The 72,089-nt window shown below is 45.4% G+C and overlaps 1 protein-coding gene across 1 annotated transcript; it reads right to left on the bottom strand.

The window, feature by feature from the left end:
• Nucleotides 1–3,651: 3,651 nt before the first annotated feature.
• Nucleotides 3,652–9,000, bottom strand: LOC123067455 (uncharacterized). Its single transcript, XM_044490241.1, has 5 exons — nt 8,461–9,000; nt 8,158–8,264; nt 7,972–8,072; nt 4,409–5,617; nt 3,652–4,019 (listed from the first exon to the last, which is right to left on the bottom strand). Exons 1-4 carry the CDS (start codon nt 8,998–9,000, stop codon nt 5,526–5,528), a joined length of 840 nt encoding a protein of 279 aa, XP_044346176.1. The 3' UTR covers nt 3,652–4,019; nt 4,409–5,525.
• Between the last annotated feature and the right edge of the window lie 63,089 nt (nt 9,001–72,089).

Here is a 72,089-nt window from a genome sequence, read left to right on the forward strand (position 1 = left end):
TCCCCCATCTATATGCAGTGGTCCACTCTCCCGCAACCCGCTGTACCCTCTACTTGAATATGGTGCTTTATGCTTCATATTATTTTCCAATGATGTGTTGCCATCCTATGATGTCTGAGTAGATCTTCGTTGTCCTATCGGTGATTGATGAATTGCTATGATTGGTTTGAGTTGCATGTTTTATTATTGGTGTTGTCCTATTGTGCCCTCCGTGTCGCGCAAGCGTGAGGGATTCCCGCTGTAGGGTTTGCAATATGTTTATGATTTGCTTATGGTGGGTGGCGTGAGTGACAGAAGCACAGACCCGAGTAAGTAGGTTGTTTATGTATGGGATGAAGGGGACTTGATACTTTAATGCTATGGTTGGGTTTTACCTTAATGAATCTTTAGTAGTTGCGGATGCTTGCTAGAGTTCCAATCATAAGTGCATATGATCCAAGTAGAGAAAGTATGTTAGCTTATGCCTCTCCCTCAAATAGAATTGCAATAGTGATTACCGGTCTAGTAACATAGTCAGTTGCTTAGGGACAATTCCACAACTCCTACCACCACTTTTCCACACTCACTATATTTACTTTGTTGCTTCTTTATCTAAACAGCCCCTAGTTTACATTTACGTGTTCTTTACTTTCTTGCAAAGCTATCCAACAACACCTACAAAGTACTTCTAGTTTCATACTTGTTCTAGGTAAAGCGAACACTAAGCGTATGTAGAGTCGTATCAGTGGTTGATAAGACTTGAGAGAGTATTTGTTCTACCTTTAGCTCCTCGTTGGGTTCGACGCTCTTACTTATTGAAAGAGGCTACAACTATCTCGTATACTTGCGGGTTATCAATCTCCACCATGGGGCTTGAACCCACGTCCACAAGGTTAAGAGCTTTGTACTCTACCAACTGAGTAGTGGACCTTTCAATACATTGGATTAAGGATTGTGTACCTTGAATTTTGACAGGAGCAATTGGTAGCCCCCTAAGGGCCGGCTCATTACAATGTGATGAGTCGGGTCTTGAGCAAAAAATGAGTTTGCATTAGCCCCCAAGTGCTATGGTGCATGCTGGCAGTGACATGGGACTTGCATATTTGACGTAATCTCAATTTGAATAATATGGCCCCCAAGTGCCGGGTCATAAGCCTGCAGCGACTTGGGACTATTCCCTCCATTGTAAAAATAAATCATGTCCATTGATAAAATAATAGCCAGCGCGCTGAAGCGACTTTGAACACCTCATCCGTTGACAAGTAAATCTAGAGTTTTAATACCCAACGGCTCTTGGACGATGGCGATTTAATACACCTCCATTATAAACCGGAATTTTTATAACCCGGCGGCTTATAGCTTTTGAGAAAATCCATAACTGTAGAATTGGCTCATACTGCCGACCTAAATCGCCGTATCCAAGAAGGGCAATAATCCAATGATTGATAAGTGCATGATTCCAATGGCGCAATCAAAATATACCGGCGACTTAAAATCCATAGCTAAGGCCGGTTTAAACATAATCATGTATAAACAATATCATACCTGTGATATTGAATCATACTGCCGGCTTGTGATACCTGTGCAGTAAGGGTGATAACCCAATCTTTAGAAGCCAAAACTTCCAAATGTGTATGATTGTCATATGCTGGCGACTTATCATCCAAAGTCAAGCTGGGTTAAATAGAAACCACATATATATGCCTTAGATCTGAAAAAAGTCTCAAGACAAACCCAAAAGATTGTTCTCAAAAGACTTAAGCCAAACAGAGAGAAAAAGTGAGGCTTTTGATTCAAATACGATCAGTAAGCCGAACCAAAAGGGGTTAAGCTAGGATTCGAATACGATCAGGAAGCCCCCTAGTGGTTTTGGCATTGCGCCGATCAAGAGGGTACCGATAGCTATGTTCTCTTTGGTTCGAATACGACCTATGTTTGAACAAAAATCCCCCAAATGACCTTGAGACTTTTTTAACAACTCTGATTCGAATACGATCAAAGTCGGACCCAAAAGGGGTTAAGCTATGATTCGAATATGATCAAAAACCCCCTAGTGGGTTTGGCATTGCGCCGATCAAGAGGGTACCGACAGCTATGTTCTCTTTGGTTCGAATACGACCTATGTTTGAACAGGAAGCCCTCAAATGACCTTGAGATTTTTTTAACGACTCTGATTCAAATACGATCAAAGTCGGACCCAAAAGGGGTTAAGCTATGATTCGAATACGATCAAGAAGCCCCCTAGTGGGTTTGGCATTGCGCCGATCAAGAGGGTACCGACAACTATGTTCTCTTTGGTTCGAATACGACCTATGTTTGAATAGGAAGTCCCCAAATGACCATTGAAGCAGGGTACCTATGTTTGAGTTGTGCTTTGCAACAGACTCTCTTTGGTCCCTTTAATTTTTTCTGAGAACTCGAACTTTGCGAGAGATAAATTCTTCTTGAGCCGGAATTTTAAACCGGATATTGAGAGCTTCAAAGCTTTATGGAGAGAGATGTCTCTTGAGCCGGGTTTTAAACCGGAATCTTCATTTTGAGCCGGAAATTTTCTGACGGCCTTTATATTTTCATCAATATAGCAGCAGCTTTCGGGGCCGGGTTATCTTTCCTCCAATGACACGGGCTTCTTTAATTCACTGAAACTGGTCAGTTCCGCCGAACCATGTCATTGTAGCCCCCCGAGTCTTAAGACGACTCGAGGAGTTGTCTTGAGATTTCTCCATAGTTGACCGTGATATAAACCGGTATAAGTCATTCAACAGCTTAGTGATATAACAATCTCTTTTGCGGTAGATAACTTGTCCTGCATTGGAGAACTTGCAAGCCAGAGTAATTGCTCTTTTAAAGAAAGCAACATGTAATATAAAAATATACCGGATGGATTTCACCTGATATGTTAGGCCAGAAATTATCCACCGCAGAGTTGATGATCACCATGGTGAAGATGAAATCAATCACGACCGAGTCGGCCGCGGGAGCAGAGAGATGAGCCGGTCGCTGCGGTTTAAGCCGGTGTGGATGGGCGAGTCAACTGCAGGCGCGGTAACCCATGCGGACGGTTATTCATTCACGGGCGTGGTCCCGGTGAATTGATGTAAATAGGGCCATAGGGACAGCGACTTACGCACGTTCGTTCACTGGGTAGTATGGCACGGACAAAGCACCGGTGTAGAAACATTGCCAGCGTGTGCTCTGTATCCGCGCGGTATAATATCACTTTTGCTATAAATAGTTGTCATGCATAAAATATTGCAAGACAAAGTGTCGTTCATAGATAGATTATTGTATGTCGAGTGATTACCACGCATCCATCCAGTTTTTAAGTGGGTTGTGTCCCTCATTCTCACGGACTCCGGACTCCGATGAATTTATTGCACTAGTGGACCCGTTGCGCCAAATGGCGCAGAGGCACGCTAAATCCATGTACACATTGAAAAGAAATACATGATTTAGTTGATTTAATTGTGTGCAAGCACATATGGTAACAAATTTAACACCCTTTAAAAAAAGAATGGTGACTTGTTGTCCACATTAAAAAAATGATGCCTTGTTATCTACAGCGAGATGTGCGCAAATACCCATCTAAAATCATGAATGTGTAGTAACTTTAGCTGTGAGCAACCACTTAGAGCGCAAACACAAACCCTTTTAATCAAAAATTAAGGAGGACTTCTTTTTACAAATATATACTTGAGCATGCGCAGTTTGTAATCAATCACATTTTCAAACAAGGATTGAAACAGTTAACATAGCTAACACTTTGCATTTAAGTGTAGCATATGATAAGATAGGAAGAAGGGTTTGGTTCTTCCTTGGAGATGCACCAACTCCAGTACACACATACATAGACCTAACAAATATTTCTTCACCAGGAACTATGTCACACATCAAGGCTCCATCATCCGTGAAATCAAACTAATTTAGCTACCCATCAAATGTAGAAAAACCTTTGCTGCTGCAAACTTGCACGTTCATTCTCCCCTGCAATCTTAGCTCGCGGAACCCGGCTTCGAGGGCAGATACAGAGGCATGGGGACCTGTCATGATTTTTTGAGAATGCAAAACACACCAGCATGAGATTTATTAGGAAAACACATTATATTAGTTTCTAATTGGCTCACATTATAGCAGAAATAATGAGAACTGACAACAGGCCTGGAAGATAGACTAACAACATATTTCCCAAAACCAAATTAGCTAGATTAGGATTTCCTTATGTACATACCGCCACAACATATTATAGAATCTATAACCTCACTGGAGAACAAAGTGTTCAGTAAAAAATAACACAATCTGGCCTACATAACTTTGGAATCACTTCACATGGTTGAAACTTGTAAGCTTGACATTCCTTATTAGCATTAAGGCGAGCCAAAAGTATCGAAACCATGATGACCTAAATAGTGCATCAGGTAGAGAGCATTACCTGCACTGGCCAAATGATGACATGGTCTTCCCCTACGTTGCACAAATACTTTAGAAAGTGCGCGTATCCAGCCGGATACTGCCCTGATACTCGGATACTGCCCTGATACTGCCCGATACATATCCCGTAAGTATCCTGTGATTTGTTAATTTAAAAAAAATAGTGTTTGATTTTATTTTATTTTTGAACCGGGCTTTACCCCTTTCCATTACTAAGAACAGAAATACAAACAAATTCAAGTTGACAGGAGGAGGGAAAGAGGGTAGAGCGAGTTCAAGCATTACCAAGAAACCCACCACATCTGCTCGCCATCGAAACGGATGCCGTGGGGCAAAAACCTGGTAACACTAACATTAAAGTCTATTACAGTCATAGCCAGCAAAAGAACGGCCAAACAGGCCTCTCAGCGTACGTTTTGGATACGGCAACCCCTTCTTTCGACGTGAAAAACAGAAAACTCCTCGATTCCCTCCTGGTGCCGCTGCACGTCATCAATTCCCAGCGGGCAGCTCGTCCTCTCGACTCCTTGGAGCAGGCGAGCAGCCGCAGCCCGCAGGTCTCCAACTCTCCATTAATTCTCAGCTCCAATCCTCTCCTCTCCCACATGTTCTTCTCTCCTTCTCACCTTCTGAATTCCAATCCAATCGACGCTGATCGGTCACCGGCTCGTCGCCGGCAGAAGACATCTGTGTCTCCCTTGCAGGAGGTATGTTCTCATCTCCCTCTTTCTTTGATCTCTCTTCTCCATCTCCTTCTCTGAATTATGTACGTAGGTGTGAAGACTTCAATTTCTTTAATAAAACAGTACGTTTCCTACCAAAAACTCGTTATTTTTTCATATCTTTAATAATTAATATGTATATATAGACGTATCCCCATATCCTAGTTTTTAGAAAATTGACGTATCGGGCGTATCCCCGTATCGCGTATCCGATACGTATCCAAGTATCTGTGCAACGTAGGTCTTCCCTTCCTTGACGCCAAATGATGGAGACCTTGTTCTTCACCAAATTCTTCCATTGGATCCTTGCGCCGCTTTTCTCTCAAATTAGTAAATTTTATACCAGGAAATCAAAACCAGAGAGACAGTAAAATCAACAGGTCAAAAGAGAACACCTTATAGTGATTTGTCGAGAACTGCGTCTTGCTGCCTCCGCGGAATTGTTTTGCCCATCGCTGTCTCTAGATCCCTTCCTCCTAGATGCACCACTACATTGGTACATAGAGCTGCCGAACAATCAGTAAACTAAGGACCATGAATTAAAATCACTTTTTAAAAACGAAATCATGTGATGCATAAAAATTGCAAAATAAAATAACAACCACGTGGTAAGAACCGGCAAGTCATTTTACAGGATAAATAGTTGCCTAACCCTTGCTGCAGATGGTCAACACTACAACACAATGACACATAATAGCAGGTTCATACAGAAAGATAAAAGGAAACTAGGATTACAACACAATCAGACAAATCTATATATTTAAGTACACTAAGATTTAACCTTTGTCTAATGGCATCTATGAGTCTTTCCTTTAGAATGGTGAACCAACAATGATGGATGGATTATAGTACCGTGGACACAAAAATTGCTATATATAATTAATTTTAAGGTGACAAAAGCAAAGCAAAGTGGTCCATGCCGGAGTTCATGCCCAGCAATCGATGCTACACCTTTTCTCTATGCATAGCTTTATTTTCGTTTCTATATGTCTAAGATAAGTTACACCTTTTCTCATCCTTCGCTGCTCTGCTCATACCTTGATAATTTGGAAGCACCAAAGGAATAAGCACTTTGTGCATATATAAATATAGTAGTCAGCCAGGCATGGTTAAGCAATGACATGAAAGATAAATATGCCAGTCGACGCTAATAAGGTAGGCTACAATCTTCTGGGAACCACTAACTTGCAAGGCACTGAAAATAAACTAAACACAACAATGTGACCCCAATGATGCTAGATTATGGAAGTCATAGCCTATCTGATAGACAATGAAAGTGATCAGAAGACCAACAACAATTTTGATTTCAGAAAAAGGGTATTTCTTAAGCAATGCTTTTATTAGAAAGATGCATTCACACATATTTTTCTAGAATCCCATGCAAATGTGTTGATCCAATCCAGGGAAATAATTCATACCCAAAAAACCTGGAACATAGATGGGGACAGTCTTTAAGGCAAAGCAAGTATTTGCCTAATCAACACAGAAACTTTGCATATTCCACTTTTCTGTAGTAAACCTATTTGAGAACAGTTCAAACAGGACCTCCATATGTTATACATAAGTAGCCATATGGAGATGTAAACCAAGACAGAGGCCACTCAAGGCAGAAATTCAAATAGGGACAAAGGAACATCTTGTAATCAGGAGCATTCTATGACTATTCAAAAATAGAAGGCACCTCAGGAAGCGTATAGTCAAATTAGTCTAGCTTAAAAACTAAATAGTAAATTAGGTACCATTCATTTTTTCCGTGAAAAATAGGCATGCCATATTAGATTTCTGAAATCCTGTACTTGTAAATGCCATATTCAATTGCCCAAATTATTGATGTATAACCCGTCAGCTGCATCCAATCAACTGTTTTTAAGAGAATAGGCAAACAGCAAGAAACCAAAGCAGACCCCCACTTCTTAAAAAGAGCTTCAATAAACTTAAATTGTTGTCCTATTAATTAATCTATACATATGAGACTTATTCACCGGTTTGTCCTCAAGAAAACAGCTTTAACTCTTACAAAAAAATAGTTTGACCAGTTCTAAAAAAAATCCATTCGTATGCACATGTTGAACTATCAAAAAATAGCTTTAACTCTTATAAAACATGTTTAACTCTCACAAAACTTGCACGTGTTTGTCCTCAAGAAAATTTCCATTATCACCCATCCAACAGATGACTCAAGACCATAGATCACAAAACCATATCTTCACGCCATGTCCCCAATCTGCATATGAGGCCTTTCTGATGAGAAACTATATGGAAAATAAACAACATTTATCTAATTGGATCTTAAGTAAACATGGCTGCATGTTTGCATATAATCTAATTGAATTTTAAGGAGGGCGACAAGATGCATGTGTGTGGCCACGACACCCATGTTGCCATGTTGTTCAGTGCGGCCAAGAAGAAAACTAACAAAACTGGAAAGTAGCCGGACCTAGGGTCGTGAGGGAGGTTGAGGATGAAATCTTCGTTGCTGCACGCCAGAGAGCAGTGGGGGTAAGACAATGCTAATGTTTATAGAAGATGTGAACTCTTTAAAATGCATGTATAGCCCTTTTTAGGGGATTAAAGGGTACAGAAAATCAGTAAAAATGGAGCCAGCTCATAAATACATTTATGGGCAGAAACATATATGCCTAGATGGAACACATAAAGATAAGGAATGCATCTATCAAGTACATGGAAACCCAGATCACGACAACATTAATAAACAGGTCCAGAAGTGATGTACAAAGCATCAACTTTGCCCTATGGAGTAACCAACTACACAGGAATGGTATAAGAATTCAGAAACTGTATGAGCTGTAGCATGCCACACGTGAAATGCTAGGTCACTTACATTGCTTGTATTTGGATGTGCACAACATCAGTACATAGAGATTTTTCCGCACTATGTACTTATCAGCTAAGACTTGGAAAATGGAGATCCAATCCCATAACCTAGCAAATCATCAAACAAAATCAGGAAGGAAAATATAGGAGAAATCAAAGGATAATACCATAGCTCCAGAGACATTGACCAAACCTGGAATTGTGTAACTGGCGAGCACGAAAATACCTACAGACATCACCAACACCAATCCTGTCTACTACAGCCGGCGGTGCAACGTCTCTTGCCGACCAAACCAGCATCTGAAACAAGAATGAAATTAGATGGAAAGGGGAGCTGAATTAGGCAGGAGGAACTCATGTGGGGAGGTGCATCCAGAAGGGACGAGGGACGAGGGGTGAAGTCCTGGTCCTTCTTCAATGGGGCTTAGTGGGGTGACAATGAACAATGATGGCGCCGTCTGGCACTCTCCCACCCGCATCCGCTGCTTCCACCCACCTGCACCAGGCTCGCCTCGAGCCGGGCGCCGCCATGGAGCCTAAGCGACGGGAGGTAGTCCTGGGAGGAGGAGAAACACGAAGATGGAAGGGATGGGCGCCGCGACAGGGGTGCGGGCGAGGAGGAAGGAGGGAGGCGTGTGGCGGCTGTGGTGATTGGGGAAGGGTTTGCCACCAGAGCAGGGCGCGGCGTGCACTGAGACGAGCACGCGTCGCACGAAGGACCCAACGCGCGGTGCTCACACGTCCAGTTGCCAGCCGTGCATCGGCCACGCGAACCTAGCAGCGAGGGAACACAGAGCAACTGACCACCGGCCCCGCCCCTCCACACGGCCCCGGCATCAGTGACTTTGTGTAAAGCTAAACTAAAGGCGCCAGACGACCCGGGAATAAGGCGAGCGCACCGGACGACCCGGAGAAAAGGCCCGTGAGTGGGTGGACCCGGCACAACGCGCGCAGGAATCAGCCACAATTCTCTCCAACCCCAGCATAACGCTGAGGAGAACAACGAGAGTCCCTTACACGTGGGACCAACGACCATTTTGACCCACTCGTCATTGCATGGAAGGGGTAGCAGCGGGTGTAGATATGTCGTTCCAGCCGGCTGCCGAGCCAGGAGGGGCGCGCTACGCGAGGCACGCACGCGGCAGGGAGGCCGCCCGCGACCCAAGAAAAACTGACCCAGCCAGTAGCGCAGGAGGCTGAGCCCACAGGTCATCACCCTAATGAATTCACCAGGAGGTCAAACAAAGAACGAAAATTTCCAGCGCAGATCGAACGGCAACCAATCAACCTAAGACAAGTTTGACCAACATCCGACAGACAAAAGTGACGCAAATTGAGGGACGATCGTGGAGAGGAGTTGGCTAGCAACCTTATATGTTAGAATGATCCAAGAAGAGAAAGTATGTTAGCTTATGCCTCTCTCTCAAATAGAATTGCAATAGTGATTACCGGTCTAGTAACATAGTCAATTGCTTAGGAACAATTTCACAACTACTACCACCACTTTTCCACACTCGCTATATTTACTTTATTACTTCTTTATCTAAACAGACCATACTTTTTATTTACGTGCTCTTTATTATCTTGCAAAGCTATCCAACAACACCTACAAAGTACTTCTAGTTTCATACTTGTTCTAGGTAAAGCGAACACTAAGCGTGCGTAGAGTCGTATCAGTGGCAGATAGGACTTGAGAGAATATTTGTTCTACCTTTAGCTCCTCGTTGGGTTCTACACTCTTACTTATCAAAAGAGGCTACAGTTATCCCCTATACTTGTGGGTTATCAAGACCTTTTTCTGGCGCCGTTGTCGGGGAGTCGTAGCGTGGGGTGAATATTCTCGTGTGTGCTTGTTTGCTTTATCACTAAGTAATTTTTATTTGCTGTTCTTAGTTGTTTTCTATCTTTAGTTATGGGCAGGAAACACAAAATACCAAAAAAATTAGTTGTACCTACTGAACCAATGGTTGAAGAACCACTCAAAATCTATCACACTCCAGAAGCTTTTTACTTGGATAATCTTCGATCACTTTGTGCTCGTGCTGAAACCCCAACTAGCTTAGTTGAGGGCAAATCTTTAGATGAGCATGCTTGTTATGTGCGACACCGTATATCTGAAAAAGGGAAACTTTTACGGGATCAAATTCATCGTTTGCAATGCTATGCTTGGACTTTGTGTGAAATATATGATGTTACTTGTTGTTCTAAAAACCCTAAGAAACACCTTCTCTACCAATGTGAGTTTATTAATAATGGAATCGTATCTTCGTATGCTAAGGGTGTTTATAATTACTATGATGTTCAACAAATTAAAGAATTTGTTGCTTTTAATGGTGCTTATGAAATTGCTTCTTTGATTGAAAAGTATGATGCTACTCTCTACAAATTTGAAAATTTTGCCATACTTGAATATTGTTATGATAATTATGCTTCTAACGCCTATGTTAAACTATATATTGAGGACTTCTCCGATGTTCAAGAAGAGATTAATATTTTGCAGGAAGCTATGGAAGAAGAAATTGATGAAATTGTGAGCTCATTGAATGAAAAGGATGATGAGGAGAGCGAAGAACAAAAGGAGGAAGAGCGGATTAGCTACCCGTGCCCACCTTCTAATGAGAGTAACTCTTCAACTCATACATTGTTTAATTCCCCTTCGTGCTTACCGAAGGATGATTGCTATGATGATTGTTATGATCCCGTTGATTCTCTTGAAATATCCCTTTTTGATGATGTTTGCTATGCTTGTGGCCAAGATGTCAATATGAATTATGCTTATGGAGATAAACTTGCTATTGTTCCTTATGTTAAACATGAAATTGTTGCTATTGCACCCACGCATGATAGTCCTATTATGTTTCTGAATTCTCCCAACTACACTATATCGGAGAAGTTTGTGCTTATTAAGGACTATAGTGATGGGTTGCCTTTTTCCACTGCATATGATAATTTTGATGAATGTAATATGCATGTGCTTGCTGCTCCTACTTGCAATTATTATGAGAGAGGAACTATATCTCCGCCTCTTTATGTTTCTAATATGATAGACTTGCAAGAAACTGCTTATACTATGCATTGGCCTTTACTATGTGTGCATGAATTGTTCTTTTATGACATGCTGATGAATAGGAAGAGAGTTAGACTTTGTCATTGCTTGATTTATGTTACTTTGTGCTCACTACTAAATTACAAATCATTGTTAATTAAAATTGGCTTTGATATACCCTGGGATCCGGGTGGATTCATTACTTGAGCGCCATATGCCTAGCTTAATGGCTTTAAAGAAAGTGCTGCCAGGGAGACAACCCGGAAGTTTTAGAGAGTCATTTATTTTTGTTGAGTGCTTTTATATAGTCTAAAAACAAAAAAATAAAGAGGGGAACCCAAAACTTTTCAAAAAGGAAAGTGAAAGTGAGAAAGACAAGCATTGCTGAAGTGGGAGCTAGCCTTGAACTTTGTTCATGCTCACAGAAACTTTGTGAATCTTAATTACTGAAACTTTTCATCAAAAATAATTATCCCCTTGTACAATTCCATTGTATTATAAAAATAATGTGCCAAGGTTTGCCTTTAGGATGTTTACAATGCTTGTTGGTTTGTACGGTGCAGGACAGAAACTTTGGCTGTAGTGCACGATTTTACATTTTTTGCTGGAACGTCAACTGGTTCTGATTATTTTTGCAATGTCTTGCTGTTCAAATTGTTTATTGTTCCTAATTTTGGTAGAATTTTTGTAGCACCAGAAGTATGGTGAATGTTCAGATTACTACAGACTGTTCTGTTTTTGACAGATTCTATTTTTGATGCATAGTTTGCTTGTTTAGATGAAACTATCAATTTCTATCAGTGGATTAAGCCATGAAAAAGTTATATTACAGTAGACACAATGCCAAAACAAAATATGAATTGGTTCGCAACAATACCTAGAGTAGTTATTTGCTTTATTATACTAACGGATCTTATCGAGTTTTCTGTTGAAGTTTTGTGTGGATGAAGTGTTTGATCGAGGAGGTCTCGATATGAGGAAAAGGAAGAGAGGCAAGAGCTCAAGCTTGGGGATGCCCAAGGCACCCAAAGTAAATATTCAAGGAGACTCAAGCGTCTAAGCTTGGGGATGCCCCGGAAGGCATCCCCTCTTTCTTTAACAAGTATCAGTATGTTTTCGTATTCGTTTCGTTCATGCGATATGTGCAAGTCTTGGAGCATCTTTTGCATTTAGTTTTCACTTTCTTTTACGCGCCATGCTGGTATAAGATAGTCCTTGGTTGATTTATATAATGCTCATTGCACTTCACTTAAATCTTTTGAGTATGGCTTTATAGAATGCTTCATGTGCTTCACTTATATCTTTTGAAGTTTGGATTGCCTGTTTCTCTTCACATAGAAAACCACCATTTGTAGAATGCTCTTTTGCTTCACTTATATTTGTTAGAGCATGGGCATATCTTTTGTAGAAAGAATTAAACTCTCTTGCTTCACTTATATCTATTTAGAGAGATGACAGGAATTGGTCATTCACATGGTTAGTCATAAAATCCTGCATAAAACTTGTAGATCACTGAATATGATATGTTTGATTCCTTGCAATAGTTTTGCGATATGGAGATGGTAATATGTGGGAGGTTCTCGTAGATGGTTGTGTTTAGTAAGGATATTGGTGTTAAGGTTTGTGATTCCCGTAGCATGCACATATGGTAAAAGTTGTGTGACAAATTTGTTGCATGGGGTGCTCTTTTAATTGTCTTCCTTATGTGTGGAGGTCGGGATCGCGTGATGGTTAACTCCTACCAACCCTTCCCCTAGGAGCATGCGTAGTAGTACTTTGCTTCGAGGGCAAGTAGACTTTTTGTAATAAGTATATGAGTTATCTATGACTGATGTGAGTCCATGGATTATACGCACTCTTACCTTTCCGCAATTTGCTAGCCTCTATGGTACCGTGCATTGCCCTTTCTCACCTCAAGAGTTGGTGCAAACTTCGCTGGTGCATCCAAACCCCGTGATATGATACACTCTATCACACATAAGCCTCCTTATATCTTCCTCAAAACAACCACCATAGCCATTCCGAGATATATTGCCATGCAACTTCCATCATCATCATATACATGACTTGAGCATTCATTGCCATATTGCTTTGCATGATCGTAAGATAGCTAGCATGATGTTTTCATGGCTTGTCTGTTTTTTGATGTCATTGCTACGCTAGATCATTGCACATCCCGGTACACCGCCAGAGGCATTCATATAGTCATATCTTTGTTCTAGATATCGAGTTGTAATATAGAGTTGTAAGTAAATACAAGTGTGATGATCATCATTATTAGAGCATTGCCCCAGTGAGGAAAGGATGATGGAGACTATTATTCCCCCACAAGTCGGGATGAGACTCCGGACTTTATGAAAAATAAAAGAGGCCAAAGAAGCCCAAATAAAAAAGAGAGGCCAAAGAAGCTCACCAAAAAAAAGAAAATAAAAAAATGAGAGAAAAAGAGAGAAGGGGCAATGTTACTATCCTTTTACCACACTTGTGCTTCAGAGTAGCACCATGTTCTTCATATAAAGAGTCTCTTGAGTTATCACATTCATATACTAGTGGGAATTTTCATTATAGAACTTGGCTTGTATATTCCGTTGATGGGCTTCCTCAAACGCCCGAGGTCTTCATGAGCAAGCAAGTTGGATGCACACCCACTTAGTTTCTAGTTTGAGCTTTCATACACTTATAGCTCTAGTGCATCCGTTTCATGGCAATCCCTACTCCTCGCATTGACATCAATTGATGGGCATCTCCATAGCCCGTTGATTAGCCACGTCGATGTGAGACTTTCTCCCTTTTTGTCTTCTTCACACAACCTCCATCATCATACTCTACTCCACCCATAGTGCTATGTCCATGGCTTGCGCTCATGTATTGCGTTAGAGTTGAAAAAGCTGAAGCGCGTTAAAAAGTATGAACCAATTACTTGGCTGAAACCGGGGTTGTGCATGATGGGAGTATTTTGTGTGATGAAAATGAAGCATGGCCTAACTATATGATTTTGTAGGGATAGCATTCTTTAGCATTGATATTTTGAAAGACATGATTGTTTGTTGGGATGCCCTAAGTATTATTGTTTTTATGTCAAATGATAGACTATTGCCTTGAATCACTCGTGTCTTAATATTCATGACATGATTAGACATATGATCAAGATTATGCTAGGTAGCATTCCACATAAAAAATGATCCTTTTTATCATTTACCTACTCGAGGACGAGCAAGAATTAAGCTTGGGGATGCTGATACGTCTCCGCCGTATCTATAATTTTTTATTGCTCCATGCCAATATTATTCAACTTTCATATACTTTTGGCAACTTTTTATACTATTTTTGGGACTAACATATTGATCCAGTGCCCAGTGCCAGTTCCTGTTTGTTGCATGTTTTATGTTTCGCAGAAACCCAATATCAAACGGAGTCCAAAAGGGGCCCCCTCTCCCCCTGCTTCCGGTAGCGCCGGAGCGCTGCCGGGGGCCATCATCATCACCGCGATCTACACCAACACCTCCATCACCTTCACCAACATATCCATCACCTTCCCCCATCTATATTCAGTGGTCCACTCTCCCGCAACCCGCTGTACCCTCTACTTGAACATGGTGCTTTATGCTTCATATTATTATCCAATGATGTGTTGCCATCCTATGATGTCTGAGTAGATTTTCGTTGTCCTATTGGTGATTGATGAATTGCTATGATTGGTTTAATTTGCTTGTGGTTATGTTGCTGTCCTATTGTGCCCTCTGTGTCGCGCAAGCGTGGGGGATTCCCGCTGTAGGGTTTGCAATATGTTCATGATTTTCTTATGGTGGGAGGCGTGAGTGACAGAAGCACAGACCCGAGTAAGTAGGTTGTTTGCGTATGGGATAAAGGGGACTTGATACTTTAATGCTATGGTTGGGTTTTACCTTAATGATCTTTAGTAGTTGCGGATGCTTGCTAGAGTTTTAATCATAAGTGCATATGATCCAAGAAGATAAAGTATGTTAGCTTATGCCTCTCCCTCAAATAGAATTGCAATAGTGATTACCGGTCTAGTAACGTAGTCAATTGCTTAGGGACAATTTTACAACTACTACCACCACTTTTCCACACTCGCTATATTTACTTTATTGCTTCTTTATCTAAACAGCCCCTACTTTTTATTTACGTGCTCTTTATTATCTTGCAAAGCTATCCAACAACACGTACAAAGTACTTCTAGTTTCATACTTGTTCTAGGTAAAGCGAACACTAAGCGTGCGTAGAGTCATATCAGTGGCAGATAGGACTTGAGAGGATATTTGTTCTACCTTTAGCTCCTCGTTGGGTTCGACACTCTTACTTATCAAAAGAGGCTACAATTATCCCCTATACTTGTGGGTTATCACCACCGTGGGGAGCGGTAGTACCGTACGAGGCAAACGCGGCAGGAGCGGTAGTACCCAACGGAAGGTGCGGTAGTACCGCTCGAGTTCAGATCCACACGATCTCAGATTCAAAACGCCGCAACAAAAAAAGCGGTACTACGGTTGATCAAACCTACCGAGTAGCAACGATCCAAATAGCATCTCTACTGCAAAACGACTCTCCTACACCCTACTCTTGCAAGGATTTGGCCTAAAATCCCAAGAACATAAGCATCTCCCCAAAAACCTAGAGACAAGACAACGAAGCAAAAAGAGAGGGATTTGGGAAAAAACCTTGGTCCATGGCAAGAGGGCGAGGTGGTGAACGATCCCACCGGTCAGAATCCGAGGAGAGCAGCCAGAGATGGAGATCCGGCGAGGTCCTCTAGCGCTGTTCTTGGGCAGGAGAGAGAGAGAGAGACGACGTGGGGGAAAGGAGTTGAATGGGTATGGGGGAGTTAGAACTCCCCATGCCCGCTCTTAACCCCCACGCGCTCACAACTGCGCGGTAGTACCGCGCCTCATTGCGGTAGTACCGCCCAGGCGGAAGTGCCGCACACTGGGCAGTAGTACCGCTCGACCAGCGGCAGTAAAAAATTACTGCCATGCTGGTTGTGGTAGTACGGTGCACAACTCCTGCGGTAGTACCGTGGCGAGCCACTATAGTACCGTAGACCCAAGAAAATGCAAGTTTTTCAAACGAAAGAAGAAAATAGCCTTTGCAACGCAACCTTCACGCAACCGAACACATCAAGAGCTAGAACGCGAGGCAACACAAACACAAACACGTCACAAATGAAGGCAAAAGACAACGAAGACCAAAGCACAAAACAAAACTCTCAAGAAGAGAGGGCGATGGCCGGAGCCACCTATGTATGAGTCCATTGGTATGGCACCGCGAAGAATTATCCTTGGGCCCATGACCAAAACTCGTCTTTGAACCACAAGTACCATCACAAATGGCTAATGTGAAAGAGTTGATCAATTTATGCATAATGGGGGGGGGAGGGAGAGTTCATTGGGAGAACAACACTACCCCCATGTCCATGCCTACACCTAAACAAGATATCACGTTGAGTATTGTGGGGTGTGCAGGGGTTCAAGCTACATTGCTCGAATCAATGATATTTAGCTCATGCCTTAACTCGCGAAATCTTGCTTCATCCAAGGACTTCATGAAAATATCTGCAAGGTTATCATGAGTGTTGACATACTTGAGCTTGATCTCCCCTCGCCTAATGTGATCCCGGATGAAGTGATACCGAATCTCAATATGCTTCGTCTTGAAGTGTTGCACCGGGTTGAGAGAGATCTTGATGGCACTTCCATTGTCACACCAAAGAGGCACTTCATCACAAGTGACACCGTAATCCTTAAAAGTTTGCCTCATCCATAGAAGTTGAGCAGAATAACTACCGGCAGCCACATACTCCGCTTCAATGGACGAGAGAGATACACAACTTTGCTTCTTAGAAGACCAACTCACCAAAGAGCAACCAAGAAATTGGCACCCTTCGGAGGTGGACTTCCTATCCACTTTTTCTCCCGCCCAATCCGAGTCCGAATAGCCCAAAAGATCAAAGCTGGCTCCTCTTGGGTACCATAAGCCAAAGTTTGGGGTATGAGCCAAATATCGAAAGATTCGCTTGACCGCCACAAAGTGGATTTCCTTAGGTGCGGCTTGAAACCGTGCACAAATTCCCACACTCAACATGATATCCAGTCTAGATGCACAAAGGTAAAGCAAGGATCCAATCATGGAGCGATATACCTTTTGATCCACCGCTTTACCATTGGGATCAATGTCAAGTTGGCGTTTGACAAGCATTGGAGTGGAAGCCGGCTTGACATCACTTAGCTTGAATCTCTTGAGCATGTCTTGAGTGTATTTGGCTTGGTTGATGAAGGTTCATTCTCTTCTTTGCTTGATTTCGAACCCGAGAAAGAACTTCAACTCTCCCATCATAGACATCTTGAACTTTGAGGTCATGAGAGCGGCAAATTCCTCATTGAAAGCTTTGTTAGGGGAACCAAAGATAATATCATCAACATATAGTTGGCACACAAACAACTCCCCTTTGACCTTCTTAGTAAAAAGGACTGGGGTCGATTTTCTCAATTTTGAACCCACGATCTTGCAACAACCTAGTAAGATGCTCATACCATGCACGTGGGGCTTGTTTAAGGCCATAGAGTGCCTTTTTGAGTTGGTACACATGATCGGGGAAATAGGGATCCTCGAACCCCGGGGGTTATTTGACATACACCAACTCATTAATGGGACCATTAAGAAAAAAACTTTTCACATCCATTTGTTGCAACTTGAAATTATGATGAGAAGCATAAGCAATCAACACACGAATAGATTCAAGGCATGCAACGGGAGCAAAGGTTTCACCGTAGTTGATACCCTCGACTTGGGAGTAGCCTTGTGCCACCAAACGATCCTTATTGCGAACAATGATTCCATGAGCATCTTGCTTGTTCTTGAATATCCACTTGGTTCCAAGGACATTATGATTCCCGGTTGGCCTTGGCACTAATTTCCACACTTGGTTGTGCTCGAAGTTGTTGAGTTCTTCATGCATGGCATTGAGCCAATCCGGATCCTCGAGCGCCTCATAGACCTTTTGGGGTTCGACACAAGAAACAAACACGTGATCTTCACAATAGTTTGCTAATTGTCTATGAGTGCTTACCCCCTTTCTTAGGCTTCCAACCACATTCTCCATGAGATGAACTTTGGTTGTGATCTTGGAAGCAATCTTCGCGGCACGACGCTCTAATTCCTCCTCAGGTGCGAAAAGAGGAGGGGAAACTTGATCATCTTGAGCGCCGTCTTGAGCTTGTTCTTGATCTTGAGCTTGCTCTTGATCTTGAACTTGCTCGAAAGGGAGAACTTGACCTTGGGCATCACTTGCTGGCTCACCACCATCTTGAGTTTGATCTTTCCCTTGATCTTGTTCACGTGGTTGAGGGCCTTCACTTTGTTCTTCGGAAGCGTGTGGGTCTTGGGTCGGTGATGGCTTCATTTGAGTGGAGCATTGTCCTTCTCCTTCGGCCGCAAGGGGTTCCTCAATGGGTAAGATATGACCAACACCCATTCTTCTTATGGCTTGGGGAGGAATTTCATCACCTACATCACAGGTACCACTTTGCTCCACTTGGGAGCTGTTATTCTCGTCAAACTCCACTTTACACATCTCCTCAATGAGTCCCGTGGACTTGTTGAGGACACGTCAACCTTGAGAGTTTGTAGCATAACCAACAAATATGCCCTCATGAGCTCTAGCCTCAAATGTAGACAAACGGACACCTTTCTTGAGAATGAACCACTTACACCCGAACACCCGGAAGTACTTGAGGTTGGGCTTGTTACTGGTGAGTATTTCATAAGGAGTCTTGTTCAAGCCTTTGCGAATATAGAGCCAATTGGATGCATGACATGCGGTGTTGATGGCTTCGGTCCAAAAGTTGTAAGGAGACTTGAACTCCACCATCATGGCCCTTGCCGCATCCATCAACGTCCGATTCTTCCTCTCTGTGACACCATTTTATTGAGGGGTGTATGGTGTAGAATATTGATGCTTGATCCCCTCATCACTAAGAAACTCATCCAAGGTGTAGTTCTTGAACTCGGTGCCGTTGTCACTTCTTATTGTCAAGATCTTTGCATCGTGTTGACATTGTGCTTCATTTGCAAAGTCGATGATAGTTTGTTGAGTTTCACTCTTCCTCTTGAAGAAATACACCCAAGTGCACCTTGAGTAATCATCGACAATCACCAAGCAATACTTTCTACCCCCAAGACTATCAAAAGATGGAGGCCCAAAGAGATCCATGTGAAGGAGCTCCAAGGGTCTCTTTGAGTAGATGATAGTTGTGGGAGGGTGAGCCTTCTCATGTAACCTTCCTTCGATACAAGCACTGCAAGCACGATCTTTGGCAAAACTAACATTTGTTAGTCCACGGATATGGTCCCCCTTGAGAAGACTTTGCAAAGATCTCATATTGACGTGGGCTAACCGGTGATGCCAAAGCCACCCCACATCAACTTTAGTCATTAGGCATGTTGCGGTCTTAGTGGGCCGCTCCGAGAAGTTAATCACATAAAGACCGTCCTCGACATGCCCAACAAAGGCTACTTTAAGAGTCTTGCTCCACAAGAGGGCCACGGTATCAATATCAAAGAATGTGGAAAAGCCCATGATTGCAAGTTGACGAACAGAAAGTAGATTGTATGCAAGGGACTCAACAAGCATGACTTTCTTGATTGTGAGATCATGAGAAATGACAATCTTGCCAAGACCCAATACCTTAGAGGACGAGGCATCACCCCACTCGACATTGGTGGGCATAGATGGGATCTTGTGCATGTCCACCACCAAGTCCTTGCTTCCGTTCATATGATTTGTGGCTCCACTATCGAGCAACCATTATCCCCCACCGAAAGCAAACACCTACAAGAGATCAAAGCTTGGTTTTAGGTACCCATTTTGTGATGGGTCCTTTGATGTTAGTAACAAGGGTCTTAGGAACCCAAATGGACCATTCAATGTACTCATAAGGAGAAGCAACAAATTTAGCATAAACATGCCCATCACTAGCACGACACAACACATAAGAAGGGTTAAAGTCGCCGACTTTGTTGGAAGGGGTGGCGTTGCCCTTTTTGAGATCACCACCCTTCACATTGTTCTTCTTCTCCTTTGGAGCACCCTCTCCCTCCTTCACAAAAGTTTGCTTGAGAGGAGGAGGTCATTTGGTCTTGTCGTTCTTCTTCTTGTTCTTGGACTTGGGTGCAGACCCAACTCCCTCCTTGGCCACAACTTCCTTTTGATTGCTCAAAAGGTCATTGAGATTCTTCTCACCTTGTATGCACGACACAAGGCCTTTCTTAAGTTGCTCATTCAACTTGGCATTCTCCTCCACAAGATGCACATGCTCACAACACGGGTTAGTAGCATTTGCATTATCAATTAATACCATATGAGGAAAAGTGGCTTTCTCCTTGGTTAGCTTCACTTGGAGTTGATCATGACACTCCTTGAGGCTAGCATGAGCACCCTTCAAGACCTTGTGAGCATTGTCAAGTATATCAAACTCCTCCTTGAGTCTAGCATGGTCAACCCCAAGTTTAGCCTTCTTGGAGTTTAGCACACAAGATACAACAAGAGCATGATCAAGATCTTTCTTTAATTTAGCATGGTCATTGTTGTGTGACTCCTCAAGAGCCAAACGATGAACACACTCTTCCTCAAGTGCATTAGAGAGATCCGGTATCTCATCGGCATAGTCACGACCATGACCTTCTATCTTAGAGATGGTTTCTTCATGAACCTCGATCGTGTCATTGGCTTCACCAAGTTGCTCCAAGAGAGCAACGAAGTGCTTCTTGGATTTTCCCTTGAGCTTACTCATAAAAGACTCAAATTCATTTACTTCCTCATTAGACCCCTCATTTTCATCAATGCAATCCGTCAAGGAGGGATTAGTAATGATGGTGGTTTTGATGTTGGGGGTTACCTTGTTGATGTCTTTAGCCATGAGGCACTTGGCGGTGATGTTCTCGTTGGGTGAATCGAAGAGAGACACCCGTGGAGTAGTGGCAATGGCAACAGAGGCCATGGCCATGGCTTCACCATCCTCATCGTTGTCGGTGGGAAACGACACCTATGGGATCACAAGAACCCCTACTACAGTTGCCGGGTGCGGGGTCGTGAGAAGAGCAGGATCAGCAGTCAACACAAATACATGGGTCATTTACCCAGGTCCGTGCCGCCGGGATGCGTAATACCCTAGTCCTGCTTTGATGTGTATATTTGTATTCTTGGAGTTCTTGATCTAGCTACACTGAGCGTAACTTGTCCCAGGGTCCAAATCCTTCTCCTGGATGCCTTGGGCCTCCTTTTATAGGCAAGGGGATCACCACAGTGGCACACAGGAGGTGGCATCGGGGTACTGTGATTAAGCCTATCGCTTGCCATTACGGGACATGACGCATTTAATGCGCCTCTGACCTGTCCCCTTCACTTTACCGCCGCTTCGCCCCGCCTTGACATGCGCCTAGGCCAGCGAGGCAGTCAGCGCCATGTAGGCTGGCAGGCTGCTGAGGTGGCGCGGTGGTAGGGTCTTCACGAAGATTTGCATGCCACCACGTAGGCATGTGCTGAGTTGGCCTGGAAGCCTCATGTCGACACGCAGGCGCCTGCCCACCTGGTGGGCTGGCAGCTACATGGGAGCGGTGGTGGAAACTTGGCGGGCGTGGGCCTGGCTGCGGCCCCGTGGATGTCCTCGTCAAGGGCCTTGCCGGGACCCCGGCAAGGGTCTTGCCACGGTGTTGCGGTCGTCCCTGGCAAGGATCTTGCCGGGGGGCTTGTGGGTTTCCTCGGCAAGGATCTTGCCAAGGTTCATCGTCTTCTAATCCTCTTCTGATTTGGAGTGTTTCTTGTCTTCACAAAGATCTGCATGCCATCATGGAGGCGCCTCCTGAGCCTAGGTCCCAACATGGCTGGTGTTGTTGAAAAAAACTGGGGCTCATGGTGGCGTGCTCCGCTGGCGTTGGGTAAGTTGCCCCGGCAAGGTCCTTGCCGGGGCCGCCGGGGTCACCCTGGCAAGGGTCTTGCTGGGGGAAACCACCTTGCCTTTTTGCTCCTTATGCCTCCATCTTGGCGTTGCTTTGGCCGTCTTGCGGCTTTGGTTTCCTGCCTCTGCACTGCTTAAGTGTGGCCGTGGGTGCGGCTCCGGCTGCCCATGCACAAATAAGGGGTACAAAGGAGTACCGCTACTTTAGTACACCAACAGGAGCCCCTGGGCCTGGGCCACGCACAAGCGCAGCGCGTTGTTGGGCCAGGCCCAGAACGGTGTGCGGTTAGACAGGGCGGTTTTAATTGAGGAGATTTTTCTACCCGCTGCGCTCTCCCACGATTCGCGTTGCACGCGTGACGTGGGGGTCGCGTGCGCGGGTGACTGAAGCATGCTTGCGTCATCCCGCGGCGAACAGTAAAGAGGCGGCTTGCGTGTCCCTTTGAAACCGCAGGGCCGCTGCTCATTTACTCTCCTTACCTGGGAACCATCGCTCCACGCATACCATTACGCCCGTCCCTCACACAACGTATGCTGCATGCACGACGCAGGGCGAACGACAGGCGCGCGGATTATGGGAAGACGTGCGCGCGTGGGTCGATACCCACGCGCCTTCAATTGGGCGGGGAGGGTGGTCGACGGCCTCGCCCGCTGTCACCTTAATGATCCGGATTGGCTGAGAGGGGCGACCGAGTCCTGAGCCCGTCCCTTTATAAGGAGGGGAGCGGGAGGGATGGCGCCTCTCAGTCCTTCGCCATCCGCCTCTCCCCATCCCTACTCCTTCCTTCCTTCTTCCATGGCGAGAGGGCGCGATGATGCTTCATCGGTGGCGGCGAGGGTCTCTACTCGAAAACTCGCCGCTCCTCCCAAAGAGCCCGTGGTGGCGGAGCCAGCCGCGAGAGGATGGGGGAGGGGGCGAGGCCGAGGCCTCCGCGGTGCTCGAGGAAGAGGAGGATGGGGCGACGCGTCGGCCTCGCCTCCACCAGCGGTCCTTCCCCCAATGGAGGGCCACGTCAGGGACAACCCTTGCGAGTTCTTTATCAGGCTGCACTGGCAGGCGCGCCGTCGTCTTCGTCTCCCGACCCCATTCTCTCGAGAGATGGAGCTTGACCCGCCGCGAGCGCTGAGGCTGCACATGAGGGGCCGTGGGAACAGCGGCACATGGGCCGACGTCGACTTCCCAGCCCCTCACGTCATGTATCTTCGCCGCGGGTGTAAGACCTTTGCTCGCATCCATAGCCTGACGCCGGGGCTCATTCTCTACTTGAAGTTAATGGAGAATGGCCTCCTCTCCGTCAAGGTCTTTGGCGATTTTGGAACTCGCCTGAAGTGCTGCATGGAGAGCTCTTCGGATGACGAAGACTTGTCCTCAAGCGAGAGTGACAAGGAGGACAGTGGCAGCGATGACGAGGGTAGAAGGCGAGAGGATGACGGGTCCGACTAGGTGTCGGACCCGCTGCTCCAGGGCGGTCGCGGCAGCAGCCGCATCTGCACCGGGCCCCTTCTCCCGGTGGAGCCGACTCCTTGAACTTCTCAGGGTCGCCTCCTTGGGCGACTGGCGTGGGAAGGTCGGAGAAGGCGAAGAAGGCAGGTGGCGGGCTGTCAAGTCGGAGTATGATGGCACCAACACCTTCGTAGTGTATTGACGGACCGCTGCCGCATCTTCCAGCCCTTCCTCCGGCACCACCATCACCAGCCCCCTTCTAGGCGGACGCGGACATGTTCTCTTGGCGCCTTCTGCTGCTCGCACCTCGCTTAGGCGCTCCCTCTGCCCTTTTGCCTTCTTGTTTCATTTCCTGAGGAGAGGGACAAGAAAGGGATTACAGGCACCTTATTTTTTCCAGTTTGTAAGCGTAAGGGCCTTAGTTAGATAAAATTTGTAACTTCCCTGTTCACGTTTACATTCCGTACGAACTGTACCTGTATGGAATGTATTAATGAAAAAAGGGTGCTTGCCGGGTCTTGTGTGCGTGAGCAAAGCCCATACCAAGGAACAAATCCTTGTTATTTCAATATAAACACCGTTGCCTGGCAGCAGGCCTTGCCGTTCCCCTACCTCGTTCGCGCCAAAGATGTCGGTGGGAAACGACACCTATGGGATCACAAGAATCCCTACTATGGTTGTGGGGCGCGGGTTCGTGAGAAGAGCAGGATCAGCAGTCAGCACAAATACACGGGTCGTTTACCCAGGTTCGGGCCGCCAGGTTGCGTAATACTCTAGTCCTGCTTTGATGTGTATAGCTGTGTTCTTGGAGTTCTTGAGCTAGCTACACTGAGCGTAACTTGTCCCAGGGTCTGAATCCCTCTCCTGGATGCCTTGGGCCTCCTTTTATAGGCAAGGGGATCGCCACAGTGGCACACAGGAGGTGTCATCGGGGTACTGTGATTAAGCCTACCACTTGCCATTATGGGACAAGATGCATTTAATGCATCTCTGACGTGTCCCCTTCACTTTACCAACGCTTCGCTCCGCCTTGACACGCGCCTGGGCTAGCGAGGCGGTCAGCGCCATGTAGGCTGGCAGGTTGCTGAGGTGGCACGATGGTAGGGCCTACATGAAGATTTGCATGCCACCACGTAGGCATGTGCTGAGTTGGCCTGGAAGCCTCATGTCAACATGCAGGAGCCTGCGCACCTGGTGGGCTAGCAGCTGCATGGGAGCGGTGGTGGAAACTTGGTGGGCGTGGGCCTGGCTAGGGCCCCGTGGATGTCCTCGGCAAGGGCCTTGCCGGGGCCCTGGCAAGGGTCTTGCCGCGGCATTGCAGTCGTCCCCGGCAAGGATCTTGCCGGGGATCTTGTGGGTTTCCTTGGCAAGGATCTTGCCGAGGTTCGTCGTCTTCTAATCCTCTTCTGATTTGGAGTGTTTCTTGTCTTCACAAAAATCTGCATGCCATCATTGAAAGTGCAACTATCCCTAGGTGGTTTTGGTAATTCATAACAAGATATAGCTCATTGAGCTAATGCTGTTTCAAGATGAATATTTTAGGAAAGCTCAATGATTGGCATGGCATGGATGAGAAAAGTGGACCCCTCAAAATGCTAAGGACAAAAAGGATTGGCTCAAGCTCAAAGCTCAAGACTCTACATTTTATATTTTAGTGATCCAAGATCACATTGAGTCTATAGGAAAAGCCAATACTATCAAGTTGGGATGAGGTGTTGCTTAATGGCTTACTTGCTCAAAATGCTTAGTGATATGCTCCAAAGCCCTCAACTACTTTCTCACATCCACATATGACCTAAACCAAAAGTCTAACTCGGCCCCACCGATTCTTTCTATCCGGCGCCACCGAGTTCAGATGTCATAGCCACTGCCACAAACCCTAGGCAAATCGGTCTCACCGATAGGGATCTCGGTCTCACCGAGATGGGATTGTAATCTCTCTGTTTCCCTTCGTAATGTTTTGGTACCACCAATATGAGCGATCGGTCCCACCGAGATTGCAATGTAAACTCTCTGTTTCCTTTTCGTAACATTTCGGTCTCACCGAAATGAGCGAACCGGTCCCACCGAGTTTACCTGACCAACTCTCTGGTTAGATTATTACCAAAATTGATCACACCGAGTTTGTGTAATCGGTCTCACCGAGATTACGTTATGCCCTAACCCTAACCATATCGGTCCTACCGAGTTGCATATCGGTTCCACCGAAAATCCTAACGGTCACTAGATTTGCTGAATCGGTCCGACCGAGTCTCTCAATTTGGTCCCACCGAGATTGGCAAGTTGTGTGTAACAGTTAGATTTTGTGTGGAGGCTATATATACCCCTCCACCTCCTCTTCATTCGTGGACAGAGCCATCAGAACAAACCTACACTTCCAACTTACATTTTCTGAGAGAGAACCACCTACTCATGTGTTGAGGCCAAGATATTCCATTCCTACCATATGAATCTTGATCTCTAGCCTTCCCCAAGTTGCTTTCCACTCAAATCTACTTTCCACCAAATCCAAATCCTATGAGAGAGAGTTGAGTGTTGGGGAGACTATCATTTGAAGCACAAGAGCAAGGAGTTCATCATCAACACACCATTTGTTACTTCTTGGAGAGTGGTGTCTCCTAGATTGGCTAGGTGTCACTTGGGAGCCTCCGACAAAATTGTGGAGTTGAACCAAGGAGTTTGTAAGGGCAAGGAGATCGCCTACTTCGTGAAGATCTACCGCTAGTGAGGCAAGTCATTCATGGGCGACGGCCATGGTGGGATAGACAAGGTTGCTTCTTCGTGGACCCTTCGTGGGTGGAGCCCTCCGTGGACTTGCGCAACCATTGTAAGACCTTGACTTGGAGCTTCTTTCTTTGCTTCTACTCTTGTAGAATTTGTTGAAGTTCTTCACCATTAAGCTCAATTCTTCATTGAAGGTTTGTTTCTCACTTGATGATGTGGGGGGTCGCTGGCGCTGTCCCTTGCCAGAGAACTCTCCCTTGCCGGAGACTTCTCCCTTGCCGGAAAATTCTCCCTTGCCAGAGAACGCTTCCTTGCCGGGGAACCCTCCCTTGGCGGTGTAGTCGAAGCAGATGGCATGTCGGGGGCGGCTTCCGGGCGCTCCTGGTGAGGCTACTCTGCTCCTACACAAACCAATAGTCAGATGTCAGCAAAGAAAGAGCACCCATGCGCGCCTAACAGCGGGAAGTAAACCATATACTTACGCTGGGGGCTGCACTGGGGGCTGCTTTGGGGAATAGTTGCCGGGTCCGGCAAGGTGGTCTCGGACACACCCCCTGCTGTCGCGGTGGGTTCGTCCTTGATGACAATCACCGGGACCTTGGCTCTCTTCGCCGCTCTCTGGGCCAGGGTCCTGAAAAGGAATGGGTTCGGAGTAAAGCAAATCAGATACAAGACAAAACAGCAAGAATTGAAGAACTACAAGTACAGCAAAGAATCTTACTCTCATTTTTCCTCGTCGGAGCTGAGCGCAGAGAGGTCGAAGTCCGGCTCACCCCCGGCACGACGAGGCGGAGGAGTAGGTTCCCTTAGCCGCTTGGCGGGGGCTGTGGCGGTGGTCTGAGATGGCCCAGCTCCGGCCGCCACCGCGGCGTGAGAAGCGGCAGGAGCAGAAGCGGTGGTCCGGGAGGACCCCGCTCTAGTTGCTGCAGCGGCGTGAGGTGCTCCCGCGGCAACAGTGCTTGCCACGGTGGAGCGTGTCGTGCGGCGCGGCGGCTGTTGACTTGTCTGCCGCCCCACTACGTCCCCGGCCTTGCGGAGACGCCTTCTTGGTGGAGCTGGGGGCTCTGCTTGCGGCGAGCTGTCTGAAGATGAGGAGGAAGAGGAGTTGATTTTCAACGAGCCGCTCGCACCCTCGGCGGGCTCGCTCGACTCGACTTCAGGCCCGACAAGCTCTCCCTCGCCGGCAAGCCCCTCTCGCTCGGCAAGGCTTGCCGCCTCTGCTGCCTCTGCCTCCTCCACGGTGAAGCCAAACTCGCCCGCGGCAGTGGCTGCTGCCGCCTCTTCCAGCCTAGTGGCGATGCGCTGCATCTCCGCATCGGTGGTGTCGCGAGTAAGGCTTTTCTATTCATCGGAGCGGACCGGCACTTCTACCAAGCCGTCAAAGAACTCCTGCACGACGTCGTCTGCAGGCTCTTGCCAAGTTGGGACAATTCCATGCGAATAGCACAGCAGCATCATTGCACGGATGCGGTCGATCGAGGAGTTGTTGCACAGCGGAATGACACCCTTCGGCAACCTGAACACTTTGGGATGTTGAGGGTCGTGCTTGAACAGTTCCTGGAGCATCGCGTCCAGTTCTAGGACAGTGAAGTTGAAGTTGAGGCTCGGGCGCAGCCTCATGAAATCCGCCGCATTCTGGAACTCCCAGGCGGGTCTCCTCCTCTCCTGTAGGGGGGCGATGCGGCAGCGAAGAAAATCTGCGCCAACGGCGCCTACAGTGAGCCCGGCAAGCCTGAGGCGTTGGATCCGGGTGATGGCAATCTTCAGCCTATCGTCTTCCGGGGCCACGTTGCTCCAATCGTTGCCACGCGCTACTGGGGCTTGGCGCTGGGCGGTAAATGGCTGCGGGTTCTCCTCGACAATCCAGCACCAGTCTGCTCTCCATTCCTCCCACTTGTTGCGGAACTCTCCCTCCAAATAAGCTTCCTTCTTGCCAGCTCTCGAGATCCAGGCGATCCCGCCGGATAAAGGCTCCCCTCTCTCAACTCGGGGCATAAAGAAGTGGCGAAAAAGAGCTACATTTGGATAGACTCTGACAAAGTTTTCGCAGAGATGTGCGAAAACTGCCCTGGTCAGAACAACATTGGGGGTGAAGTCAAGGAGGCGGAACCCGTAGGTGTTAATAATGTCGCAGAAAAACTCAGAGAAAGGCGAGCAGAGCCCGCAGTAGAAGAACAACACGAAGAAGGGATATCCATTCGGAGCCAGTTTTGAAGCGACGGCTGAGAGTACCTTCGTGCGCGGATGCGCTCGCGTCCCCGTCGACCAGAAGAGGTAGTAATACTCCCTCAGCTCCTTCGCGGCGAGCTTGGGGGGGAAGATTACCCGCTCCTTTCGCAGCGCCGCGAGCCGCTGTGCCTCGGCCGACTTCACGACCTTCCCGGCTTTATAAGCCATGGCAGAGGCGGTGAGAGAGATCGACGGTGTTGGTGGTGCCGGTGGCGATGGGGGGCGGAGCGCTGCTCTCTTTCAGCTTTGGGAAGAAGGGGGGAGCGGCGGAGGTTTTTTTGAGATTGGAATAGCAACCGGCGAGATGGGCGAACTGCCCCTGTTTCCCCTGCTTATAAAGAGGGAGGGGGCGGACGTTCCGTCTTTCCGAATAAAGAAACCACCCACGATCTCTCCCACGATGCCGCATTCGACGCGTGTCGTTTAGGGAGGGCGCGATGGATACAAAGTGAGATACGGCGTAACCCAGGCCGCGCGTGCCCGTGCCCTGTTTTGGGCCTGGCCCAACAACGCTCGGCACCGTGTGTGGCCCAGGCCCGGTGGCTCCTTTTCGGTGTACTAGAGTAGGGGTACCCTAGTATCCCGAACTTGTGCACGGGCAGTCGCAGCACCCCGTGGCAAGGCTTGCCGGGTGACCGCCAAGGTCCTCCATGGTTCCTTTGGAGACATTCAAGAACAAAGTATTCAAGCCAAGGAGACAAGGCCCCGGCAAGAGGAGCTTGCCGGGAAGGCCAACCAAGGCATCTCAAGGAACTTGCCGCGACGCGCCACGCGTCCCGCCGAGGCCCGGTGAGCGACAGGCTTCCGGACGCGACAAGACAATGACCGCGGCAAGCTACCACTCTGTACCCGCACTCCAGCACATCCACCCACGTGTTGCCCTGGGACCTTTCCAGGCGCGCGTGGCAAGAGGCTGTGCAGCCAGCGGTGCGCGGTGGCAAGCGGCGCTGACAAGATTGCCATCATGGCAAGTGGTGGCGTCCCTGACTGTCCCTTTTTTGCACTATTTGGGCGACGCAGACGGGCATTTAATGCCTTTGTCCCCTGCCGTCAGGGTTAGGTATGATACACTGTACAGGTAGTTGTACCAACCGCAACACCTTTCCATTTTTACCCTTGTCTGCGTTGCCACCTGTCGGTGACCCCTTGAGCATATAAAAGGAGGCCCATGCGCAATGTAGAGGGGGTTTGAAGGCAGAAAAACACTCACGCTCGGTCTCGTTAGCAGCTGGTGTGTACTGTAGCACTCAGCGCTCCCGAGCAATAACTCAATACACTGAGACATGCAGCAGTAGGAGTATTATCTCTCCGGAGAGCTCCGAAGCTAGGTAAACTGCTCGTGTGCTTCGCCTCGATCCGCTCTTCGTGCGATCTCCGCCCCCTGCCGAACCGAAAGGGGCTCGGTCCGCCGGTCCCATAGGTGTTCGTGGATCAGTTTCCCCGACAAGTAGTTTCCATTTACTTGTCTATGAACTGTATAGGCAACCAAGTAGTCCTTTACCGCGGACGCGGCTATTCGAATAGATGATGTTAACCCTGCAGGAGTGTACTTCTTCATACATGTTTCCACCACTTAGCGTCTGCACACGACATGTGCTCGGCAGACTTCAAGCGAAAGCCGACGTGGGTGTAGACCACGACCTACCTAGACACCTAAGTCTCTAGTCCAGGTTTATCGCCTATTCAGGTTCCATCCGCAGGGAGTCCGGCCGAGGTTTCCACATACGGCCCCGAACAATGTGAACAGGGTTCCGAGACACCTAACGGGTGCCCGGTATACCCGGCCACGTACCTACCGCATCACAGCCCACCCCATGGTCAGCGTTGTCCACGGCCTCCAGTAGGCTACAAACACCAGAAACTACTTGCAACTCCTGGACAGAGGACTAGGGTGAATAAGAAGTCGAGCGGTGTCATATTTCAGGGCCCAATGTATGGTAGTAGATGATTCTTAAATCACACATACAGATCTCAGTGCTTAAGGACGGCTTCAATGAAACAACCCACCATGTACTCCTACATGGCCTCTCACCGATACCTTTACCAAATCGTGTTCAACACATTACTCTCATACTGACACGATCACTTCACTCTAGCCCATCACCCAGATGAACCAGACCTGACATGACTCTAAGCATAGCAGGCATAGCAAGGTAGGAACAACACATTCATATGGCTCAATCAACTCCTACACATGCTAGTGGGTTTCATCTAGTTACTGTGGCAATGACAGGTCATGCAGAGGAAAAGGGTTCAACTACCGCAGCACACAGCAGTTTGAATCGCGTTGTCTTAATGCAGTAAAAGAGAGCAGGAGCGAGAACATGGGATTGTATTGATATGATCAAATGGTTGGTTGCTTGCCTGATGGGTCGGTGCACTGGTATTGTTCTTCGTTGGGGTAATCATGGTACTCCTCAGGGGCAGGACCTGCCGCAGAGAGCACCGATACACAATTATCACCAAACAATATGCAACAATATGATGCATGCATGAGACATGGCAAAAAGAGTGTATTGGGCTAATGCAACTAAGACCAGATGAGTTTGAACTATTTTGAACCAAAGATTCAAGTTTCAAACTCATTAGTGGCCCTTTTAAGTGCTTTATCTTGTTCTATGCTAAACAGCAGGTTAACTTGATTAAACATGCATGAAAACAGTACAGATGGATAGATTGGATTTTTTTGATCATTTGTCATATATAACACTTTGCATTTGGAGCTACAGATTAATTTCTATGATTTTTTGAAGTTTGTAGTATTTTCTGGAATTTCCTGTGTAGAAATAATTCCAGTAAATAACTTACTGCGTCAGCAATATGTCAGGATGACATCAGTGGTCAACGGAGCTGGTCCAGGTCAAACTGACCAGTGGGTCCCGCATGTCAGTAGTTAATTAAACTAACTAAATTTAGTTAAAACTAATCTGGGTTAATTAGCAGGGGGGACCACTTGTCATAGACTAAGGGGAGTCAACCTGGACCCACCCTAGTCAAAGTCAATGGTCAAACACGCGGCATTTAGCCGCCGGCGAGGCCACACGCGGCGGTGGAAGTGCATTTGTGCATTCCGGCGGCCAAATGAGCGGTAGAGGGCATCTACGTGTAGCTGGGAACGAGCCGCAGCTCTTGGTGGTGGTGGTTGAGCTCGGGGTGGCCGGAAACGTCGCCGGCGACGACTTTGGTGGTTGCTGGAGTCGGGTGAAGACGAACTCGAGGCTACGGGACATGGCGAGGCTCGTGGTGAGGTGCGTTGGGCTCCTGGGGCTGCGGTGAGTGCGTTGGACATCGTGGTGTGACCGGAGGTTGGCCAGAGACACGTCGGCGACGAGCTCGGCGGCGGCGCGTGCGGTGAAGCTTCGTGCGCTCGCTGGGGTGCACGAGAGCAAGAAAGGAAAGGGGGAGGAGGTAGCCAGGCTCACGGCGGTCTTGAGGAAGCTGACGGCGTGGTCGGGGACGAGCTAGTGCGGCGGCGACGGCGAAAGGGATCTCCGGCGGTGGCGGGGTCGAACGAGGTCGGTGCAGTGGCTTCGGGGCAAGCGAGCGCTCGGGGCTCGGCTTGCTCGAAGGAGCGGAGGGTGGCGAAGCTCCTGGACACGGTAGCGCGACGCAGGGACGACGGAGAGCGCGACTACGGCGACGGTGTGGCGGCGGTGGCGTCGGCCATGGTGCGGGAGAGCGAGGGAGAGGAGCTGGGGAGGAGGGGGCGTGTCTGTGAGCTCGAGGGAGGAGTGGGTGATCGACCCAGGGCGGCAGAACGGCGAGAGGAGGAAGCAGAGCGGCGGGCAGCTGCGTGGCACGCTTTGGTGCCGACGTCGAGCACCTGCCTGCCTGCCTTGCGAAGCCAAGCAGCTCGCTGGAGCGGTGGCTGGGCTGGGCCGGCTAGGTGGGCTGGCTGGTGGGCTGCCAGGTTAGTTCCCTCTCTCTCTTTTCATTTATGTTTTCTATTTATTTCTGTAGCTTTGTGGACTTTCTAAAAATACCTAAGCAACTCCAAAATCCCCAAACTGCTCATGCCCACTATTTAAAATATTTTAGTTTAGGATTATTTGAACATTTAAAATATTTTATAAATCTTAAATGCCCAAATTAAAATACTTATGATTTAATTCAAGGACCTTAGGATGACCTAGAAAATTGTGCACCACTTTTGGTAGAGGTTCTGAACCAAGACAAAAATGATGGACATTTTAGAAGGGCATTTCAGGTTCATTGAAAATATTTTTAGTAAACCCTAGTTGGATTCAGAGGGGGCTGGGGAGATTCTGTCATCCCCATTTCAAGTTTCTGTTGAATGGAATAGACATGATGCAACACTCTAATGCATGAACTAGCTAGGGTGTGACAGGTTTGTAGGATAGTAGCAAATTTCCCTCAAGTGGATGACCTAAGGTTTATCAATCCGTCGGAGGCATAGGATGAAGATGGTCTCTCTCAAACAACCCTGCAACCAAATAACAAAGAGTCTCTTGTGTCCCCAACACACCTAATACAATGGTATAGGTGCACTAGTTCGGCGAAGAGATGGTGATACAAGTGCAATATGGATGGTAGATATAGGTTTTTGTAATCAAAAAATATAAAAACAGCAAGGTAACTAATGATAAAAGAGAGCACAAACGGTATTGCAATGGTAGGAAACAAGGCCTAAGGTTCATACTTTCACCAGTGCAAGTTCTCTCAACAATAATAGCATAATTGGATCGTATAACTATCCCTCAATACACAACAAAGAGTCACTCCAAAGTCACTAATAGCGGAGAACAAACGAAGAGATTATTGTAGGGTACGAAACCCACCTCAAAGTTATTCTTTCTGATCGATCTATTCAAGAGTCCGTAGTAAAATAACACAAAGCTATTCTTTCCATTCAATCTATTCTATAGTTCGTACTAGAATAACACGTTAAGACACAAATCAATCAAAACCCTAATGTCACCTAGATACTCCAATGTCACCTCAAGTATCCGTGGGCATGATTATACGATACGCATCACACAATCTCAAATTCATCTATTCAACCAACACAAAGTACTTCAAAGAGTGCCCCAAAGTTTCTACCAGAGAGTCAAGACGAAAACGTGTGCCAACCCCTATGCATAAGTTCACAAGGTCACTAAACCCACAAGTTGATCACCAAAACATACATCAAGTAGATCACGTGATATCCCATTGTCACCACAGATAAGCACATGCAAGACATACATCAAGTGTTCTCAAATCCTTAAAGACTCAATCCGATAAGATAACTTCAATCCATTAAAAGAGAGTAGAGGGGGAGAAACATCATAAGATCCAACTATAATAGCAAAGCTCGCGATACATCAAGATCGTATCACCTCAAGAACACGAGAGAGAGAGAGAGAGAGAGAGAGAGAGAGAGAGAGAGAGAGATCAAACACATAGCTATTAGTACATACCCTCAGCCCCAAGGGTGAACTACTCCCTCCTCGTCACGGAGAGCATCGGGATGATGAAGATGGCCAACGGTCTGGGATCCCCCCTCAGGCAGGGTGCCGGAATAGGGCCCCGATTGGTTTTTGGTGTCTACAGAGGCTTGCGGCGGCGGAACTCCCGATCTAGGTTATTTTCTGGAGGTTTGGGTATTTATAGGAATTTTTGGCGTCGATCTCACATCAAGGGGGTCTCTGAGTCGTCCACGAGGCAGGGGGCGCGCCTAGGGGGTAGGGCTTGCCCTCCACCCTCGTGGACGACTCGGGACTCTTCTGGCTCAACTCTTTTACTCTGGGAGCTTCTTTTGGTCCATAAAAAATCATCAAAAATGGCACGTCAATTGGACTCCGTTTGGTATTCCTTTTTTGTAAAACTAAAAAACAAGGAAAAATCAGAAACTGGCATTGGGCTCTAGGTTAATAGGTTAGTCCCAAAAATTATATAAAAGTGTAAAGTAAAGCCCATAAACATCCAAAATGGGTAATATAATAGCATGGAACAATCAAAAATTATAGATACGTTGGAGACGTATCAAGCATCCGCAAGCTTAATTCCTGCTCGTCCTCGAGTAGGTAAATGATAAAAACAGAATTTTTGATGTGGAATGCTACCTAGCATATTTCTCCATGTAATTTACTTTATTATGGCATGAATGTTCTGATCCAAATGATTCAAGATGAAAGTTTAATATTGACATAAAAATAGTAACACTTCAAGCATACTAACAAGGCAATCATGTCTTCTCAAAATATCATGGAGAAAGAAAGCTTATCCCTACAAAATCATATAGTTAGGCTATGCTTCATTTTCGTCACACAAAATACTCCCATCATGCACAACCCAGGTTTCAGCCAAGCAATTGGTTCATACTTTTTAACGCGCTTTAGCTTTTTTAACTCTCACGCAATACATGAGCGTAAGCCATGGATATAGCACTATGGTTGGAATATAATATAATGCTGGAGGTTGTGTGGAGAAGACAAAAATAAGAAAGTCTCACATTCACGAGGCTAATCAATGGGCTATGGAGATGCCCATCAATTGATGTTAACATGAGGAATAGGGATTGCCATGCAACGGATGCACTAGAGCTATAAATGTATGAAAGCTCAACAAAACAAACTAAGTGGGTGTGCATCCAACTTGCTTGCTCACGAAGACCTAGGGCATTTTGAGGAAGCCCATCATTGGAATATACAAGCCAAGTTCCATAATGAAAAATTCCCACTAGTATATGAAAGTGACAACATAAGAGACTCTCTATCATAAAGATCATGGTGCTACTTTGAAGCACAAGTGTGGAAAAGGATAGTAACATTGTCCCCCTTTTTTGGGCCTTTTTTTGCCTTTCTTTTTTTCTTTTTTTATTTGGCATTTCCCTTTTTTCATTTGGCCTTTATTTTTTTAGGGACAATGCTCTAATAATGATGATCATCACACTTCTATTTACTTACAACTCATGGATTACAACTCGATACTAGAACAAGATATGACTATATATGAATGCCTCTGGTGGTATACCGGGATATGCAATGAATCAAGAGTAACATGTATGAAAAATTATGCATGCTGGTTTTGCCACAAATATGATGTCAACTACATGATCATGCAAAAGCAATATGACAATGATGGAACGTGTCATAATAAACGGAATGGTGGAAAGTTGCATGACAATATATCTCGGAATGGCTATGGAAAGGCCATAATAGGTAGGTATGGTGGCTGTTTTGAGGAAGATATAAGGAGGTTTATGTGTGATAGAGCGTATCGTATCACGGGGTTTGGATGCACCGGCGAAGTTTGCACCAACTTTCAAGGTGAGAAAGGGCAATGCACGGTACTGTAGAGGCTAGCAATGATGGAAGGGTAAGAGTGCGTATAATCGATGGACTCACATTAGTCATAAAGAACTCATATACTTATTGCAAACGTTTGTTAGCCGTCGAAGCAAAGTACTACTACGCATGCTCCTAGGGGAAGGGTTGGTAGGAGTTAACCATCGCGCCATCCCGACCTCCACTCATAAGGAAACCAATCAAAAGAGCACCCCATGCTACAAATTTGTTACACAACTTTTACCATACGTGTATGCTACGGGACTTGCCAACTTTAACACAAGTATTTCTCAATTTCATAATTACCCAACTAGCATGACTCTAACATTACCACCTTTATATCTCAAAACAATTATCAAGCATCAAATTGATCATAGTGTTCAATGCACTTTCTATGATAGTTTTTATTATACCCAACTTGAATGCCCATCATATTAGGACCAATTTTATAACCATAGAAAATACCATGCTGTTCTAAAAGACTCTCAAAATAATATAAGTGAAGCATTAGAGATCAATAATTTCTAAAAAATAAAACTACCATCATGCTCTAAAAAGATATAAGTGAAGCACTAGAGCAAACGACAAACTACTCCAAAAGATATAAGTGAAGATCAATGAGTAGTCGAATAATTATGTAACTATGTGAAGATTCTCTAACATTTAAGAATTTCAGATCTTGGTATTTTATTCAAACAGCAAGCAAAAATAAAATAAAATAAAATGACGCTCCAAGCAAAACACATATCATGTGGTCAATAAAAATATAGCTCCAAGTAAAGTTACCAATGAACAAAGACGAAAGAGGGGATGCCATCCGGGGCATCCCCAAGCTTAGGCTCTTGGTTGTCCTTGAATATTACCTTGTGGTGCCTTGGGCATCCCCAAGCTTAGGCTCTTGCCAGTCCTTATTCCATAGTCCATCGAATCTTTACCCAAAATTTGAAAACTCCACAACACAAAACTCAACAGAAAACTCGTAGGCTCCATTAGTATAAGAAAATAAATAACCAGTTAGGTACTATTGTGAACTCATTCTAAATTCATATTGGTGTAATATCTACTGTATTCCAACTTATCTATGGTTCATACCCTCCGATACTACTCATAGATTCATCAAAATAAGCAAACAACACATAGAAAACAGCATCTGTCAGAAACAGAACAGTCTGTAGTAATATGTAACTCCCGAATACTTATGTAACTCCAAAAATCCTACCAAATTAGGTAGACCTGATAAATTTGTGTACAAATTCATAGCAAAAAGAATCAGATCAAAATCACGTTTCTGTGTATTATCAAAACTAATTTACTGAGCGCAAAAGTTTCTGATTTTCAGCAGGATCAACACAACTATCACCATAAGCTATCCTAAAGGTCTTACTTGGCACTTTATTGAAACACAAGCTATAAAACATGATTACTACAGTATCATAATAATGTGAACACACAAAAAGAGTAAAGTTAAATATTGGGTTGTCTCCCAACAAGCGCTTTTCTTTAATGCCTTTCTAGCTTGGCATGATGATGACAATGATGCTCACATGAAAGATAACAATAGAAACGTAACGGGAGCATCATGAAGCATATGACTAGCACATTTAAGCCTAACACACTTCCTATGCATAGGGATTTTGTGAGAAAACAACTTATGGGAACAATAATCAACTAGCATAGGAATGTAAAACAAGCATAGCTTCAAGATTTTCAACACATATAGAGGAAACTTGATATTATCGCAATTCCGACAAGCATATGTTCCTCCCTCATAATAATTTTTAGTAGCATCATGAATAAATTCAACAATATAACCATCAGATAAAGCATTATTTTCATGATGCACAAGCATATAAATTTTACTACTCTCCACATAAGCAAGTTTATTCTCATCGATAGTAGTGGGAGCAAACTCAACAAAATAACTATCATGTGAAGCATAATCCAATTGAAAATTAAAATCAAGATGACAAGTTTCATGGTTATCTTTATTCTTTATAGCATATGTGTCATCTCAACAATAATCATAAATAAAAGGCATGCTTTCATCGTAATAAATTTGCTCATCAAAACTTGGGGGGACAAAAAATACCATCTTCATCAAACATAGCTTCCCCAAGCTTTTGGCTTTGCATATCATTAGCATCATGGATATTCAAGGAATTCATACTAACAACATTGCAATCATGCTCATCATACAAAGATCTAGTACCAAACATTTTAGTGCATTCTTCTTCTAGCAATTGAGCACAACTTTCCTTTCCATCATTTTCACGAAAGATATTAAAAAGATGAAGCGTATGAGGCAAACTCAATTCCATTTTTTTATAGTTTTATTTTATAAAGTAAACTAATGGTAAAACAAGAAACTAAAAGATTTGATTGCAAGATCTAAAGATATACCTCCAAGCACTCACCTCCCGGCAACGGCGCCAGAAAAGAGCTTGATGTCTACTAAACAACCTTCTTCTTGTAGACGTTGTTGGGCCTCCAAGTGCAGAGGTTTGTAGGACAGTAGCAAATTTCCCTCAAGTGGATGACATAAGGTTTATCAATCCGTGGGAGGCGTAGGATGAAGATGGTCTCTCTCAAACCACCCTGCAACCAAATAACAAAGAGTCTCTTGTGTCCCCAACACACCCAATACAATGGTAAATTGTATAGGTGCACTAGTTCGGTGAAGAGATGGTGATACAAGTGCAATATGGATGGTAGATATAGGTTTTTATAATCTGAAAATATAAAAACAGCAAGGTAACTAATGATAAAAGTGAGCACAAATGGTATTGCAATGCTAGGAAACAAGGCCTAAGATTCATACTTTCACTAGTGCAAGTTCTCTCAACAATAATAACATAATTGGATCGTATAACTATCCCTCAACATGCAACAAAGAGTCACTCCAAAGTCACTAATAGCGGAGAAAAAATGAAGAGATTATTGTAGGGTACGAAACCACCTCAAAGTTATTCTTTCTGATCAATCTATTCAAGAGTCCATAGTAAAATAACACGAAGCTATTCTTTCCGTTCAATCTATCCTAGAGTTCGTACTAGAATAACACCTTAAGACACAAATCAATCAAAACCCTCATGTCACCTAGATACTCCAATGTCACCTCAAGTATCCGTGGGCATGATTATACGATATGCATCAAAAAATCTCAGATTCATCTATACAACCAACACAAAGTTCTTCAAAGAGTGCCCCAAAGTTTCTACCGAAGAGTCAAGATGAAAACGTGTGCCAACCCCTATGCATAAGTTCACAAGGTCACTGAACCCGCAAGTTGATCACCAAAACATACATCAAGTAGATCATGTGATATCCCATTGTCACCACAGATAAGCACATGCAAGACATACATCAAGTGTTCTCAAATCCTTAAAGACTCAATCCCATAAGATAACTTCAATCCATTACAAGAGAGTAGAGGGGGAGAACCATCATAAGATCCAACTATAATAGCAAAGCTCGCGATACATCAAGATCGTATCACCTCAAGAACACAAGAGAGAGAGAGATTAAACACATAGCTACTGGTACATACCCTCAGCCCCGAGGGTGAACTACTCCCTCCTCGTCATGGAGAGCGCCGGAATGATGAAGATGGCCAACGGTGAGGGACCCCCCTCCGGCAGGGTGCCGGAACAGGGTCCCGATTGGTTTTTGGTGTCTACAGAGGCTTGCGGCGGCGGAACTCCCGATCTAGGTTATTTTCTGGAGGTTTGGGTATTTATAGGAATTTTTGGCGTCGGTCTCATGTCAATGGGGTCTCCGAGTCGTCCACGAGGCAGGGCGCGCGCCTAGGGGGGTAGGGCTCGCCCTCCACCCTCGTGGACGGCTCGGGACTCTTCTGGCTCAACTATTTTACTTTGGGAGCTTCTTTTTGTCCATAAAAAATCATTAAAAATGGCACGTTAATTGGACTCCGTTTGGTATTCCTTTTCTGTAAAACTAAAAAACAAGGAAAAATCAGAAACTGGCATTGGGCACTAGGTTAATAGGTTAGTCCCAAAAATGATATAAAAGTGTAAAGTAAAGCCCATAAACATCCAAAACGGGTAATATAATAGCATGGAACAATAAAAAATTATAGATACATTGGAGACGTATCAAGCTTCCCCAAGCTTAATTCCTGCTCGTCCTCTAGTAGGTAAATGATAAAAACAGAATTTTTGATGTGGAATGCTACCTAGCATATTTATCAATGCAATTTACTTTATTGTGGCATGAATGTTATAATCCATATGATTCAATATGAAAGTTTAATATTGACATAAAAATAGTAACACTTCAACCATACTAACAAGGCAATCATGTCTTCTCAAAATATCATGGACAAAGAAAGCCTATCCCTACAAAATCATATAGTTAAGCTATGCTTCATTTTCGTCACACAAAATACTCCCATCATGCACAACCCCGGTTTCAGCCAAGCAACTGGTTCATACTTTTTAACGCGCTTCAGCTTTTGTAAATGCAATACATGAGCATAAGCCATGGATATACCGCTATGGCTGCACGTAAACGTGTTGAGCGCTCGACATTGAAGCAGTCTAGGTCATTGGATGACAAGGAATACATGTGGTTTGATGACGCTTTATATTTAATTTGATACGGCTCTAGCAGAACATTCAATCGATCAAACCACAGATTTCATTCAGTCTGACTCCGACTTTAAATTATACGACGATCGATATAAAATAAACGGAAATAATAAACGTTCGGATTTTAAGCATGGCAACCCGAACGTTTTTCACGGCAAATTTAGACTACGCGGCAACGACGGGGGCGTCTTGCGGTGGGAAGCGGCTCCTCTGTCGTGCTCTGTGTGTCGTCGGGCCACTGACCTACGGTGATGGCGTCGTCTTGCACCGTTCTTGGTGTACTCCTGGACGTTAGCCTAGCTTCAAGGAAGGCCAAAATGTTCTGGACTTCGGAGCAAGTTGTGACGCCCTCGATTCAATCGTACACTAATCATGCACACAAATGTGTACGATCAAGATCAAGGACTCACGGGAAGATATCACAACACAACTCTAGACATAAATCAAAATAATACAAGCTTTATATTACAAGCCAGGGGCCTCGAGGGCTCGAACACATAAGATCGAATACACAACAGTCAGCGGAAGCAACAATATCTGAGTACAGACATGAGTTAGACAAGTTTGACTTAAGAAGGCTAGCACAAAAGCAGCAACGATCGAAAAGGCAAGGCCTCCTGCCTGGGAGCCTCCTAACTTCTCTTAGTCATCGACGTTCTCCACGTAGTAGTAGGCACCGACGGTGGCATCTGGCTCCTGGGCTCCGATCTGGTTACATAAACCGGAAAGAAGAAGAAAGGGGAAACGGGGGGAGCAAAGCAACCGTGAGTACTCATCCAAAGTACTCGCAAGCAAGGATCTACACTACATATGCAACATTATCAAAGGAAGGCTGTATATGTGGACTGGGCTGGAGAAATGCCAGAATAGAGAGAAGGCCTAGTCCTATCGAAGAGTAGCATCTTCTAGAAACTACCATCTTGCAGCAACCGGAGGGAGTAGAGTAGCATAAAGTAAAGTAGTAGAAGTGTTATCAACCTCGGCCGGAGATCCTTTCTCGACTCCCTGCGAGAAAGGCATCCCAGAGCCATACTATCCAGTTATCATCACAATCCAATTCTCATCACCATCCAATTCTCATCACAAGTATCCAGTTCTAGTTGTATCGATCGGGATACAACTCCAAGTGTCCGTTACGGTAGGACAGGCTATCGATAGATGTTTTCTTCCCTGCAGGGGTGCACCAACTTACCCACCACGCTCGATTAACTCCGGCCGGACACACTTTCCTGGGTCATGCCCGGCCTCGGCCAAACAATACGCCGCAACCCGACCTAGGCTTAATACAGAGGCCAGCACGCCGGACTAAACCTATGCCCCCAGGGGTCATGGGCCATCTCCCCAGGAACTCCTGCACATTGCGTACGCGGCCGGTGAGCAGACCTAGCTACCTCCTTCAACAAGGCAGGCGCTTACGCAGTCCAACCCGGCGCACGCCACTCAGTCGCTGACGTCTATTAAGCTTCGGCTGATGCATACGACGCAGAACGCCCATACTATGCCCACGTGATGGTTAGTGCTATCAGGCCAGAGGCCCCTCGGATCAAATATCCAAATCATAGTGGATTAGGAACACGCGGTAACAAGCAGAGACTCACGAAAGATGTGACCCCGTTGCCCCGTCTCGAGGACTTGCGGCAAGGTCTAGGAATGCCCGGCCACGCCTCGTATTTATCTCGCGGGAACCCTCCAGGTCAACCCGTCTCCACATCACTCGCAATTAAGCTCGCGCGGGTACCCCTCAGGGTCGACCCGTCTTTCCAAGTAACAGTGGTAAAGTCCAAGTATCCGTGTGTCCAAACATCAAGGGGAAAACCCGAGGAATCACCCCCGATGAATTCCACTAGATGTAATCATCAAGGTGAACGTAAGAGGAATCACCCTCAAGGTTCACACTTGAGGGGTTGCACGACAGAGTCGTATCGGAAGTGGTTAAGGAGGAAATCACCCTCGATGACCACGACCGAATGACTACACTGCAGGGTTAACATAAGAAGTGCTGAAGAGGTTCACCCTCAGTACTCGATAGTAACCCAGTAGTGTCGAGCAACTAAGGGGAAGTGATGTGCGGTGCCGGGGCCTGGTCTTCGATCCCGTTGATCGGGTCTTCGATGATGAAGCGGGGGCAACAAGGACAAGGTGGGGGGTCACTTATGGGTCTCTAACCAACCTATACTAAGCAGTTTAGGATAAGCAGGTAGGTAACAATAAGCAGGTTACAAAAGCAGGCTATGCATCAGAATAGGAGCAAACAATAACAGTAGCAAAATCTAATGCAAGCATGAGAGAATGGAATGGGCGATATCGGGATGATCAAAGGGGGGGCTTGCCTGGTTGCTCTGGCAAGGAGGGGTCGTCGTCGACGTAGTGGATCACAGGGGCAGCATCGGTCTCGGGGTCTACCGAAGAGAAGAGGGGGAAGAAACAGTAAATATAAAGCAAACATAGCATCACAAAGCATAATGTGGCAATATGTTGTGTCGGGTGTGACTTAACGTATGGCTACACGATATAGGTGAAGGGGCGAAACAACCGGGAATGTTTTCCCGGTTCCGGACCTGTGTCAAACAGATGACCGGAGGGGGAAAGTACCATGTTCAGATAGTTAGAGGCATCTGACATGTATGTGGGTAGCGTATTCGGGTTCGTCTCGTCGTTCTGGGCAACTTTCATGTATAAAGTTTTTCGATCCGAGCTACGGTTTATTTTCTATTAATTTTCAAAGATTTAAACAATTTCTGAAATTATTATTAATTCGGAAAAAAAAACTGGAATTTGCCATGGGTACACAGAGTGTAATCCAGCCAGGGTGTCTGACAAGTGGGGCCAGTCAAAGTCAACATAGTTGATGTTGACTTGGTCAGAAGTGAACAGTGCAGGAGGGTCCCATATGTCATTGACTTAGACATTTTTTATAAAACTGATTTTATTTAAACTAACTGTAGATCCACGTGTCACCGGCTATTAGACTAACTTAGCACTAACTTTAATCATAAACTAAACTAGTCCTAATTAACACAAGGGCCGGCCACACACTGCCGGGGGCCGTGGCCAAGCTGGCCACACACACAAGCACGCAACACACGATGCTAGGAGTCAATTCTGTTGTTTTGCTAACAGAAGATAGCATTTTCTGAATTTTGTAGGATTTAAACCATGCATCGAAAGGATTTGGTCCAGTGGGATAAAATAAAATTTGTCAAGTATACATTCTACTCATATTATTTCTAGGCCTGTTAGTAGTTGTTTAACCGCTGATCAGAGGCTGTCAAGGGGGTTAGTCAGTGTAAAAACTGAAAAGCTAGCTAGTAGCCGCTACAGTAACTAGCATCAGCAGTACAACAAGCAGCGCTCGGCCGTAGCAACCAGTAGCGCAGCCGCAGCAATGGGCAGGCGAGGGGGAGCAGCGCCGGGCGCGGCTGCGGCGCAGGCAGTGGCTCCGCGGGGGCGACGGCAAGCGGCAGTGGCAGCATCAGGCGACAGCAGCAGTATGCAGAGCAACAGCGGCAGTACAAGCAAGCGGCGGAGGCGCAAGCAGTAGTGGCAAGCAGCAACAGCAGCATGGCGCGATCGTAGCGGCAGGGCCGGGCCGCGGACAAGCCCGGGCACACGCGCGTGAGGGCGCGGGCAGGGTGCGCTCGAACGGCCGGACGACGCCGTGTCGAATGGCGGTGGTGCGACATGTTGCGGTGGCTGGAACTGAGCACTACGGGGCTCAACAAAGCGCGAGGGAGGGGTGCAACGGGCCCGCACGGACGTGCTGAGCACGATCCCGAGCTCATCTGAGCTCGACGGGGAGCAACGACATGGCTTCGAGCACACCGGCGGAAGCAGAGGCACGGCAACGGCGGCGAACTAGCTAGGGACGAATGCAGCCACGGGAAGAAGGAATGGAGGGAGAGAGGAGCTCACCGAGCGGCCAAGAAAGGCCGTCGACAGCTTTGTAGCAGCAGGGGATGACGAAGACGGCGGCGGTCACCGGCGACGCAGAAGACGGAGACGAGCTCGATCCGCTCGATGCCGAGCCCGTCGTCTCCAGTGGCTCGGCTCAGGCGATGCAGCGGAGGACGACGAAGCTCCGTGACATCTCGCCGGGGCTCGGGGTCGTCGGAGAGCGCGGGATCGACGGCGGTGAGCGGCGGAGGCTATCGGGAGTGGGCGGATCTAGCGAGGGGAAAAGGAGGAATGCAGTGAGGGCGCTAGGGTTCGTCAAGGGGGGTTCGGGGAGGACTTGTAGGTCGAGTAGGACGCCGGGAGGGGTCGGATGGCCGCCACACAAGTGGCCACGGCCGGCGGATGGCCGCCACGGCCATCCCAGCCTCCTGTAGGGAGAAGAGGAGGGCGTGTGGGGCTGGTTGGGCCGATTTTTGCTAAATGGGCCATGGTGCCAGTAGATTAGGTCGTCTACTTCCTCTCTCTTTTCTCGTTTCTTTACATTTCTACCACTGATTTCTATTTATTTGCTATAGCAAATGAATTTACTTGAGCTTGAAATTTGGCACAAAATTCAAGCACAATATCTTGGAGCGAAACATAAAGTTTTGAGTCATTTGGAAACTCATAAACATTTGTTTATTTTGAAAAGGTTACGTTTGTTGTAGTTGGACCACTATATAATTTTCCAGGAGCACTTTGGTAATCCAAAAGAGGTTGGTTCCAGCATGACAAATATCCAGGGATTATTTGCCACACTTTGAACATTTTATTTTTCATGTTTGAGCAGTTTGAATTTTGACTTTAATTTGAATTTGAGATCTGGGCTGGATTAGAATCAAAGTGAGATTAGCAACAGTAACAATGATGACAAGGCATCATTAGAAGGGGATACTGTAGCATGATTCTCGGGGTGTTACAAATCTCCTCCACTACAAGAAATCTCGTCCCGAGATTTAAGCGGTGGAGTAAGGGGGAAAGACTCGGGAAGGACGGAGCTCAACACAAGATAGGTACATGTGGGCTATCTCGGTGAACGTGGCATAGAGGCATCTCTCGAGTTGAAATTCAAGAAAGTCATCGAGAGCAAGGTACGGAGGTGCAATAAGAAGCTTCAACCATGTAGGCATCCAGGTGATGCATAAAACAGGCAATGAAGGGGCTCAGAGCGATGAAGAATAAGGTTGCCTCTGGTACCGGAGTGAAACATGGTGAGGAAGTTAGCTCGTGAATTACATACGAAGCCAAGTGCAAAGACTACTTCAGAATCTAGGTTGTACAGGCGAGTCAGGTTTCAATCCCGTGGAACTGTGGGTTATGGGCCCACCATGCGGGTTAAAAGTAGAAAGAGCGGTGACATGTTACACGATTATGATAGCAAGTTTTGTCAGAGGACAGCATGTCAGTTATGTTGGCAACCACGTTGGTACCAAAGGCGAGGGACGAAGAGAACCATATTCCCGCTCGTTGAACGAGGCGGACCAATCGGCAAGGTTCGCGTCCATCGGTGGTTACCAGAATGTCATCAACAATAGTAACAGGGTCTCACTGACAAGGTTGTACATCGGGGTGTTTTATAAGCAGGGAATTATTTCTGCTTATATCATATAGATCACAAGAAGGTTAAACAATCCAATGGAAAGGAAAATGAAATTATCGGATTAATCAGACCAATGGAAAGGAAAATGTGTTTACGCACAAGAATTTGGAATATATCCTTCCCAAGGGGAAGCAGAGCAAAATATACATGATCTGACAGCAAGCTCAAAAGCATTTAGATAAAGGGGGCGAGGGAAGAATCATGATATTACCCATACAACGGTGTTTGGATAATAGATCAAGAAGCATTTAGCATTTCGCTTCAAATGTTCGTGTTGATATTCGAATACCACAGTCATGCTTCGAGATAGCACTGATATGGTGTTTCAATTAAGGATTGGGTCTGTAGATCATAAGAGATTCAAAGGAACATTTCCAAGATTGTCTCGAAACGTAAGTTATAACCAAACACAATCAGGTCTGTGCTGGCAGGAGGTCAAGGACGTTGTCGATGATAACCCAATCATCGAGGGGCAAGGATGGCATTTCTCATCATGAATTCTATTGATATCCTAAAACAGGTCAGTATATTGATGGGGATCATGACAGATTTTGTCGAGGTACTATGAAGAGGCCATCGAACAACAACGACACCAAGCAAAGGGAATGATGAAGCGGAAGGTTATTGGAACCACAGATGCGACACAAGCTCAAGCTTGTTGTTTGAGGTGAAATAAAAAGATGAGGAAGATCGACGTAATCTTAGCTCGTCGTTAGGAGTTGTGCCCCGGGGAGAAGGACCGGGTAGCACAGTTAAAATTAGCTCGATAATGATATAGCCGATCAGGCTATGAATGATATGATGGAGTATCATTCCAATGAGAATTCACAAGAGGTAGTGCAATGACACAATATCCTCAGGATAACAGGGGGCAATACTCCAGGTAGATCAAAATAGAGGTTGGACAGATGAAATGATCTGTAGAAGACAAATACTTTAACTTGTTCGGGAAATGGAATCAAGGAGAAAATATGGTCGGAACCACGATTGCAAAGAATCAATTTACAGATGCAAGATGAGCTTATACCAAGGGAACATTTGATTATAAGAGAAGCTTCCATGATAAGATCTACATCGTGTCTATGGGCATGAACACAAAGTTCAAGGTCGACTCCCACTTCTTCAATGCATAACCTTTCATTCACTGCTCTAAAAAAATGATTTCAGTGTCAAAACCTACATGGTGAATTACCAAAGGAGTATGACCCATGAAACCTTTCGGGTTCACACATTAAGGAAGGCATAGGTCCAACCCATCGGGGCATCTTAGGACATATACCATGAACTTTAGGATCAATTAACACATGTTCGAAGCAGAGCATTGTTGACAAAAGCAGAGGATACAAATTGTCAAAGACATTATGTATCATGGGAATAACTCACAAGAATTTTGAATGTGAAGGATACTATCGGATAATAACCCAGCAATTGGCCTGCCGGTCCAAAATGGAGCTGATGTGAGTATCGGTACTCACCCAGAAGAAGAAAGAAGGCAAAGGCATCGGGTTATAGATATAACTGGATAACTTCAAAGCTTGAATACAAAGGAACTATGATTTGCAGATCAGAAGATCTGAAGCAGAGGCTCTGATCAAAAGATAATTGAGTTATATCGATACAGATCCACAATCAATCAAGGTTCGATTTGACAAGAACAAGCTCATGTTTGGAGCGACGTCTGAGCCGGAAGGATGAATGCTAGGATCTGACTGAGGATTACGAGCATTCGCGACATATTGGATCAAGGGACTCGAAACGATAGTGACAGAGGGTGTCAATGAAGATTAATAGAAGTATGGAATTAACCATAATGCAAGCAAACTAGAATTTCAACAACAATAGGCTGCTGAGGATTTTTGGAAGATTAGATAGTATTTCCAAGTATTTAGGAAAGCATATGAACAACTGGGGATGAACGAACCCCGGTTAAGTGAATTATCCGCAATGCAAAAGAAGCTGCAAAGCAGAAGGCACAAAGGATTCTCGAAACAACAGAGAGTACTAGGGGCATCTTGTAATAACAGGATCAACTGGGGATGAAGGTACAAGCGGCAAGGATGTTACTTACGGGGATTATTGGTGGTCAGGAACTGCAAGGCAGTGGGCACAAGGTCTCGAGAAACATCGAGGAGTATCTGCAGAATCTTCTGGTGAAGCAAGCGATCATCGGTAATGTCGGGGCTCTCCGTGAGGAAGTGGGTACGAGAACCTAATGTCAGAGTTAGTAAAATGTTTAACCCGAATAGATGAGAGATTAGAGTCCCAGAGTAATAGACGAGGAATAAAAGATCTTAATACCACCCAATGGCGACGTGGGCCCGTAAGCCACACAGCCAAGTTAGTAAAATAGTTTTTGGATGACTAGACTCAACTTCGGCCAAGGAGTTGGAAGGGGGGCTACCTACAGGCAGTCGGCTCTGATACCAACTTGTGACACCTTCGATTCAATCGTACACTAATCATGCACGCAAATGTGTACGATCAAGATCAAGGACTCACGGGAAGATATCACAACACAACTCTAGACATAAATCAAAATAATACAAGCTTTATATTACAAGCCAGGGGCCTCGAGGGCTCGAATACATAAGCTCGAATACACAAGAGTCAGCGGAAGCAACAATATCTGAGTACAGACATGAGTTAGACAAGTTTGCCTTAAGAAGGCTAGCACAAAAGCAGCAACGATCGAAAAGGCAAGGCCTCCTGCCTGGGAGCCTCCTAACTACTCTTGGTCATCGACGGTCTCCACGTAGTAGTAGGCACCGACGGTGGCATCTGGCTCCTGGGCTCCGATCTGGTTGCATAAACCAGAAACAAGAAGAAAGGGGAAACGGGGGGAGCAAAGCAACCGTGAGTACTCATCCAAAGTACTCACAAGCAAGGATCTGCACTACATATGCAACATTATCAAAGGAAGGCTGTATATGTGGACTGGGCTGCAGAAATGCCAGAATAGAGAGAAGGCCTAGTCCTATCAAAGAGTAGCATCTTCTGGAAACCACCATCTTGCAGCAACCGGATGGAGTAGAGTAGCATAAAGTAAAGTAGTAGAAGTGTTATCAACCTCGGCCAGAGATCCTTTCTCGACTCCCTGTGAGAAAGGTATCCCAGAGCCATACTATCCAGTTATCATCACAATCCAATTCTCATCACTATCCATTTCTCATCACAAGTATCCAGTTCTAGTTGTATCGATCGGGATAGAACTCCAAGTGTCCGTTACTGTAAGACAGGCTATCGATAGATGTTTTCTTCCCTGCAGGGGTGCACCAACTTACCCACCATGCTCGATTAACTCCGGCCGGACACACTTTCCTGGGTCATGCCCGGCCTCGGCCAAACAATACGCCGCAACCCGACCTAGGCTTAATAGAGAGGCCAGCACGTCGGACTAAACCTATGCCCCCAGGGGTCATGGGCCATCTCCCTGGGAACTCCTGCACGTTGCGTACGCGGCCGGTGAGCAGACCTAGCTACCTCCTTCAACAAGGCAGGCGCTTACGCAGTCCAACCCAGCGCGCGCCACTCAGTCGCTGACGTCTATTAAGCTTCGGCTGATGCATACGACGCAGAACGCCCATACTATGCCCACGTGATGGTTAGTGCTATCAGGCCAGAGGCCCCTCGGATCAAATATCCAAATCATAGTGGATTAGGAACACACGGTAACAAGCAGAGACTCACGAAAGATGTGACCCCGTTGCCCCGTCTCGAGGACTTGCGGCAAGGGCTAGGAATGCCCGGCCACGCCTCGTATTTATCTCGCGGGAACCCTCTAGGTCAACCCGTCTCCACATCACTCGCAATTAAGCTCGCGCGGGTACCCCTTAGGGTCGACCCGTCTTTGCAAGTAACAGTGGTAAAGTCCAAGTATTCGTGTGTCCAAACATCAAGGGAAAACCCGAGGAATCACCCCCTTGAATTCCACTAGATGTAATCATCAAGGTGAACATAAGAGGAATCACCCTCAAGGTTCACACTTGAGGGGTTGCACGACAGAGTCGTATCGAAAGTGGTTAAGGAGGAAATCACCCTTGATGACCACGACCGAATGACTACACTGCAGGGTTAACATCAGAAGTGCTGAAGAGGTTCACCCTCGGTACTCGATAGTAACCCAGTAGTGTCGAGCAACTAAGGGGAAGTGATGTGCGGTGCCGGGGCCTGATCTTCGATCCCGTTGATCGGGTCTTCGATGATGAAGCGGGGGCAACAAGGACAAGGTGGGGGTCGCTTATGGGTGTCTAACCAACCTATACTAAGCAGTTTAGGATAAGCAGGTAGGTAACAATAAGCAGGTTACAAAAGCAGGCTATGCATCAGAATAGGAGCAAACAATAACAGTAGCAAAATCTAATGCAGACACGAGAGAATGGAATGGGCGATATCGGGATGATCAAAGGGGGGGCTTGCCTGGTTGCTCTAGCAAGGAGGGGTCGTCGTCGACGTAGTGGATCACAGGGGCAGCATCGGTCTCGGGGTCTATCGGAGAGAAGAGGGGGAAGAAACAGTAAATATAAAGCAAACATAGCATCACAAAGCATAACGTGGCAATATGTTGTGTCGGGTGTGACTTAACGTATGGCTACACGATATAGGTGAAGGGGCGAAACAACCGGGAATGTTTTCCCGGTTCCGGACCTGTGTCAAACAGATGACCGGAGGGGGAAAATTCCATGTTCATATAGTTAGAGGCATCTGACATGTATGTGGGTAGCGTACTCGGGTTCGTCTCGTCGTTCTGGGCAACTTTCATGTATAAAGTTTTTCGATCCGAGCTACGGTTTATTTTCTATTAATTTTCAAAGATTTAAACAATTTCTGAAATTATTATTAATTCGGAAAAAAAAACTGGAATTTGCCATGGGTACACAGAGTGTAATCCAGCCAGGATGTATGACAAGTGGGGCCAGTCAAAGTCAACATAGTTGATGTTGACTTGGTCAAAAGTGAACAGTGCAGGAGGGTCCCATATGTCATTGACTTAGACATTTTCTATAAAACTGATTTTATTTAAACTAACTGTAGATCCACGTGTCACCGGCTATTAGACTAACTTAGCACTAACTTTAATCATAAACTAAACTAGTCCTAATTAACACAAGGGCCGGCCACACACTGCCGGGGGCCGTGGCCAAGCTGGCCACACACACAAGCACGCAACACACAATGCTAGGAGTCAATTCTGTTGTTTTGCTAACAGAAGATAGCATTTTCTGAATTTTGTAGGATTTAAACCATGCATCGAAAGGATTTGGTCCAGTGGGATAAAATAAAGTTTGTCAAGTATACATTCTACTCATATTATTTCTAGGCCTGTTAGTAGTTGTTTAACCGCTGATCAGAGGCTGTCAAGGGGGTTAGTCAGTGTAAAAACTGAAAAGCTAGCTAGTAGCCGCTACAGTAACTAGCATCAGCAGTACAACAAGCAGCGCTAGGCCGTAGCAACCAGTAGCGCAGCCGCAGCAATGGGCAGGCGAGGGGGAGCAGCGCCGGGCGCGGCAATGCGGGCACACGGTGCGCGAGCATGGGGCGGCTGCAGCGCAGGCAGTGGCTCCGCGGGGGCGACGGCAAGCGGCAGTGGCAGCATCAGGCGACAGCAGCAGTATGCAGAGCAACAACGGCAGTACAAGCAAGCGGCGGAGGCGCAAGCAGTAGTGGCAAGCAGCAACAGCAGCATGGCGCGGTCGTAGCGGCAGGGCCGGGCCGCGGACAAGCCCGGACACACGCGCGTGAGGGCGCGGGCATGGTGCGCTCGAACGGCCGGACGACGCCGCGTCGAATGGCGGTGGTGCGAGATGTTGCGGTGGCTCGAACTGAGCACTACGGGGCTCGACAAAGCGCGAGGGAGGGGTGCAACGGGCCCGCACGGACGTGCTGAGCACGATCCCGAGCTCATCTGAGCTCGACGGGGAGCAACGGCATGGCTTCGAGCACGCCGGCGGAAGCAGAGGCACGGCAACGGCGGCGAACTAGCTAGGGACGAATGCAGCCACGGGAAGAAGGAATGGAGGGAGAGAGGAGCTCACCGAGCGGCCAAGAAAGGCCCTCGACAGCTTTGTAGCAGCAGGGGATGACGAAGACGGCGGCGGTCACCGGCGACGCAGAAGACGGAGACGAGCTCGATCCGCTCGATGTCGAGCCCGTCGTCTCCAGTGGCTCGGCTCAGGCGATGCAGCGGAGGACGACGAAGCTCCGTGACATCTCGCCGGGGCTCGGGGTCGTCGGAGAGCGCGGATCGACGGCGGTGAGCGGCGGAGGCTATCGGGAGTGGGCGGATCTAGTGAGGGGAAAAGGGGGAATGCAGTGAGGGCGCTAGGGTTCGTCAAGGGGGATTCGGGGAGGACTTGTAGGTCGAGTAGGACGCCGGGAGGGGTCGGATGGCCGCCACACAAGAGGCCATGGCCGGCGGATGGCCGCCACGGCCATCCCAGCCTCCTGAGAAGAGGAGGGCGTGTGGGGCTGGCTGGGCCGATTTTTGCTAAATGGGCCATGGTGCCAGTAGATTAGGCCATCTACTTCCTCTCCCTTTTCTCGTTTCTTTACATTTCTACCACTGATTTCTATTTACTTGCTATAGCAAATGAATTTACTTGAGCTTGAAATTTGGCACAAAATTCAAGCACAATATCTTGGAGCGAAACATAAAGTTTTGAGTCATTTGGAAACTCATAAACATTTGTTTATTTTGAAAAGGTTACGTTTGTTGTAGTTGGACCACTATATAATTTTCCAGGAGCACTTTGGGAATCCAAAAGAGGTTGGTTCCATCATGAAAAATATCCAGGGATTATTTGCCACACTTTGAACATTTTATTTTTCATGTTTGAGCAGTTTGAATTTTGACTTTAATTTGAATTTGAGATCTGGGCTGGATTAGAATCAAAGTGAGATTAGCAACAGTAACAATGATGAGAAGGCATCATTAGAAGGGGATTACTGTAGCATGATTCTCGGGGTGTTACACAAGTCAACTGGCGGGAGGAGGCGACTGGTGTTGGTGCAAGGAAGCGGTCGACGGCGGCCATCCATGCCACTGAGGGGGGCACTGGCACTCGCGCGGGGACAGGCGGTTTCAACGACGCGGCGGAGACATTTGTGTGCACAGGCACCGGCACGGGCGCGCACGTCAGTGCACGCACAGGCGCATGCGCTGGCAGGTGCACGGGCACCGGCACGGGCGTGCGGGTCAGTGCACGCGCAGGCGCAGGCGCTGGCAGGTGCACGGGCACGTGAAAGTTGGCGGGGACCTCGTGGAACCCCGTGGCATCAAGCTCGGCGACAATGTGTGACTCCCAGACTATCAATGCCACGGGGATGGACGCTGGCGCAGACGGGGTGACGGGAGCCGGAACGGGAGCGGGCACAGGCGCGGCGTCTTCCCGCAAGGCCATTTCAAGCTCGTACCAAAACGCCTTATGTTTTTGAGACTCCGGCTGGGTGTCTTCCTCAAGAAACTAGAAGACTAAGGGCAGACCATCGTGATGCGGCATGGCGTACATTTTAGTCAGGCTGGTTGGAGGTAGAAGACAGGAGAATCGGAGAGAAAGAGAGAAGATTGTATCGATACTGGGTAATGCGGGGTTGATTTTAAACTGTGGCGCCGGCGACATTAAAAGTGGGAGCAGTTGGGACGAAGGTGGGCGGCAGAGCCTGGTCAAAGGGCTCACCTCCCAGTGAGCCTGCACAACAGTCTGCCCGCACGCCTCCCGTTGACTCACACGCTTGCTCGAAGGGCACTTGCCGATGAGAAGCGGGACTTGTGGCGGCACATAAACGCCCATGGTTTCAATAGTGAGAGCGTCCTCCTTAACATGACAGGTCTTTGTTCCAAAATACCTTGGCTCTTCATTTGTGCAACTTGTCATAAGCAGCTTGTCTCAAATTGAAGAAAAAAAATTACAAAGTAATATTTGTGCCATATCACGTGACCATGCTCAGTTTCAAGAATTTATGGTCACTTTTGGATTTTCTGAAATTTAAGATCCAGGATTCGAAATAATATCATAACCTGCATCATGCAATAAATTTTCAAGCCATACACCTGTCCTGTTGTATTTCTTAAGAAAGGATTTGGTCAAACATTTTGCTTAGTTAGACTTCAGACAAGTTATATATGCAGAGTAAAAGGATAATCCCTCCATACCAGTGCATTGCCTGATATATTAACTCAAGTACTAGGCACGAACAAACAGGCTCAATTATGTGCTCATCCTGGTGTAGTAGTAGTAGTACTAGGCAATGCAGTTGACCAGTGACCTTGGCGAGCGGCGACCGAGGGAATTCAACTGTGCTCGGCACGGTAGGTAACGTTGTCTAGTTACTAAAGCATCCCTCCCTTGTTCATCGGTAGTCATTATGGACCGGGGACAAGAGGGGAATTTCCTAGGGCTGGAATTCTGGCCGCCAGATATTTTGACTTGAAACGCTGAGGCTTGACTAGTTGGGGTTGCCTAATGTGCGTACCACGCACGCCACCAGAAGGACACGAGCCCAGTTTTTTTTTTAGGATCAACACGAACCAAGATCTGGCTGGTACGCCGTCGGGTCCTACCATTCGAGAATAGGAAAGGAACCTTTTAACTTGCCGAACGAATCTATGTGTATTACAATGCCCGTATTTTCCTTGCAAATACTAATCTCAACGTGGTAATTGATTTATGACGAGTTGTTGAATTAGAGTGAGTTTGTGATATAGTGATCTCAACATGGATTTCACATTTCATGGTATCCCTAGTAAGTTTTTCAATGCAAATTCAAATTTAAAAGACGAACAATATGGAGGTGAGAAAACTTTCTATGTATCAAGCATATGACCACAAACACACACACACACACACAAACACAACAACAATCCAATAAGTATAGTGCATCTATTTTTCTAAACCATGCATGTATGACATGAATTCAAAAATACTCCTTCTATTCCTAAATATTAGTCTTTTAGAGATTTCAACAAGTGACTACATACGGAGCAAAATGAGTGAATCTACACTCTAAAATATGTCTATATACATCCGTATGTGCCAGTCCATTTGAAATCTCTAAAAAGACTAATATTTAGGAACGAAAGGAGTAAAATGTAAGACATGCATGGTCCTCAATTCAATATTTAAAATGAACATGAAATTGAAACATGAATATTAAGTCTAGTACTACAGTACATGCAAATCTTGTGTTTAGGCGGAGCTATGATTGTCGGGGGTCAACCCCTCGACCTTAGATAAAATTGTGAAGCTCTGTTTAGGGTTGTTTGGATTATATTTGCCCCCACCCTTCCAACCACCGATTGGTTGTGCACCCCCACCCCTCCTCCCTGGGAGAATATCATGTGCGCCCATACCTTAGATGCTATATGCCGATACGAGTTGCTTGGAGCTTGTAGATCTGAGATATAATACCTCACATGATGTCTTAATATTTTTACCGGAAACCTTGATCAGTTTGAGAATTGCACAAAATTTGTACAAAAACTACTCAGATGCCCTTGGATCCCATATCCAATGACCTCGAAGCTCGTATCACCGTAGCATCTAAGATGAAGGAGGACATCATATTCTACTGTATGTAAGAATATCATGTGCTACCACACCTTAGATGCTTTGCTGATACAAGCTCTTCGGAGCCGTTGGATTTGTGACCCAACACCTCCTCGGTGGTTCAAATGGTTTTTTGCAGAAAAGCCCCCAAAGAGTTCGGCCACTGCTTACAAGCACAAAGACTGCTCAGATGCCATTGGATCTCAGATCAAACAACCTCGAAGCTCGTATCACCGTAGCATCCAAGCTGCGAGAGCACCTTATGTTTTCTTGCACGGGAGAATATGAGGTGCTCCCGCACCGTAGATTCTATGGTGATACGAGTTCACGGAGATCTAACGGACCACAGTAGGAGGTTTGAATGTTTTTGCAATATACGGCTGAGAGAGTTTGGGAATTGCACAGAAAGTACAAGTACTACGCATGTGCCATCTGATCATTGATCACACGACCTAGATGCTCATATCACCATAGCGGGTAATTAAGCTACGGGAAGCACCTAGTATGAGCAATGGGGAGCCGTTGGATCCAAGATGCAATGGCACATACAAGTCCTGAATGTTTTTGCAAAAAAACCTTTGGAGAGTTTGGAGATTGCGCATAATTACAAAGACTACTCCCAAGCCATTAGATCTCACTTCCAACGGTGTAAAAACTCGTATCACCATAGCATCTAAGCTGCAGGGTGGATGTGATATTCTATGCTGCTGTCACTTCTGTTCATAAACTTGCAAAATACGTGTAACTCGTACCATTACTTGTCTAACCGCGCAAAGTGTTTGTTCAAAAAAACCGTCCTACACTGAAATATCAGAACAATACACGGGGGTCCCACTTGTCCTTAATCAAATTTGGACCTAAAACTAACAATTTTGAAAGACGAGATTCGAACTGTCAACCTGGACTACAAAGCGTAAGTCGATAGCCTGAAACAACAACGGTTGTTGGCTTTGTCCCTTAACTTGATTTTATACAGTATTACGTTGAGTAGAGTAGAGGGAGTGCCACGTAAACACGTGCATGACCGTTGACTCTCTTACTGGTGGGTCCCAGGTCTGCTATCTCTCTCTTCTCTCCATCGTCTAACCTTTGCACGGGCACACACGAAGAGCGGCGCTAGCTTGCCATGGTGTTATTATAACTAAAAAAAGCTTGGAAAATAGAAGAATCGCCTCGAACAAGAGATGTTGTGGATGGTCGAGATGGAGCTAACCACACCTATCCTCCGTGCGACGTTAGCATGATGAAGCTGTGTGGCTAGTGGGGTGTTTTCGACCGACTGGCTGGGTCCCAAGGTCGAACCATAGGCACTACTTTTTACACGCACATTTTTTCTCCGTGCCGAAACGTGGCACACCCTACCGCGCGGTTTTGGGGTCCTCCCAGGTGTTACACGCATATATTCTTCCTGACGTCGGACGCCCTACCACGCATTTTCTGGGTCCTCCTTGGTCGTAGCGCCGAAGCAAATAAATGAGTCATCAAATCACAAAAGACCACCTTTCCCGCCGACTACATCAGTGAAGGACGGTGGCTAGCTAGTTGGGCTAGTTTGACCGATTAGCTAGGCCGCCGCCACATTTGTGTTTTCACCCCTTTTTTATCTACTTGCCAGCAGTTAAATGTAAATATCCACCGCGGCGTTGCTCTGGTGTTTGGGTGCGGCAGGATTTTTCATTTTTTGATTGACGGGAGCAGGCGCGACAAGACTTTTAATTTTTTGATTGACGGGAGCAGGTGAGGCAGCAATTAGTCACGATGACTCCGCTTGTAAAACCCACTGCTCCCTGATGTGAGAAGTTGTCGACTGGTGTTTGACCATGGTGAAAACCAAAAGATTCCCCACTCTCAGCTGGCTCCCTCCGCCTTCCCGTAGATTGCATTTCCTTTCAGCCGTTTCGCCCCCTTTGCTTCCTCTCCGCATTGCTTCTACCTGGTGCCATGGCAGTGCAGCAGATAATGGAGTCTAAGGTGAGGAGCCTGACTAATAACCCACAAGTATAGGGGATCACAACATTTTTCGAGGGTAGAGTATTCAACCCAAATTTATTGATTCGACACGAGGGGAGCCAAAGAATATTTTCAAGTATTAGCAGTTGAGTTGTCAATTCAACCACACCTGGATAACTTAGTATTGCAGCAAAGTATTTAGTAGCAAAGTAGTATGGAAGTAACATTAACGGTGGCAAAGGTAATAGTAGCAGTTTTGTAGTAATTGTAACAGTAGCAATGGTAAAGTTAATAAGCAAAGCACAACATGTGAAAAACTCGTAGGCATTGGATCAGTGATGGATAATTATGTCGGATGCGATTCCTCATGTAATAGTTATAACATAGGGTGACACAGAACTAGCTCCAGTTCATCAATGTAATGTAGGCTTGTATTCCGAATATAGTCATACGTGCTTATGGAAATGAACTGGCATGACACCTTTAGTCCTACCCTCCCGTGGCAGGGGGGTCCTAATGGAAACTAAGGGATATTAAGGCCTCCTTTTAATAGAGTAACGGAGCAAAGCATTAACACATAGTGAATACATGAACTCCTCAAACTATGGCCATCACCGAGAAGTATCCCGATTATTGTCACTTCGGGGTTGTCGGATCATAACACATAATAGGTGACTGTAAACTTGCAAGTTCGGATCAAGAACTCACATATATTCATGAAAACATGATAGGTTCAGATCTGAAAATCATGGCACTCGGGCACTAGTGACAAGCATTAAGCATAGCAAAGTCATAGCAACATCAAGCTCAGAACATAGTGGATACTAGGGATCAAACCCTAACAAAGCTAACTTGATTACATGGTAAATCTCATCCAACCCGTCACCGTCCAGCAAGCCTACGATGGAATTACTCAAGCATGGCGGTGAGCATCATGAAATTAGTGATGGAGGATGGTTGATGATGATGACAGTGACAAACCCCCCTCTCCGGAGCCCCAAACGGACTCCAGATCAGCCCTCCCGAGAGAGATTAGGGCTTGGCGGCGGCTCCATATCGTAAAACATGATGAAACTTTCTCTCTGATTTTTTGCTTCGAGAAAGCAAATATATAGAGTTGGAGTTGAGGTCGGTGGAGCACCAGGGGGCCCACGAGGCAGGGGGCGCGCCTAGGGGGAGGGGGCACGCCCCCCACCCTCGTGGACAGGGTATGGGCCCCCTAGCCTTGATTCTTTCGCCAGTATTTTATATATTTTCCAAAAGTAATCTCTGTGGATTTTCAGGTCATTCCGAGAACTTTTGTTTTCTGCACAAAAATAACACCATGGCAGTTCTGCTAAAAACAACGTCAGTCCGGGTTAGCTCCATCCAAATCATGCAAGTTAGAGTCCAAAACAAGGGCAAAAGTGTTTGGAAAAGTAGATACGACGGAGACGTATCAACTCCCCCAAGCTTAAACCTTTGCTTGTCCTCAAGCAGTTCAGTTGATAAACTGAAAGTGATAAAGAAAAAGTTTTACAAACTCTGTTTGCTCTTGTTGTTGCAAATATGTAAAGCCGACATTCAAGTTTTCAGCAAAGATTATGAACTAACCATATTCACAATAACACTTAGGTCTCATGTTTACTTATATCAATGGCATAATCAACTAGCGAGCAATAACAATAAATCTCAGATGACAACAATCTCTCAAAATAATCATAATATGATATAACAAGATGGTATCTCGCTAGCCCTTTCCGAGACAGCAAAACATAAATGCAGAGCACCTTTAAAGATCAAGGACTGATTAAACATTGTAATTCATGGTAAAAGAGATCCAGTCATAGTCATACCCAATATAAACTAATATTAATGCATACAAATGACATCGGTGCTCTCCAGCGGGTGCTTTTTAATAAGAGGGTGATGACTCAACATAAAAGTAAATAGATAGGCCCTTCGCAGAGGGAAGCAGGGATTTGTAGAGGTGCCAGAGCTTGATTTTGAAATAGAGATAAATAATATTTTGGGCGGTATACTTTCACTGTCAACATAACAACTATGAGATCTCGATATCTTCCATGCTACACACATTATAGGCGGTTCCCAAACAGAATGGTAAAGTTTATACTCCCCCACCACCAACAAGCATCAATCCATGGCTTGCCAGAAACAACGGGTGCCTCCAACTAGCACAATCCTGGGGGAGTTTTGTTTAATTATTTTGATTTGATTTGAGCATGGGACTGGGCATCCCGGTTACCAACCATTTTCTCGTAAATGAGGAGCGGAGTCCACTCCTCTTGAGAATAACCCACCTAACATGGAAGATACAAACAACCCTAGTTGGTACATGAGCTGCTCGAGCATACAAAACATAATTTCATTTGAAGGTATAGAGTTTGGCACATACAAATTTACTTGGAATGGCAGGTAAATAACGCATATAGGAGGGTATGGTGGACTCATATGGAATAAATTTGGGGTTTATGGAGTTTGGATGCACAAGCAGTATTCCCGCTTAGTATAGGTGAAGGCTAGAAAAAGACTGGGAAGCGACCAACTGATAGAGCGACAACAGTCATGAACATGCAATTAATTAATCAACACCGAGTGCAAGCATGAGTAGGATATAATCCACCATGAACATAAATACCGTGAAGGCTATGCTAATTTTGTTTCAACTACATGCGTGAACATGTGCCAAGTTGAGTCACTCAATTCATTCAAAGGAGGATACAACCCTATCATACCACATCACAACCATTTTAATAGCATGTTGGCACGCAAGGTAAACCATTATAAGCTCCTAGCTAATTTAGCATGGCATAAGCAACTATAATCTCTAATTGTCATTGCAAACATGTTTATTCATAATAAGCTGAATCAGGAACGATGTTCTAATCATATTTACAAAAACAAGAGAGGTCGAGTTCATACCAGCTTCTCTCATCTCAGTCAGTCCATCATATATCGTCATTATTGCCTGTCACTTGCACGACCGAATGATGTGGATAATAATAATAGTGCACGTGCTTTGGACTAAGCTGGAATCTTCAAGCATTCAATTCAAGGGAGAAGACAAGGTAATATGGGCTCTTGGTTAAATCATCAATCATGCATATTAGAGCCACAAAACATTTTCATTATGGTCTTCTCCTCTCGACCCCCAAAGGGAAAAAAAGAAATAAAACTATTTACACAGGAAAGCTCCCAACAAGCAAAAGAAGAACGAGAAATCTTTTTGGCTTTTCTTTTAATTACTACTACAATCAGGGAAATTAAACTAACTATTTTTTTGTTTTTTCTTAAGGTTTATCAAACACATAAGAAGAAAGCTAGAAAAATAAATTAAACTAGCATGGATAGTACAATGAAGAGTATGAGCACCGACGACTAGAATGAGTGTGTGAACATGAATGTAATGTTGGTGAGAAATACGTACTCCCCCAAAGCTTAGGCTGTTGGCCTAAGTTGGTCTATGGCCATGGATAGCCTGCCTGATATCCGAAGTTGTAACTGGGGTCGTACTGAGATGCAGCAACCAATGCCTCCTAGGCTGCAGCCTGGCGGCGAGCTGCCTCCATCCCCCTCTCATACTCATTTGCCTCATCCCTGGTGATAACATATCTTTCTTTTACCTGATAATCAAAGAGGGCAGGAGCAGGGAGAGTAATATGGACAGCACGACGTCTGTCAAAGATTAGTCGATACTAGAGGAATTGTTCATTCCTCTCAAGAAAAATGATGACTGACCATAGCATTATAATCTAAATAAGCGGGAGGCAACTCCCTATCATCTTCATGTACAGGTATACCAAGATAATTAGCCACACGGGTCGCATAAATCCCTCCAAACAAATCTCCAACTAAACCATTGTTATGCAACCTACGTGCAACAATTGCCCCCAAGTTGTATTGTTTATCACCTAATACAGCACTCTTGAGAACACAAAGATCGGGAACACACATGTGACATGCTTCATCCTTACCGTTAATGCATCTACCAATGAAGAGAGAAAAATAATGTATAGCAGGAAAATGAATGCTCCCCATGGTAGCTTGTGCTATTTCTCTAGATTCTCCCATAGTGATACTAGCAAGAAATTCTTTATATCCAGATTTACGGGGTTCATTAACATTGCCCCACAGCGGGAGTTTGCAAGTAGTAGTGAAATCTTCTAGGTCCATTGTATATGATTGATCATAAATATCAAACAGGACACTTGGAGAATTACGCGAAGATGTAAATTTAAACCTTCTCAGAAATGAATAAGTCAAATAATAGTACTGAGGACACTTATCTTGCATGAAGTCCGCAAGATGGGCATTATGCACATATGCATAAAATTCATCCTTGATGCCTGCATTAACCATAAACTCTTTTGACGGCTATTCACAAGGCCGCATGTCAGCTTCCCTTGGTGGTTCATCGTCCAGCTCACGCATTGCAAGCCTGGGTCCTTTATTTCTTGAAGAACCACCTTGGTACATTTTCTTAGACATATTTCTTCCTCTGAAAAATTTCTGAAATTTTTAGTAACTCAAAATAAAAGTGAATCAAACTCAACAAAACTAATAGAAACTACTCCCACAAGTGCCTAGAGCCTATATCATGCATTAGAATTACTTGCGACCTCATAAATTTGACATGCAAGCTCAAGAACAGGGTCACCTAGGCAGCAAAAATTTGCAATGAAGCAAGAACTAGAACAAAAACTAATTGGACCATTGGAAGAGTCACATACCAAGGAACAATCCCCCAAAGCAGTTTTGTGAATGGAGCTTTGAGCAAGGAGATTGAAAATTGTAGCAAAGTGAGCTAGAACTCGTGCTTGAGCTGGATGGTGATTTTTTTGGGAGGAAAAAGAAGTGTGTGGGTGCAGGAATAAGTGGAGGGGGCCACCATGGGCCCACGAGGCATGGGGTCACGCCCTGTAGGGGTGGGCACGCCCTGGACCCTCGAGGCCAGGTGCCAGCTCCCCTTGCTGTGTTTTCAGTGTGAAATATTCTCAAATATTCCAAAAAAATCATACTAAATTGGCAGGGCATTTGGAGAACTTTTATTTTTGGGGTATTTTTTATTGCATGGATAATTCAAAAAATGGACAGAAAATACTATTTTTGCTTAATTTATTTTAAATAACAAAGAAAAAGAGGGTACAGAAGGTTGTGCCTTATAACTTCATCCATCTCATGATCATCAAAAGGAATCCACTAACAAGGTTGATCAAGTCTTGTTAACAAACTCATTCCGAATAACATGGAACCGGAGAAATTTCGAATAACACTAGGTTACCTCAACGGGGATATGAATATCCTCAATAATAAGAATATCATATTTCTTCTTGACAGTAGGAAGAAGAAATTCAGAACCTCCAATAATGATAGTTGGAATTTTTCCAATAGAATTGATGCTATGGACTTGAGGTTGTTTCCTCGGAAAGTGTACCATATGCTCATTACCATTAACATGAAAAGTGACATTCCCTTTGTTGCAATCAATAACAGCCCCTGCAGTATTGAAAAAGGGTCTACCAAGGATAATCGACATACTATCGTCCTCGGGAATATCAAGAATAACAAAGTCCGTTAAGATAGTGACGTTTGCAACCACAACAGGCACATCCTCACAAATACCGACAGGTATAGCAGTTGATTTATCAGCCATTTGCAAAGATATTTCAGTAGGTGTCAACTTATTCAATTCAAGTCTATGATATAAAGAGAGAGGCATAACACTAACACCAGCTCCAAGATCACATAAAGCAGTTTTAACATAGTTTCTTTTGACGGAGCATGGTATAGTTGGTACTCCTGGATCTCCAAGTTTCTTTGGAATTCCACCTTTAAAAGTATAATTAGCAAGCATGGTAGAAATTTCAGCTTCCGGTGTCTTTCTTTTATTTGTAATAATATCTTTCATGTACTTAGCATAAGGATTCACTTTAAGCGTATCAGTTAAGCGCATACGTAAGAAGATAGGTCTAATCATTTCAGCAAAGCGCTCAAAATCCTCATCATCCTTTTTCTTGGATGGGTTAGGAGGAAAAGGCATGGGTTTCTGAACCCATGGTTCTCTTTCTTTACCGTGTTTCTTAGCAACAAAATCTCTCTTATCATAACGTTGATTCTTTGATTGTGGGTTATCAAGATCAACAACAGGTTCAATCTCTACATCATTATTATTGCTAGGTTGAGCATCAACATGAACATTATCGTTAACATTATCACTAGGTTCATGTTCATCACCAGATTGTGTTTCAGCATCAGAAATAGAAATATCTTGGGATTCTCAGGTGTTTCTACAACCGGTTCACTAGAAGCATGCAAAGTCCTATCATTTTTCTTTTTCTTCCTTTTAGAAGGACTAGGTGCATCTAAATTATTTCTTTGAGAATCTTTCTCAATTCTCTTAGGGTGGCCTTCATGATACAAAGGTTCCTGAGTCATTCTACCAGTTCTAGTAGCCACTCTAACAGCAAAGTCATGTTTATTATTTAATTCATCGAGTAAATCGCTTTGAGCTTTAAGTACTTGTTCTGCTTGAGTGGTAACCATAGAAGCATATTTACTAATGAGCTTAAGTTCACCTTTAACTCTAGCCATATAATCACTCAAGCGTCCAATCATGTAAGCATTACTCTTTAATTCTCTACCGACATAAGCATTAAAATTTTCTTGTCTAGCCATAAAGTCATCAAATTCATCTAAACATTGGCTAGGAAACTTAGTAGACGGGATTTCAACTTTATCACATCTATAAGAGAATTTACCTTTACTACCTGTGTCGGGATATCAAGACCATGTGATTCTTCAATAGGTGGTATATTTAGACCATGTATTTCTTCAACAGGAGGTAAATTCTTAACATCTTCAGCTTTAATACCGTTTTCTTTCATTGATTTCTTTGCCTCTTGCATATATTTAGGACTGAGAAATAGAACACCCCTCTTCTTCGGAGTTGGTTTAGGAGTTGGCTCAGGAGTTGGCTCAGGAATTGGCTCAGGAAGTATCCAATTATTTTCATTAGTCAACATATTATTCAATAGCAATTCAGCTTGATTGACTGTTCTTTCCCTAAAAACACAACCAACACAACAATCCAAGTGGTCCTTGGAAGCATCGGTTAGTCCATTATAAAAGATATCAAGTATTTCATTTTACTTAAGAGGATGATCAGGCAAAGCATTAAGTAAACGGAGAAGCCTCCCCCAAGCTTGTGGGAGACCCTCTTCTTCAATTTGCACAAAATTATATATTTCCCTCAAGGCAGCTTGTTTCTTATTAGCAGGGAAATATTTTGCAGAGAAGTAATAAATCATATCCTGGGACTATGCACACAACCAGGATCAAGAGAATTAAACCAAGTTTTAGCATCACCCTTTAATGAGAACGGAAATATCTTAAGGATATAATAGTAGCACGATTTCTCATCATTAATGAACAGGGTGGCAATATCATTTAACTTAGTAAGATGTGCCACAACAGTTTCAGATTCATAGCCATAGAAAGGATCAGATTCAACCAAAGTAATTTTCTCAGGATCGGCAGAGAATTCATAATCCTTATCAGTAACAAAGATAGGTGAAGTAGCAAAAGCAGGGTCATATTTCATTCTAGCATTTAGAGATTTCTGTTTCAGTTTAGCTAATAACTTCATAAGATCAGATCTATCATTACAAGCAAGAAAATCTCTAGCAGTTTCTTCATCCATAACATAACCCTCTATAACAACTGTCAATTCATACTTAGGGGGAGAACCTTCATCATCACTATCTTCAATAATATCAGTTTCAATTATTTCATTCTCTCCAGCCCTAGCAAGTTGTTTATCAAGAAATTCACCTAATGGCACAATAGTATCAAGCATAGAAGTAGTTTCATCATAAGTATCATGCATAGTAGAAGTGGCATCATCAATAACACGCGACATATCAGAATTAATAGTAGAAGCAGGTTTAGGTGTCGCAAGCTTACTAAAAAAAGAAGGAGAATCTAGTGCAAAGCTAGATGGCAGTTCCTTTCCTCCCCTCGTAGTTGAGGGAAAAATCTTAGTTCTTTCGTCTTTCAAGTTCCTCATAGTGATCAGCAAATATAAATCCCAAGTGACTCAAAGAATAGAGCTATGCTCCCCGGCAACGGCACCAGAAAATAGTCTTGATAATCGACAAGTATAGGGGATCACAACATTTTTCAAGGGTAGAGTATTCAACCCAAATTTATTGATTCGACACGAGGGGAGCCAAAGAATATTCTCAAGCATTAGCAGTTGAGTTGTCAATTGAACCACACATGGATAACTTAGTATCTACAACAAAGTATTTAGTAGAAAAGTAGTATTGAAGTAACAGTAACGGTGGCAAAGGTAATAGTAGCAGTTTTGTAGTAATTGTAGCAGTAGCAACGGTAAAGTTAATAAGCAAAGCACAATATGTGAAAAGCTCGTAGGCATTGGATCAGTGATGGATAATTATGTCGGATGTGATTCCTCATGTAATAGTTATAACATAGGGTAACAAAGAACTAGCTCTAGTTCATCAATGTAATGTAGGCTTGTATTCCGTATATAGCCATATGTGCTTATGGAAAAGAACTTGCATGACTCTTTTGTCCTACCCTCCCGTGGCAGCGGGGTCCTAATGGAAACTAAGGGATATTAAGGCCTCCTTTTAATAGAGTTCCGGAGCAAAGCATTAACACATAGTGAATACATGAACTCCTCAAACTACGGTCATCACCGAGAAGTATCCCGATTATTGTCACTTCAGGGTTGTCGGATCATAACACATAATAGGTGATTATAGACTTGCAAGATAGGATCAAGAACTCACATATATTCATGAAAACATAATAGGTTCAGATCTGAAATCATGGCACTCGGGCAATAGTGACAAGCATTAAGCATAGCAAAGTCATAGCAGCATCAATCTCAGAACATAGTGGATACTAGGGATCAAACCCTAACAAAACTAACTTGACTACATGGTGAATCTCATCCAACCCATGACCGTCCAGCAAGCCTATGATGGAATTACTCACGCACGGCGGTGAGCATCATGAAATTGGTGATGGATGATGGTTGATGATGACGACGGCGACGAACCCCCTCTCCGGAGCCCCGAACGTACTCCGGATCAGCCCTCCCGAGAGAGATTAGGGCTTGGAGGCGGCTCCGTATCGTAAAACGCGATAAAACTTTCTCTCTGATTTTTTTCTCCGTGAAAGCAAATATATAGAGTTGGAGTTGAGGTCGGTGGAGCACCAGGGGGCCCACGAGGTAGGGGGCGCTCCCCCCACCCTCGTGGACAGGGTGTGGGCCCCATGGCCTTAATTCTTTTGCCAGTATTTTTTATATTTTCCAAAAGTAATCTCCATGGATTTTCAGGTCATTCCGAGAACTTTTGTTTTCAACAAAAAATAACACCATGGCAGTTCTGAAAACAACGTCAGTCTGGGTTAGTTCCATTCAAATCATGCAAGTTAGAGTCCAAAACAAGGGCAAAAGTGTTTGGAAAAGTAGATACGACATAGACGTATCACTGACACAGGAGCTCCAGGCCAAGGATGTGGAGCTCAGGGCCAAGGATGTGGAGCTCCGTGAGCTCAAGGAGGAGAGGAGTGCCATGATCCTCCGTTATGTGCGGGAGTTCACAGAGCTTCAAAAGTAGCAGGCGCCACCGCAAAGATGCTCGAGGCGTCGGCGGCGTTGCTGCAGAAAGCGGGAGATACGATAGGCCGTCAGGGGAGCCGGCTGGAGCACGAACGGGATGATCGTGACGAGGTCCATGATCGCCTCAGCCACTTGGTGAACCAAGTTGCCACGCACGTGTTGCGGCTGCGCGATGCCTACCATCATGCCAGCACGACCATGCCGGCCGTCGGGCTAAACCCATTCGACCACCCGGTCGACTTCAACGAGCTACGGCTTCCTGACCTGGTCTCCTTCTTCACCAATATCTCCGAGGAGCTGAGCCTTTCCGCGCAATGGTGGGGGCGGAGCTGGACAATGAGGGGTTGTGGGCTGCCGTCGCCATTGCCGGGCGAATCCTTTCAGGGCTCCGTCACCAGAATCCATTCGTGCCATTGGACGTCGTCTTTGACGAGCTGGCTCCCTTCGCCTGGAAGCGGGCTCTGCGGGCGGTTGCACCTTGCATCACCAATGTCGTGTGCCTCAAGAAGCATAGGGACTTCGATGGTGTTTAGGCGCCCTCTGCATGGGCATGTCCATATCTCGGCGCAACATGACCGTTGGATCAAACTCAGACAGTGCAGATCAGTCACTGTAGCACAAAGTGTGTGGGTTTGTTTGGTTGCATTCTCATCTCAATATAGTTGTTTCCTCTTCGTGTATTTGTGTTAACCTACTAGTGTGGACTCATGCACCCTTCATGCACTCTACCAAACACCCAAAAGTGGGTCGAGAAGGGAACCTTTTCTCCCATCCCATGCACCCTTCATACACCCCGCCTAACACTATTCATGCTTCATATGGTTCATTTTTCGTGGAGTACTGTAGCACCGTACTCTCTGTGCGATGTAGACCTAGTTCCATTAACATTGATCTCACCGTTCATTCTCGACTGGACAGTGGCAAAAGCGGTACTATGTTACTACATTACTGTTCATATAGTTGACATGCACACACATCATTTGTTATCGTCATATCTTACTACACTAGCAACAAGATTATGTAGTACTGACGTATGAACCACTACACATGCCTAGTAGTAGGAGCACTGTGTATGTTCAAGTGGCTTCCGTGTTTCGCACTCCGTCGTCGTAACAGTGGAAACGCTTGCTGTAATCATTTTTTTCTTCAGAAAAATAGTGGACACGCTCTACCGTGCGGATCCTCCTCCTGCCATGCACTAAATTACTCACTTTCACCAATGTGTGGGACAGCCAGCAACGGGATCCACCAGCCATGCACTAAATTACTCCGTAGTAGAGTGACGGTAGACTACCCCGATCGAAGCGCCGCAGTAATGCCCAATGAGCCGTCAAATCACAAAACCCCCTCCTTTCCAGCAGTAAGTTGGACGGACGAAGCAACCTTCATTTCACTCTTCTCTCTCAGCTTCCTCTCTTGAAGAAAAACCCCACTCGCTTCGCTTCTTCCTCATATCATTTCTCATTTCACTCTTCTCTCTCAGCTTCCTCTCATGGATGGACGCTGGAGCACCGACAGACGTGATGTCTATGGCTCTGGCCAAAACCGTCGAGGCTCATTGTACGAAGAAGTGCAAGCACCCCACCGAGACTACCGCAGACAAGCTCAAAGCCATCGCCCTGTCCAAGCCCCCCTCTCCGGGATCCCTCATTAAGCAAGTCCGGGTAATATCTCTTCTTGACGATCTTTTTCCTCGATCTTGATCGTGTTTTTCATCTAACACGCATTACTAGTACTAGTAGTACAACTTTCTGGGTGATCTTCCATGTGATTTTTGTGTGCCAAATGACGGTTCTAAGTTCCTCTTTTGACCAAAACATGCGAGAGGTTGGCACTGATATATTATATATTACTTTCAACTACTCCCTCTGTCCCAAATTTCTTGTCTTAAATTTGTCTAGATACGGATGTAACTAATACTAAACTATGACTTGATACATCCGTATCTAGACAAATATAAGACAAGAATTTTGGGACGGAGGGAGTACTTTATGAACATCAATGCTACCTTTGAAGTATTTGCCTCAGTAACTTGTGTTATATATATTGCAAGTAATCCCTCTGCTCTCATGCCTTTGAAGACATGTTCTAGTGTCTTTGTTCAGTCATTTCTGTGCGTATATGTAGTCATATATGGGGTATAATATCGAAAATCATCTTATATTTCTGAACGGAGGTAGTAATAAAATATGGTTGCAATTTGAATTAGAACCAGGTCCACGGTGGAGATGAAGTTCTCAAAGTCATGCCATGTGAACTAGAAGACCTCAGGATGAGTTCTACTGCTAAACTATCCAGCTGCTGTGTCCTTGTCGCCACGTGTCCTGAACTAGAGTTTTCCTGTAGCATTCTTGTCAGGCGTGTTCACGAGGCTGTACTTGACCACAACAATTTTCTGGTTGTGCCTTCAATTACGAAGGGTGTGGTTCTTGTAAAGCTTCCCAACAAATATGATATGGCCTGTCTTCATCATCATGTTTATGAGTGGAAAGACCACTCTGTTAAGTTCTCCAAGGTTGACGAGATGGTGATGGTGCATGTAGACATCTCTCACGAAGTCCATGGTCTAGTCAGTTATGCAGGGTTCATGTCGTAGGTTGGTGGCAAAAAATAGTCTGAAGAGTTTAATTAGGGCAACTTTGCTTGTCTATAGTAACTACTATTGTTCGGTACTTGATTTGTGTTTGTGAACCCTGTATTGATTATTAGTACTGCCGCTTTTGGTGTGGGGTCAGTCCTGAGAACGATTTATGTTAATGTCTGTCCACTCAATTTAGTATGTATATTTTGAAGTATCCAGATCATCTTTTCTGTGAGGACGTTTGTTAATTATGGTTACACTCCAATATATGTATGCATTGCAGGGTTTATCGCACCCACCAGGATTTCCAGTCCCATGGATGTTCGGTCCATACGATTTGTCATGACCTTTGGACTGTCCTGCTTGTGGGAGTAGGCAGGGCCCCTGCATGCCACCCGAATTTGGACGATCAATCTTTTGTTTAGTACTTCAACATAGTGATTTCCTGGTAAGGATTCACTCGTGTCACATCAAGTAAATATTATTGATTTACTGTCTAAATCTTATTGATTTAATGTCATGTTTTCTTTCTTTTCCTGCAATTTTACGATGCAGGTTTTGCCATATGACATTCATCATAGAATAAATCGTTTGGTTTGCTTTATGATGGCTATTTTTGCAGGTTTCACTTCGTATGTCATGTCAGTAACGAAGGCACTGTCCATCACTTATATTACTGGAAAAAATTGGATCAGTCTGTTGTCCAAGTACAAGCTGAATCCCTATGATGAACTGCAGTTTGGTTTAACAAAAACGCCACAATTAGTCCTTCTCGCGTTTAAAAGAAATGAAGAAAAAACTGGATCATAGTCACGGATCCTAGTCAAGTTAGAAAGCTGATCATAGCAGACCAGACACGATCGCCGCTGTCTCGCACATCGGTACCACCTTCAGCAACGGATCGAGCACTGGCAGTTGCTCTAGCACTGACAGCGGCAGCAGCTCAGTCGGATCCAGCTGAGGATAGGGCACCGACCACGTCAGCGGATCAAGCTGATCTACCGGAGGATCGGGCATCGACACGGGCACCTGCTCTGACACGGGCACCAGCTCTACAAGGAGCACAATCTCCGGCAGTAGCGGCGGCTTCGGCACCTGCACCAACACTTGCACTTGCATCTGCTCTAGCCCGTGAAGCGGCAACTGAACGAGCAGTTGCACTAGCAACATACTGAGCTGCAGTTCGCACTTCATATACCAAAATCCTTACAAAAACCGACATGTCCACCTTGGTAAGCATTGGTCGCCCAAGTGCTTCGTTCTTTTTTATTTTCATGTTGTTTCACATGATTCATTGTGTTGATCTAACTGTTTGGGTATGTCTTCTTGTTTGCAAACAGAGAATTCCTAGAGCAACGAGGGAGTCGTTCAACAATCCGGGCGACCGTGGCCAAGTTTCTCTTACCATGCGCAACCTTGGTGTGAATGAACCTGCTCAATAGACCGTAAGTACAAAGGATGGTCGCATGATGATTGATTCTAAAGGATGGTCAAGGTTCAAATCTAAATCATATCTTGCGGTAGGTGATGATGTCAAAATTGAACTTTCTCGGCAAGGAGAACTGGTCCAAATCAACTTTGAAATTCTTCAGTAGCAGCACGCAACTGCCGTACTGATCTATCCTCCAAGAGATTTTGATGTAATAATCTGGCATGGTGAAACAAGTGTCCTGTGTGTATAAGTAGTATGACAGTATTATTTATAACATGGTATATCATTGATAGAATTGCAACTCTCATTGCTGGTTAGGAACTGTCGTTCGATTTCATTCCAATAGCTGCCGTGCTTTATTCAATTTTGTGCATTCGCCTTGCGACAGCATCTAAAACCAGCGCCGTACCGATCTCTTGCAATATGAAAAGCCCTGAGGTAGAACACATGGGCCCCCAAACTTGCAGGGTGGGCTTGCGGCCCAAAGTCCAGAACCGTGAGCCTGTCTGAGTATTATATTCTCAGCTGAACCCCCATAATGCCCGTGCATTGCACGTAACATCAAGATGCATTTGTATGAGTATTTTATCTTGTGAGAGAAAAGGATGAACGAGGGAAGTCCTTATTTGCAAATGTGGAGAGGTGTGTGGGTACCTTTTTGCAAAATTGCCATAGTTTCCTTCCTATCCATCAGATATAAATCGGATGGCCTATATTGTAGGATGGCAGGCACACCATCATCACCAACTCATCTATATTGTGTTAAAAACAACTCTATTTTTTATAATTATATATGTTATATATATTCCCCTTGATTTTCTTATGTATAAAGTCGTGATATACTGTAAAATATTTGTATATTTCTTTACAGAGGGAGTACCTCTCTATCAAAAATATATTTATGTGTAACTAGTTACTCCTGTCTTTCTACTTCCTTTCGCTGATATGTGGGGCATCCGGCAACGGGGTCGACGTGCCATATGCACAAATTAGAGTGCACAACTGCACGGTAGACACACTCCGGTCGTAGCGCCACAGTAATGCCCAATGAGCCGTCAAATCACAAACCCCCCCTTTGCAGCTTTAGCAGTAAGCTGGATGGACGAAGCGGCAATATTTCACT

The sequence above is a fragment of the Triticum aestivum genome, chromosome 3B, assembly GCF_018294505.1.
Source record: "Triticum aestivum cultivar Chinese Spring chromosome 3B, IWGSC CS RefSeq v2.1, whole genome shotgun sequence".
NCBI classification, from domain to species: domain Eukaryota; kingdom Viridiplantae; phylum Streptophyta; class Magnoliopsida; order Poales; family Poaceae; genus Triticum; species Triticum aestivum.

Excerpts from the sequence above, each read along its gene's own strand:
- LOC123067455 (XM_044490241.1), bottom strand. The coding sequence starts at position 9,000 with ATGGTCGTTGGTCCCACGTGTAAGGGACTCTCGTTGTTCTCCTCAGCG. Across the intron at positions 8,073-8,157 it reads CGCCAGTTACACAATTCCAG|GTTATGGGATTGGATCTCCA; the intron begins GTTTGGTCAATG and ends ATGATTTGCTAG. Across the intron at positions 5,618-7,971 it reads CACATCCAAATACAAGCAAT|TGGTGCATCTAGGAGGAAGG; the intron begins GTAAGTGACCTA and ends GTACCAATGTAG.